At 36.7% G+C, this 72,089-nt stretch overlaps 3 protein-coding genes across 11 annotated transcripts; all 3 read left to right on the top strand.

Moving 5' to 3' along the window:
* Positions 1 to 14,580: 14,580 nt before the first annotated feature.
* On the top strand, positions 14,581 to 14,970 carry LOC147286006 (uncharacterized). Its single transcript, XM_086239362.1, has one exon. The coding sequence runs from the start codon at positions 14,581 to 14,583 to the stop codon at positions 14,968 to 14,970; it is 390 nt and encodes a 129-aa protein (XP_086095488.1).
* Positions 14,971 to 43,182: 28,212 nt separating this feature from the next.
* ARF8 (auxin response factor 8) lies at positions 43,183 to 58,128 on the top strand. Its single transcript, XM_086242420.1, has 13 exons — positions 43,183 to 43,736; positions 43,889 to 44,115; positions 44,235 to 44,291; positions 44,393 to 44,548; positions 44,642 to 44,726; positions 48,672 to 48,762; positions 48,852 to 49,016; positions 49,094 to 49,216; positions 49,674 to 49,749; positions 53,201 to 53,348; positions 54,653 to 55,650; positions 55,742 to 55,932; positions 57,662 to 58,128. Exons 1-13 carry the CDS (start codon positions 43,694 to 43,696, stop codon positions 57,837 to 57,839), a joined length of 2,538 nt encoding a protein of 845 aa, XP_086098546.1. The 5' UTR covers positions 43,183 to 43,693; the 3' UTR covers positions 57,840 to 58,128.
* A 7,622-nt stretch (positions 58,129 to 65,750) lies between these two features.
* LOC147286008 (uncharacterized) lies at positions 65,751 to 69,923 on the top strand. Of its 9 annotated transcripts, none has more exons than XM_086241542.1 (9): positions 65,751 to 66,441; positions 66,577 to 66,633; positions 66,771 to 66,988; positions 67,120 to 67,161; positions 67,286 to 67,431; positions 68,048 to 68,172; positions 68,872 to 68,939; positions 69,168 to 69,235; positions 69,343 to 69,923. In XM_086241542.1, exons 3-8 carry the CDS (start codon positions 66,966 to 66,968, stop codon positions 69,217 to 69,219), a joined length of 456 nt encoding a protein of 151 aa, XP_086097668.1. In that variant the 5' UTR covers positions 65,751 to 66,441; positions 66,577 to 66,633; positions 66,771 to 66,965; the 3' UTR covers positions 69,220 to 69,235; positions 69,343 to 69,923. The 9 variants fall into 9 exon arrangements, 8 of the variants coding, with proteins under 8 accessions (XP_086097668.1, XP_086097672.1, XP_086097669.1 ...); XM_086241546.1 differs by having other exon boundaries at positions 66,771 to 66,956; positions 67,099 to 67,161; XM_086241543.1 differs by having other exon boundaries at positions 66,808 to 66,988.
* The last annotated feature ends 2,166 nt before the right edge of the window (positions 69,924 to 72,089 follow it).

A 72,089-nucleotide genomic window follows, 5' to 3' on the forward strand; every position in this document is an offset into this window, starting at 1 on the left:
TCTACGATTTAATTTTTGTCTCATGTTGGTCCAGTTTATAATTAACGTGTCCCAATTTAGTCCATTCCGTCACTTTTGGGCTAACGTCCATCCATTTTCATCACGTGCCGCACATGTGGGCTTTTTGAGAGGGCAAAAAAGTATTTTCATGTGCCATCTCTAAAATAGTAATGAAAAAAAAAGGAAGGATTCTGAAACCCCCTCCCCACACCCACCCGACCCTTCCCCTCCCACCTACCTCCCCCAGTCCGGCCATCTACCCAATCCCTCCCCGGAAACAACCCTTCCTGGCCGCATGCATCTCTCTCTTTCTCTCACTCTCTCTCTTTGTCTTTCACTATATTTCTCTCTCCCACTCTCTCTTTCTGTCTCTCTTTCTTTCTCACACACACACACACACACACTCTCTCTCTCTCTCTCTATATATCACTCTCTTTCTCTCTCGGCGGCGGCTTCTTCTGGTTTATGAAGGAGAGCAAGTGAAGGAAGATGAAGGAGGGTGGGTTTGAAGACATCCATTGATTTTGGATTTGGAGAAATTTGTGGGATGATGATGATTGATGGGGTTTCTGAGAGATTTTTGTAGAGGGTTCCTATACGTATACCCTTTGCAAAGATGGGATTGCAGAGGTTTCTGAGACATCCACAGATTTTTGCAAAGTGTTGATTTTTTGAATTTTGATTATTTCATTTAATCTTGTTTTATTTTATTTTTGTTTTTTTTTTCTTAATTTTAATTTTATGTTTATAGGTGTGGTGTGTGGCGGAATGCAGATGATCTGTTCCGTTGGGGGAGGGGGGGGTGTTGCAGAAAGGAAGATGAAGAAGAAAAAGAAAAAAAGGAAGAAGAAGAGGGGTGGGGTACGTTAGTGTTGTGGACTTGTGGGGGTGCTGTTGGGCTTGTTTTTTTTTTTTTTTTTATCATTATTTTGGAGATGGTGGCAAAAATGTAAGGAAAAATACTTTTTTGCCCTCCCAAAAAGCCCATATGTATGGCACGTGATGGAAACGGACGGACGTTAGCCCAAAAGTGACGGAATGGACTAAATTGGGACACGTCAATTGTAAACTGGACCAATATGAGACAAAAATTAAAGCATGGACCAACATGGAAAAATGATAAAAGTATATGGACCAATGATGCATTTTACTCAAAAATAAACATTCCCCCAGCCTAATTAAAACCATAACTGAAAACTTAAAAACTCAATTCATAGACATGAATGAGGAAAAACATAACATAAACATAAATGAGAAAAATGCATAACTGAAAAACTTAAATAGGGAATTCATGAGGCTGCATAATTTTGTTTAATTTTCCAACAATGCCTCCCGTAAACCAAATTTACTTTTGACACCCAATCTTGCAACATTCTTCTTGAACACTTGACCTCCAAGTGGCTTTGTGAAAACATCAGCCATTTGATCATCTGTCTTGCAATATTTTACTTGAATAGCTCCTTCACTCACAAGATCCCTTAATTAGAAAATGATAACGCATACGAATGTGCTTTGTCCTCCCATGAAGAACTGGATCTTTTGTAACTGAAATTGTAGAGCTATTATCACAAAATAAACTTGTTGGGCTGCTTTGCTTATGCTTTAGACTTTCCAAAATTTCTCTTAGCCAAAGAGTTTGATACCCTGCAAAAGAGGCAGCTACATACTCTGCTTCAGTTGTAGAAAGAGCAACAATTGGTTGCTTCTTTGAACTCCATGAAATTGCACCACTTCCAAGATTAAAAACATAGCCAGATGTGCTTTTGCTGTCATCAACACTTCCAGCCAAGTCACTGTCAGTATAACCAACTAAATTCACTGGAACATTGGCTTGATAGAAAATACCATAATCAATGGTCCCTTTGACATATCGCATAATTCTTTTTGCAGCCTCCCAATGATTGCTATATGGTTTCTCCATGAATCTGCTAACCAAACTTACCGAATGCATGATATCCGGTCTTGTGGTTGTTAAATACATCAAATTACCCACCAAACTTTGAAACATGGTGGAATTAACAAACTTTCCTTCACCTTCTTTGCTTAACTTTATGCTTGTATTGATTGGTGTCATAACTGGATTTGAATTCTCCATCTTAAATTTTTTCAAAATTTCTCTTGCATAACTCTCTTGAGAAATGAAAATGCCTTTCTTGGATCGATGAACTTCAATACCAAGAAAGTGATGTAGCTCTTCCAAATCAGTCATCTCAAATTCTTTCTTCATGGACTGCTTAAAATTATTCAACAACTCTAAATCATTTCCAGTAAAAATAAGATTATCAACATAAAGACTTACAACCAAGAAACTTCCTTGAGAGTTACTTTTGACGTAGAGAGTATGCTTGTAGGGGCATTTCTGAAAGCCGTTCTTCTCAAAGTAAGAATTGATGCGGCAGTACCAAGCTTGTGGTGATTGTTTCAGCCCATACAATGATTTGTTCAACTTGTAAACTTTATTTTCTTCTCCCTTCTTCACAAATCCAGGTGGCTGCTCCAAGTAAACTTCTTCTTTGAGAACACCATTTAAAAATGCAGACTTCACATCCATCTGAAACAACCTCCAATTGTTTTGTGCTGCAAGAGAAATTATCAACCGAATGGTGTCAAGTCTAGAAACAGGAGCAAACACATCAGTATAATCTTCACCTTCCTTTTGTTTGTATCTCTTTGCCACAAGTCTTGCCTTGTACTTGTTAATGGATCCATCTGGGTTCATCTTCGTCTTGAACACCCATTTAACACCAATGGGATCCTTATGTAATGGCAAATCTGTGAGTTCCCATGTTTCATTTTTTTGAATTGCTTTTATTTCTTCATCCATGGCTTTCTTCCATTTTTCTTCTCCACCTGCTTCATCAAAGGAAATTGGATCCTCTCCTGCAAAGAAAGCAAAATACAGAACATCATCTAGCAAAGTTACTTGCTCTGATGAGTCATAAAGATCTTGTAGCATTCTGTACTTTGGAGGAGGACTTGGAGATGAGTCTTCACTTGATGGAGGATCCGAATGGGTGTGAGAACTTGCTGGACCATTGTCTTCATCTCCTAAAATAGGAAAGCTTGCTGGACCATTCTTTTCTTCATCAAAAAAAGAATGTTCATCAAATTGTACATCTCGACTTACCAAAATCTTCTTTGTCTTTGGATTGTACAGCTTGTAGGCCTTGCTTCTTTCACTGTACCCAATGAAAAAATACTTCTCCGACTTGTCTTCAAGTTTGTTTCTTATTGCATCTGGAACATGAGCATAAGCAATGCTACCAAAAACTCTTAAGTGTTGCACATTTGGCTTCACTCCATACCATGCCTCATGGGGTGTGCAATCTTTCAAACATTTTGTTGGCAATCTATTGATCAAATAGACTGCACATGAAACAGCCTCTGCCCATAATTTTTGCTGCAGATTCTTCTTTTTGAGCATGCACCTCACCATTTCCATGATTGTCTGATTCTTTCTTTCACTTACACCATTTTGTTGTGGTGTATATCGAGTTGTCAACTCATGCCGGATGCCATGATCTCTACAATATTTTTCAAACTCATTGGAGAGATATTCTCCTCCACGGTCAGTTCTAAAAGTTTTAATCGAACAGCCAGCAAATTTTTCAACTTCAACCTTAAAATCTTTAAAAGCTTGAAAAGCTCCAGATTTTTCTTTAAGACAATAAACCCAAACTTTTCTTGAAAAATCATCAATAAATGAAATAAAATATTTGCTACCTCCAAGAGATTCCACGGGCATCGGACCACACAAATCTGAGTGTATAAGCTCCAAAGGCTTTTTTGCTTGCCATGAGGACTTTGAAGGGAATGGACTTCTATGTTGCTTTCCAAGTTGGCATTCTTCACATACATCAGATAAATGATCAATTTGAGGCAGCCCTTCAACCATGTTTTTGTTTGATAACATCTTCAAGCTTCCATAATTCAAGTGGCCATATCTGTCATGCCATAACCTGAAAGTTTCTTTCTCTACACCAACAAAGTATGATAAATTTGTTGTATGTAGTCTGAGCGGAAATAAATTATTTCCTGCAACACCAATCTTTGCAACAAGTTGATTCTTCCTTGATAAGAAGCAAGCATTATCATGGAAATAAATCGCATACCCCTTCTTTAGAAGATGACCAACACTTAATAAATTACTCTTCAAGCCAGGTACATAATAAACTTCTGACATCTTCTCAATATTTCCATATTTTGATTTAAAAGAAATTTCTCCGACTCCTTCAATTTTATAGGCTTTAGCATCACTGATTGTCACTTGCCCATGATTAACTGAAGAGAGAGTTGAGAAAAGATTTTTGTTACCTGTCATATGCTTGCTAGCTCCACTGTCCAGATACCACACATCATCAATACTATTTCCACTTCCATGATATGCCAGCAACAAGGTTTCTTGAGAGTCATTACTCTCAAAATTGGTTTGATGCACAAAACCAGCCCCATTTTTCTTGTCATCAGCTTGCTTGAACCTACATTCACGTATTGTGTGACCAGGTTTGTTGCAATAAAAACATTCAAAGTAGCCACGACCTCTTCCTCTCTGGTAGCCACGACCTCTTCCTCTGTAAGATGAGAAGTTTGAATTTTTATCGCCTTCAGTTGGAGCGCTCGAAGAACCTCCTTCACTTCCTTGAGAATTAGCACCCCTTCCATAAGAACTGAAATTTCTTCCTCTTCTTCCTCCTCTTCCACGCCAATTATTTTGATGAGACCAACAACCACGGTTGCTATTGCCTCCCGTAGGAGAAACTTGGGACTTGAGAGCTTGATCAGGTTGTGCAATGGAAGGATTCCTCAAATTGATTTTGATCTCATGGGCCTCTAATCTTCCTTGCAGGTCTTCCAAAGTGAGAGTAGAGATATCTGTGGATTCCTCAATGGCAGCTTCAATATAATCAAACTTTGGTAATAAGCTTCTTAGGACTTTTTCAACGACTCTGTCATCTTCTAAAATCTCTCCATTTGATGCCATTTGATTAACCACAGATGTGACTCTTGAAATATAATCTTTAATACTCTCAGTTTCCTTCATCTCCAATTTTTCAAATTCGGAGCGTAAAGTTTGAAGACGAACCATTTTCACTTTTTGCTTTCCCTTGTAGGCTCTATAAATAATGTCCCAAGCCTGCTTTGAATTTTCGACTTTGGCAATTCTCTCATATACCGGCATCTCGATTGTTTGGTATATTTTGAAAAGTGCCTTGCTGTCCTTTTTTCGATTCTCCTCCAATGCATTTTTCTGGGCCTGCGATAAGGCATCTTCATCTTCGGGCTGGTCGTAGCCGTCTTCAACAAAGCTCCACAATCCTAGGGATTTCAACAACACTTTCACATTGTTGCTCCAATAATCATAGTTATCCCCACTGAAACGAGGAATAAGAGAAAGCAAATTTGAACCACCATTTGAGTTGGTATTTGCCATCTCAGCTACACTGCTCTCTCTCACCTTTTCTTTTTCTTTCTCTTTGGCAACACTCCTCTCTCACTTTTTTCTTTCTATATAGGCTCTGATACCAATATGTAGAAAGAAGATGCTAACTCTTAATAATTTTACTGGGAGAAAATACTTTTATTCAACTTCTCACACACAACTGAACTTGTTACAAGGTTACAGATTTAAAGCCTTTCAAAGACCCTTTCCACTTCCTTACACTTTAATGAAAAATAAACATTCCCCCAGCCTAATTAAAACCATAACTGAAAACTTAAAAACTCAATTCATAGACATGAATGAGGAAAAACATAACAGAAACATAAATGAGAAAAATGCATAACTGAAAAACTTAAATAGGGAATTCATGAGGCTGCATAATTTTGTTTAATTTTCCAACCCTTTTGTCCAAGTTGGGAATTGCATGCATGGGGGGATTGGCAGGAAGATCAATAGTAGTGAAATCTCCAAATTCATCCGTGACACCTATGTATATCCTAAATTGACCTTCTTCAATTGTCTTCCTCCTATATGGCAATTCAAAAACACCAAAGCACCTGCAGATTTATGTTAATCATCAAAATAACTTTCCCGATGAATGCAAATGTCAGTTTTATATATACTTTCTATGTTTCCAGTTGAATACAATGTTCTTTTTGCTATGATTTATCAATTTTAATTGTATGATTGTCTCGCATTGAATCCAAATATATATAATTTTCACTTCTTTTTCAGCTAATCGAACTATATATATCCACAAATTAAACAATATCATAAATGTAAAAATGATGTTTTCGCTTTGCATTTAAGTCAAGGTTGATCATAATTACTCATCAAAGTTGATCATGAATTGCTTTCTGTAAGGTCCAGGGTTATTGTAATATACTAATTAATATTGAGGTATAGTATCCATCCACTTTCTCCATCCACTTTCTCTATTAATATTGAGGTGGTATACTAATTATTGTAATATATTAATATGTGCTCAATTTACTAACCTGGTAGCAGATTATGTGCTCAATTTACTTAAATGAAGAAAGAAATCATAATCTTTTGTCTAAACCTGCTTGTTATTGATATTCTTAATTTTTTGAACTAAGTCAACAAAGTGTTTGTAGTAATGTCAATTAGAGATCTGCTAATTCGATAATTACTCACATAGATCAAGATTATATATAATGTATACAAATATGTATGTATAGATATATATATATATAGAGAGAGAGAGAGAGAGAGAGAGAGAGAGAGAGAGAGAGAGAGAGAGAGGACAGACATTTAAGTGCACAAATGCTATATTCTAAGCTAATCCAATGGTTACTGTTTACTTACATGCTATAAATTTTTGTTTTGTATATGACTTTCAAACATTTGTTTTGTATTATGGCACATAAGTTAATATTTGTACGTTGCATTGCATGCAGCCATTTAACTTATATGAGTCTGATTCTTTTTCATGTGAATTTGGTTTTTGGTTGATATCTTTTGTATCTTCTTTAACTTTTTCATAATGGTTTTTTTTTTTTTTTGCCTTTTTTATATTTTATTTACCTGAACTTTACATTCAATCTCACTTTACCACCTAAAAAAAAAATTGTGTCAATGTACCATCTGAATTAAAAATTTATTACAATGTACCACCTGACCCTCATTCCGTCATAACTTCTATTAAAAAAGATCTTGTGCCGTGCAGATGACCCTCTTTTCAAGGATTTTTTCGTCATTTTATGCCGAAAGAAGGTTTCTCCATCCCTGACCTTTCTCCTCCCCTTCTTGGGCATGGCAAATCTGCCATTACCAGCTCCCCACCGCCTTGAACCACCATGAATTATTGAAACAGATGCCTTCGACCATGAATTTTAAAACGTATTTGTTTGTTCCTTGTGCCTTCGACCAGATACTGGAGGTAAGGATTTACATTTCCAAATATAAATGTCTAGTCCAACTTGGTCTCAATGTTCTCTGACCCAAAGAAAAAAGAAAAACTTTTTATCAATGTAAACATTAATTATTAATAAAAACATTTGTAGCCCAGAAAAAAAAATTGAGCTTGTAGAATTGAAACATATAGATCAAGATATTTCAATCAAACCGAAATGCAACAATAAAAGAGTCCACTTACAGCCATTTCTTTTATCATTGTAATATATGAATAGTGGTACTTCATTATTTTTCTTTTTTTAATAAAGAGAGAGGATTGAATTCGTATATTAACAGGTGGCAGCCATGGTTTTTCAGGGTATTAATCTAAGAACTACATGAATTCAGTTTCTCTCTCTTTCTTAGAAGCCATTGAAAGAGAGAGAAACTGAATTCTGGAGTATTAATCTAAGAAGGAAAAAGGAGTAGAGAGTGATTAATTTTGAACTTTCTTGAGAAAATCACTATGTCAAGAGATTTTTGGGTTTCAATGGATCTATGAGTGTTGGAATAGATGGAGGAGAAGTTCAAATATGGGGTTTTAGAGAGAGAATGCCATAAAAGAAGAGAAGACAGATTTATCATGCCCAAGAAGGAGAGGAGAAAGGTCAGGGATGAAGAAATCCTCTTTGGGCATAAAATGACGAAAAACTCTTGAAAAGAGGGTATGTGCGCGACACATGATTTTTTTTAACAGAAGTTATAACGGAATGTGGGTTAGGTGGTACATTGTAATAAATTTTTAATTTAGGTGGTAGATTGACACAATTTTTTTTTTAGGCGGTAAAATAAGATTAAGTGTAAAATTCAAGTGGGCAAAGTGTAAAAAAGTATTTTTTTTTATTTAGTTTTGAAGATTTCGTTTCCTGATTATGTTGTAGGACTATTATTTTACACCACGGAGAAGGGGTTATCAGAAGCATTCTCTCAATATAGTCAAGTGATTGAAGGTGTGACTTGTGGGATATCCATATGCCATGTTTGTAGGTGGGACTTGTGAGATAGTTGACTTGATGGGTAGAATTACATTTTTTCTATCTCTTTATCATGCAGCTTGAGAAAGTCAAAAAGCAAGCATAGCATTAAGTCCTAGAATCTGTTTTGCAACGTGTTAAGGAGTTGGCCACCATCTATCCATATCCGAGGAAAAGCATGTCCACTTGAAACACTCTTGTTATGTATTATTTCTCAACTCCCAACACAACAGTAACGCACAACCCCCTTGTCATTTGCTGTTAGAGGATTAGAGCAAATAGATCACTATAATGAAAGAGTTTAGTCACGAAAAAAAATGAAAGACAAAAATATAGGACTTGATATACACATTAATTTAATTGATGATATGTTTAGAGTTGGTTGATGTTGTCTCACATTTATTCTCAAGGGCCGCAACTTGGAAGTTAGAGAAAAAAGAAAGAAAGATATATATATATATATATATACAGGAAGCTTCAGTTACGGGATCCCGCATCCCAGCCTATTTGCGGGACTTGATTGCTGGCCGTTGGATCTCTTTTAATGAGATCCAACAGTGGATATTTTAACATATCTCATATATCTGCCTTCACCATTGCCCAAACCAAATCCTGTGCCTTTTTTGTTTTCTTCTTCCTCTGCCAGTCTACCCTCCCTTTCCCCTTTCCCACGTGTGCCCATGTTTGCACTTGTAGAGCCAAAACTCAGGATTACCTCTGCTGATTCAACAACCCTTTTGGATTTAGATTTTAGATATAAAACTGTAGCACTGCCTTTATCAGTTTTAACATACCAGGCATAGACTACCTGCACCCTTGATTTTGTAAAAGTTGACCAACTCTGTATACTCTGTTTCACGCATGATTTCTGAAAAATTGAACAAACCACACAAATTTTACATCTACAGTTCTCTCATAGCATTAAAGGAAGGTTGTATGAGAATATATCATTATTCATTAATTTGTCATATGTACCAATCAGCAGGTCCTATTCTATATAACCTCAAAAGCAAGTTGTTTTTGAAAGTAGTATAGTCTGTGTTGATAATTATTAAATGGGCATATATGACTCAAATAGGCTGATTTTCTGGGTTTTCTGTGCGCGCGGCTGGGCTGGCTGGAGGAGTGCTGGGCGAGGTCGCCGGCCTGAGGGAAGGTCACCGGAGAGTGGCAACTGCGAGGGGAGGCCGGCGTTGATGGCCGGTGCTGCGCACAGAGGGGGAGAGCAGAGAGAGAGACACGGGGCGAGAGAGAGAATGAGGGGAGAGTGTGAGCTCGGGAGGGTGGCCGGCGCCTGGTGTGTTCGCCGGTAAGCTTAGGTCGGAAGGGGGGGGGTCGACGGCGAGCTGGGTGATGGTGGTGGTCGGTTGCTGGGTCGTGGGCGCAAGGGTGGGTTTTGCGTTAATGGATCTCTTGTTCGTCTGTTCAGCGCCTCTGTTCTTCTTCAGGTGTGGGTTTTCTCTGTAACTAGACTTACACGGGTTGGGGGATGGGTTAAGTGGGTTATTTGGGGTTAGAGATATGTTAAAATATCCACTGTTGGATCTCATTAAAAGAGATCCAACGGCCAGCAATCAAGTCCCGCAAATAGGCTGGGATGCGGGATCCCGTAACTGAAGCTTCCTGTATATATATATATACCCTTCTTAAATGGTTGCTTTGTAATTTCTATTCGATCTATATGAAGGATACATATAAATTGGTAATGTCTGTGGAATATATGAGATACACATTTTTTTAAGTTAACATTCTATTAATATAAATTAGTGAATGATGTCTTTTTTATGTTAATTGTGAGTGAAAGAGTATTATTTATTTTGTTACATTAGTGCTGATGGATGAATTTTAAAATATTAATAGAAGTATGGATAAGAGTTGGGTAAATTTGGATCGAATGACAACATAATTCAAGGATAAGTTACGATCGTTTCTAGATGCTGCTTTTGCCTATGTTGCTTCTAGTGATAAGATATGTTGTCCTTGCCCAAAGTGTTGTAACCACTATCGTGAGAGCCGAACAATTGTTAAGCGTCATCTTGCTGTGAGAGGAGTGTATCACAAGTATAAGAATGCTATTTGGAGACATCATGGGGAACCATATACTAATGAACCTTTAGCTAGAGAGCAAATTGACAATGAAGGCCATGATGAGATGGATGACATGCATGATTTTCTTAATGAAGCTTTCGTTATCGGAGAAAATGTTGGGACATTGAGAGAACCACCCATCTTTGACGACTAAACACCTGAGGCTGAAAGATTTTATAAATTACTTGAAGAAGCAAAAAAGGAGTTGTACCCTGGGTGTAAGAAGTTTAAGTGTTTGGAAGGCATTGTCAGATTGTACCAAATAAAGGTCTTGGGGGGTTAGAGCGATAATTCTTTCTCTATGTTGTGGGATTTTATAAAACAAACTTATCCCGATGGGGAAAGTTTGCCAAAGTCTTTTTATCATGCCAAAAAGCCTATCACTGCGTTGGGGGTTAGCTTACGAGAAAATCGATGTATGCCCTAACGATTGCATGTTATTTTGGAAAGAAACATCAAATTTGAATGACATTGGGGCGGATAGATAGTGACATCCGCCCCTAATATTAATTAGCAACGGTTGCAATAGGGTCGTTTATCATTTCTGCCTCTCCCACCGCCCCTATGCCATTTAGGGGCGTTTTTGCGCCCCTATTATTTTTTGTAGGGGCGAATCTTTTTTGCCCCTATAACCCATTTTTCTTGTAGTGTTTCATACCTTTGGAAGACTTATTTTAATTAGTTTTCCTAAGTTATTTTATCAGATATTTTGGAATAAATACTAAAAAGTAAAGCCATTTAGGATTCACTACTAAAAACTTTCAAAATACCCAAAATAGACACCAAGCAATCAGACCTGAAGATACAAACGCACATAGATCTACATCTCTTTTGCCACAAAGCAACAAACTTGTGACTATTCCTTATGGCAATAGCTGTGACTGATTGACAGTCACAATAAAAGAAAAATAGCCCCACACTCCATAATGCATACAAAGCATCCAGAGATTCCTTTACTCTTGTAACGTAGTATGTCTCAATCTGTATAAATAGAAGAGGCTTTCACTCTCGTAAAGACGCTCAGAGAGGAAAACAACTCTCATGCTCTCTACTTTCCATCTTTCTCTCTGTTTGGGCCGTAAATTGGCATTTACCATGGCAAGACAAGTAAAATGAGATTGGTTGTGGAGGGGAGGTTGGCCTACCTTCATTCCTGAAGTTTAAGTCATGCCAGCCTAGCTAAGTGGAGACTTAAATTGAACACATGACGTGCGATGTTACCGCTGAACCAAGAGAGTTGAAAGAGGCTGCTAATGGGGTCCCAAAAACCACAAGATGACAACCCAAATAGATGGCTGGGTATTTCAGATAGAAAAGAAGCATAGGCGGCAATTTATTTTTATATTTGAGCGGCCTAAAATCCAACTAGCAGTTGTTTGTTTGTTGTTTGGATCAAAGAAAAAAAGAGAGAGGAGTTGCGAGGAGTGTTGCCGGCATGAGAGGAAAAGTGGGTTTTGGAGTGTATATTTGTGGAAGAGGAATAGTTGGGTTTTCCAATAAGAAAATGAGGAGATAGGTGCGCAAATTTGGAGGTTGATACATCAAGTGAAGGAGGTTGCAGTATGTTTATTTTGAAGTTGCAGTATATATACACACATATATCTGCACGGGTCATAACTCATAAGCCATGTGAATTGGCTTGCAAAGAAAAGGGAATAAAAGAAATGCAATGATTACTGTCAAGTGATGGGCTTTGTGGTGTAATTCTGGGATGGAAGAATGACATATATATGTATATACAATTGAGAGATAAGAAATGAAGCCAGTAAGTGGCGTGTGCATATATGCCTTCTATATATGTATATGCACTTATACATATATACATTACATATTATATATATATATATATATACATACATTAGAAGTCAAAGGAAGATAGCCAGAAAAGTGGTGTCTACATGCAGTACATATATATATATGTGGTTTGATGGGTGGCTGAGAATTTAATAAATAAGATATACATATATATATTTATATACATATCGGTATATATATATATATATATATATATATATATTATGCCTAGCCAAATACATGTTTTAAAGACCAAAAAGTGGTTTTTACTTTTAAGTGGGCCCAGACTATTTTGAAAAAGAGACATGAAAGTTGGCCACCCAAAGTCTATAAATATTTTGTCCAGCCTCATTCTTCTTGTTTTTTCCGGCCTCCTTCTTCCTGTTTTGTCCAGTCTCTCTCCTCTCCTTTTCTACTAAAATTCCTTCTAGGCTATCCCGGCTACCTCCACCCACAAAATATCTTATGATTGGCCTGGATTGCTTTTTTCCCATTATTTCCATCCGTCCAACTACTTTATTGTTTTTCACACTCAAATTACCTTCAACTTAGCACGGGTGACTTTCTTTATTTATTTTTATGTTTTGATCATCCGATCCTTTATATGTTGATTTCACCCAAATAACAACTATGTTGATCGCCCAACCTTGTGAGCATGATGAAAGTGATCAATTAAAATCTATCCGGGTTACCTCGCCCTTGGTTTCAAAAGTGTTGTTCGCCCACTACATGAGGCCGGGCGAAAATGTCTTGTGAGCGGCTAAAAGGGCTTATGGGAGGCCGGATTTTGGCGATGGATCATGAAAGTGGCTCGACTTGAGTGAGAAAAGGCCAAAACATTTAATTTATTATTGATGAATAAGAGGCCCAATTTATTATTTTAATAAAAGAAAAGAGTGATTCCGGCCTATTTTGAGGCCGGGTCATCTCTTTCTTTCGTTTTTTTTAAAGGGCGACGACCTTATAATTTTTCTAGCATTTTGGGCTGAGATTTTATTGATTTTATCAAGAGCCCATCTAGCCCGAAAAAGTCTAAAGCTCATGGATGGAAATTTCTTAGCAAATAATGGCTCTGCCCAAATTGCATAAGGATTTCTCATCCACAAATAAGTTCTACTTAAGCTAGAATTTCGTCCAAGGGAGAGCTCGAATCCAAGTTAAAGACAGGCTTTCCTTAAAAAAAAAAAGAAAAAAAAATTAAATGCAAGATCAATCAAAATCCTACCAAGGGAAGAATTCGGAAAGTCTTGGAGACCAAGAGTCCTGAATGAATCAAGAAGCCAAGACGTCCAAGTAAAGAGTCCAAATTTAGAAAGGATTCTGATCGACCATCAATGCTCAAGATCACGTGGTTATCAAGGAAGAATCCGGTCGAATCCTAAATTCAAGAGAGTTCAAATCTCATCCGTATAATGTGTCTAGAGGGAATTTCGGGCCAAGTAATGGCCCATTGCTATCCTAACCCTTATATATAGACGCATTCAGAAGAGGAAATAGGACACATTCAACACACAACAATCAACTCACAAACTTTCAAGCTCTCAAGAATCTCTCAAAGTTCTTTTGCATTCGATTTTACTTAGTTGCTACCATTCAAGATGCTTTTAGGTTTTCAATAGTTCTAGTTCACTAGGTTTGTAGCTCTGCCATCATCCTTCCCAAAGGCTTGTGGTATCGATTTAGTTTTTTTCTTTACTTTTCATACAACTTTGTTTGTCATTACTTCAAATTTAATGCAATTTTTCTTTCATTCGCTCTCAATCTAATGCCTGCTATTTTCATTGTTTCTTGAATCTTGAGGTTAACTTGGCTGGTCAAGATCGTATTAAGTTCCAGCATGTGCCCACTTGAACCTTGAACCCCATAATCAAGGCTTGGCCGTTTAGAGTTTTGGCTATGGATGTGATCGAAGAGATTCACCCATCGTCAAGCAAGGGTCATTCTTACATCTTAGTGGCCACCGACTACTCCACTAAGTGGGTCGAGGCTGTGCCTTTGAAGAAGGTATCTCAGGTGGAGTTTATTCAATTTGTAAAAGAAAACAACATTCACCGTTTCGGCCTGTCCGAATCCATTATCCCTGATCGGGCAAAATATTTCATTGGGGTGGATGTCAAGGCGTTCATGGAAAAAAATGAGATTAAGTTGCATCATTCCACCCCATATTACGCCCAAGGCAATGGCCAAGCAGAGGCTAACAACAAAGTTATCAAGAATATCATTCAAAAAGCTATAACGGACAAGCCAAATAAATGACATGAAATTTTGTCCGAGACCTTGTGGGCATATCGAACGTCAAGGAGATCGAGAACATGAACAACACCCTTTGCCTTAACATATGGGCATGACGCGGTTTTACCTATGAAGATGGCAGTCAAATCCTTACGAGTCGCCCTCCAAGAAAGCTTAACACCAGATGAGTACACCCAAGCCATGGTTCAAGAACTCGAAGAGTTTGATGAATCGAGATTGAAAGCCCTGGATAACTTGAAAATTAAAAAACAAGCAGTAGCGAGAGCGTATGATAAGAAAACAAAGGCCAAGAGCTTTGGAGAGGGCGATTGGGTTTGGAAAACAATCCTACCTCTTGATGTGCACGACCAGAAATTTAGAAAATGGTCACCCACTTGGAAGGAACCATTTGTCGTGGATAAGGTTTTGGGAGAGGGGGCATATCATTTGAAAGATTATGACGGTCAGCTTCATGATGCCCCGATCAATGACCGATACTTGAAGAAATATTACCCGACATCGTAAGAATTGATGGAGAGAGAAAATGCATAATATAAAAAATATATATATATAATTTTGAATTGCCAAGGTTGACTGGAGTGCATATATATCGTGGGACGGTCGAAATCACAAAAATAGGGCTAAGAATGGCCTAATATCTCAAAATAGGCCGGAATCGGCCTGTCGAACACAAAACATCTAAAATGGCCTAGAAGGATAAACAAAAGTTAATGAAACGCAGCCAAAATACATAGCAAAAATGGCCAAAAGCTATATAAATGAGGGAAGATCTAAACCAGGCGAAAGAGCCCAAGGACTGCAGTACTAATCAGTTGCAGCAGATAGCGAATCGAAGCCTCTGTAGTCGCGTGCTCTCCCTCAAGTCCCTGAAAATAGGCTTGCTTCCTGGCAAGACTCTTAAGCTTGGAAATGCATGGCTGGATCCCTTGGGACTCTCTATCCTCCTCGGCTGCTAGCTTTGTCAACTCGAGCTCAATCTCTTTTTTCTTGTCCATCAACTCCTGACGACGAAGACACCGCTCTTGTTTCTTTCTATACTTCTCCTCTAATTCACCTCGAACAATCTGAATCTGAGCGGGAAGTCGTTGTCCTGCCTCAAGGCAACTAGAAATACCTAAGTATCGATCTAGAGCAGACAGGAATACATGCATCATCTGCTCAACCATAGTCGGGGTGGTGGACTCCAATGCACTAGCCTCAGCCAACTGCCTAAGAGATGTATGAAGGTTCGTTTGGTAAGCTTCGCCAATCATGGCCCTAGGCTCCCGATTGAACAGATCTTGGAATGTGGTATAGAGGTCAGGAGACTGAACACCAGTGGAAATAGGTGTGCTGGAAGAGGCCGTGGGAACAGAGGTGGCAGCAAGGAGATCATCGACCCCCTTCCAAATATCATCACTCGAACATGCAGAACCCTACACCAAAGGGGGATAAGTTAGAATACGTGCTAACCAAGTAAAAAAGGAACTATAGTTGTAAGAACTTTGAGGTAGACAATTTACATCATGAGGTTGAGCAGATGGGCCGGAATCAATGATGGTGGAGGCATCGTTCTGACCCACGGTCACCTGAAAGGTAAAAAGGCATTTTTGAGAAACAGTTTGAGCAAGCGAAGTTAAAAGAGGATAAGAAAAGAAAAGCAAAAACTCACCATGCGGCCAATAGGAATAGAGGATCCTACCTCGGAATGACCTGAGTGGGGCAAAGATGCCATCATAGGTTGGCCGGCATCGGCCTGAAAGGGAGCGTCTCGATCAATAGTATAGTCCTATAATACAACATCAAATAATAAGGTGACAGAGTATAAGTATGAACAAAGGATAAAAGTACAATTATAGGACTTACCTCTACATGGTCGGGAGAGCTAGCGGTATCAGTAACTGGTGCATCAGCAGTCGTGGTCTCGGTGTGAGTGGGGACATGGCCCGATGTGCCCGTCTCCTCAACCGGAGCCTCAGAAAAGGTAGAACTTAAACGAGCAGAAAACTGAATCACTGGGCTCGCTACCTACCAAGGTTGGTCAAGGGATGAACTTAGTTGAAGTCAAAGGAATCGAGATGGACTTCAAAGAAATAGCTCAGTCAACTTACCCGCAGGTCAGGCGAAGTGACAAACTGAACCAGTGGACTATCGTCAGAAGCATATTTCGTCACTATGGTAGTGTCCATTTAGCCGTGTTTGTCGGTCGGAGGAGTGGTTGTGACGGAAGAACTCGGACCCTAAAGTAGAAAAAGTAAAATGGTCATACTCAAATAAATATAAGAACGGACAACAAACAAGCGTGCACCAACAAAGCTAAGAAACAAACTTGGCGGACGGATTTCTTGGGTTATTTGGTAGGAGCTTGGTCGGACAATTCCTCTTGATTGCTCACTTGATCTGCAAAGAGAAGGGCAACCAAGGTTAGGAAAGCTTGATACCATGAATAGTGGAAAAATCAATAAACAAGAGACTAACCTTGGGCGGGAGTTTTGCGTTTAGTTGCCACCATTTTGAATATTCCTTTGGGTGGTGGAAAGATTGGAACATCCTTGATCGGCCGGGTACCTAGAGCAAGCAAAAGATAAAACAAATTAAATTAAATTAATTAAAAAAAAACATATATGGGTAAGTCGGCCTACCTTAGACTTCTTGTAATTCACGGCTAGCCGGGCCGGAATGGTTGTCATTTGTGGCTCCTCTTGCTTTATCCGCTCCAACCCCATTATTCTCCCTTCTAGTAGAACCTATCAAGACAATAAAACGGTTAGAATTATCAACTAGATATAAGGGAAGAAAAATATAAAATAGAAAAATAGGGAGAATGCATACCCAAAGTTTGGTCCTCGTTGGTTGCCTTGGAGGGCTTGGACTTGGTTATTTTCTTGTAGTTGGCCGACACCAGGCAATAGGCAAATACAATATCGGCTTTGTAATGTCAACATCTACCCAGGATTTTGTAAAGTCTACCCACCAAGAGGTAAACTCGGAAGGTGCACTAAAGTCAACATCTCGAAACGGCACTTCAAAGTCATCCAAAAGGCCATTGTTGTTGGAAATCAATCGGTCCATCGACCCATCATTGAGTTCACCTCGCCAAACCTCATGTACGTTTGGGGAATATATGTTTGGTAGCGGAATGGCTTGTCTAAAGCCAAATTGGCGGCCCACAGTCGGGGTCCAATAAAGCTCACCTCCACACGTGTAATTGGGCGGGCCTACCAAAGACAAATCTATAGTATAGATCACGCCCAAGTAAAATGTTAGTCTAAAGATCCTTGTGCTCACTTTTTTTTCTATTATCACTATACAAAGAATTTAATGCAAGTGTGAGGAAGGATGGGTAGCTCCGATCTAAAAAAGTGGAGAAGTTGGCCGGTGAGAATGTGGACAAGTTGTAAAAGTAAGTGAAATACTCTTCCACCGTCCGCTTCTTAGTGGGTGTGAGTGGAAGTATGCTCTCACCTAGCACTCGGTTTGACGAAACTTGGTACCAAATGGGCGGGCCTCCAGGAAGTACACTTGAAGTCACAATTGAAACAACCATAAAGGGCTCGAGGCGTGGTAATCCAAGGTGGTCTCACCATGTGTTATCTTTTGAAAACCCCGGTATAGATGAGCCAAAACTAATGGACCAAGGGCGATCAGGTCATCACCAACTAGGATCTCGGCTAGAGGTTGGAATTCCTTGGTCATGGTGCAAGAGGCCGGGCAAAATATGTACTTGCACAACCACACATGAAGGAAAGCTACATGCTCTTCCATAGAGACTTCTCCGGATGATTTAGCATTTTCCTTCATAAAACCCACAAAGCTCAAGGAGTTGTCAAGAGTAAAGGCACATGCGGTCGAAGGTTTTTAGCATGTATAATTTTACCATGAGGTCGGAATCCTGCAATGGCGGCCAAGTCAAGTAGAGTAGAAGAAAGCATGCCAAATTGAAGTCGCATAGTATTAGAAGAGGCCGACCAAAAGCATAGAGTGGCCCCGATCAAGGAACGATCACAATAAAATTCACCTTTGTAACAAAGGGTCAAGGGGTCGTGGAAACCACGTTGATGTCATTGATCTCTAAGAATGGGTTCAAGTCGCTCATACCATGCATTCCATGACATATTAGGAGAGCTAGACTCACTAGGTGGGTTGGTCACGCTAGAGCCCTTAGGGGGCACTTTGGCCGATTTGTCAACCTTAGAGGGGGTTGGCCAATTTTTGAAAGGTTTACATCTTTCCCAATTTTTCCACTCAATCGGGCCTCTAAGCCACAATGGGTCATCGTCCCGGTAACTCTTAAGTATCTCATTTATGTTGGTTGGTATGGAAGTGGCAAAGTAAGGGCCAAGAAAGCATTTACCGAAATTAGGAGCGATTGGAGCATATAAGGCATCCATGTAAGTCTTGCATTCATCAACAACTTTGTAGAGCTTTCTTGAGAATTCCTCCGAATCAAGAGAAGAATTTGGTGAAGCCAGGGTGATTGGCTATAAAGAAAGTACCAAAAAAATATCAAGAACACGCGGGAAAGTTTCAAACTTTGACGACAAAGTTTCCAAAAAAACCACCAAAATACATGAAATTGAAGGGAACGAGGTGGGAAAGTGAGACTTACCAAGGATTCTCAAAGAAATCATCAAGAATCACTCCAAATCAAGCCAAATCGAAAGCAAATTAAGCCTATTATGAGGTTTTATGAGACAAGGTTAGAAACTTTTTATTGAGTGCTTTTGGCTATGAAGTTTGTAAAAATGAGGAAGATGAAGAAGAAATGTGATTTTTAAATTACCTTAGTAGAGGTGATGATGTCACAAGAGGGCTTCTCCACCAATTGTTAATTGCCACACTATATACCTATAAGAAGGAGAAATTCAAGAGAAGCGAAAATTTGAAATTCAAATACTTTGCAAACTTTGTGGCTTTGATAGCCAAAACCACAAAGCTTACGGGGGCAAATGTTTGGGCCATAAATTGGCATTTACCATGGCAAGACAAGTAAAATGAGATTGGTTGTGGAGGGGAGGCCGGCCTACCTTTATTCCTGAAGTTTGAGTGATGCCAGCCTAAGTGGAGACTTAAATCGAACACATGGCGTGCGATGTTACCACTGAACCAAGAGAGCTGAAAGGGGCTGCTAATGGGGTCCCAAAAACCACAAGATGACAGCCCAAATAGATGGCTGGGTATTTCAGATAGAAAAGAAGCATAGGCGGCAATTTATTTATATATTTGAGCGGCCTAAAATCCAACTAGCAGTTGTTTGTTTGTTGTTTGGATCAAAGAGAAAAAAGAGAGAGGAGTTGCAAGAAGTGTTGCCGGCATGAGAGGAAAAGTGGGTTTTGGAGTGTATATTTGTGGAAGAGGAATAGTTGAGTTTTCCAATAAGAAAATGAGGAGATAGGTGCGCAAATTTGGAGGTTGATACGTCAAGTGAAGGAGGTTGCAGTAAGTTTATTTTGAAGTTGCAGTATATATATACACATATATCTGCACGGGTCATAACTTATAAGCCATGTGAATTGGCTTGCAAAGAAAAGAGAATAAAAGAAATGCAATGATTATTGTCAAGTGATGGGCTTTGTGGTGTAATTCTGGAATGGAAGAATGACATATATGTATATACAATTGAGAGACAAGAAATGAAGCCAGTAAGTGGCGTGTGCATATATGCCTTCTATATATGTATATGCACTTATACATATATACATTACATATTATATATATATATATATATGAATGGTTAGTTATGTGGCTTATATTATATTATATATATATATATATATACATTAGAAGTCAAAGGAAGATAGCCAACACAGTGGCGTCTACATGCAGCATGTAGTACAATATATGTATATGTGGTTTGATGGGTGGCTGAGAATTTAATAAATAAGATATACATATATATATTTATATACATATAGGTATATATATATATTATGCCTAGCCAAATACATGTTTTAAAGACCAAAAAGTGGTTTTTACTTTTAAGTGGGCCCAAACATATTTTAAAAAAGAGACGTGAAAGTTGGCCACCCAAAGTCTATAAATATTTTGTTCAGCCTCATTCTTCTTGTTTTGTCCAGCCTCTTTCTTCCTATTTTGTCTAGTCTCTCTCCTCTCATTTTCTACTAAAATTCCTTCTAGGCTATCCAGGCTACTTCCACCCACAAAATATTCTATGATTGGCCTAGATTGCTTTTTCCCATTATTTCCATCCGCCAACCTACTCTATCATTTTTCACACTCAAATTACCTTCAACCTAGCACGGGTGACTTTCTTTGTTTTATTTTTATGTTTTGATCACCCAATCCTTTATATGTTGATTTCACCTAAATAACAACTATGTTGATCGCCCAAGCTTGTGAGCATGATGAAAGTGATCAATTAAAATCTATCCGGGCTACCCCGCCCTTGGTTTCAAAAGTGTTGTTCGCCAAATACATAAGGTCGGGCAAAAATGTCTTGTGAGCGGCTAAAAGGGCTTATTGGAGGCCGGATTTTGGCGATGGATCATGAAAGTGGCCTGACTTGAGTGAGAAAAGGCCAAAACATTTCATTTATTATTGATGAATAAGAGGCCCAATTTATTATTTTAATAAAAGAAAAGAGTGATTCCGGCCTATTTTGAGGTCGGGCCATCTCTTTCTTTCGTTTTTTTTAAAGGGCGACGACCTTATAATTTTTCTAACATTTTGGGCTGGAATTTTATTGATTTTATCAAGAACCCATCTAGCCCGAAAAAGTCTAAAGCTCATGGATGGAAATTTCTTAGCCAATAATGGCTCCACCCAAATTGCATAAGGATTTCTCATCCACCAAGGAGTTCTATTTAAGCTAAAATTTCGTCCAAGGGAGAGCCCGAATCCAAGTTAAAGATAGACTTTCCTTAAACAAAAAAATTACATAAATAAATGCAAGATCGATCAAAATCTTACCAAGGGAAGAATTCGGAAAGTCTTGGAGACCAAGAGTCCTGAATGAATCAAGAAGCCAAGATGTCCAAGTAAAGAGTCCAAATTTAGAATGGATTCCAATCGACCATCAATGCTCAAGATCACGTGGTTATCAAGGAAGAATCCGGTCGAATCCTAAATTCAAGAGAGTTCAAATCTCATCCATACAAGGAGTCTAGAGGGAATTCCGGACCAAGTAATGACCCATTGCTATCCTAACCCTTATATATAGACGCATTTAGAGGAGGAAATAGGACACATTCAACACACAACAATCAACTCACAAACTTTCAAGCTCTCAAGAATCTCTCAAAGTTCTTTTGCATTCGATTTTACTTAGTTGCTACCATTCGAGGTGCTTTTAGGTTTTCAATAATTCTAGTTCATTAGGTTTGTAGCTCTGTCATCATCCTTCCCAAAGGCTTGTGTATCGATTTAGTTTTGTTCTTTACTTTTCATGCAATTTTGTTTTTCCTTACTTCAACTTTAATGCAATTTTTCTTTCATTCGCCCTCAATCTAATGCTTGCTATTTTCATTGTTTCTTTGAATCTTGAAGTTAACTTGGTTGGTTAAGATCGTATTGAGTTTCATTATATTTTTGTTATCCATTGTTTTTTTTGTTTTGCTTGGGCACTTGCACCACTTTGTACACGAGTTTGATCACGTAATTCTAAGGAGGCTAACTAGTGGGTCGGATTCCGATTCCGACTAGGCCTAAGCCTTGTCCCCGAGGCTAGAAATGAACCTAGGCCAAGAGTGGTTCCTAGCTTGGCCGATCAATCGCTTGATAAGAATCAATTTAGGCGCAGTTATTCAACCCAATCACTATCACATTCCGATCGAGCCAAAACTTGGCTTGAAGGTGGTACGCTCCGCACTTACACGAAAACGGACCAAAGCGTTGCTTTTGGCCAACCTTGGCTAAAAACGAGTGAACACCCTCTTCCATATTTGTAAGCAATTTAAGTGTATTCAAGTATTCAAGCAATAATATTTAATAAGTTTACATCAACTTCTTTTTCTCTGTTTCTTTTCTTTAAGTTTTAACTTCAATTCCAAAACAGGAAAACATTATCTTAGCATATTATTATCTTGATAAACACGGTCCTTGTATTTTCTTTTCTGGCCAATTAGTCTATATGTTTGTTAAATTTGTCACTGTAAGAAAGGTCTCTGAGTTCTAGCCGTGCTACGTGCAGTATTCCATACTTGATGTATCATATCTCACACAATGTTTAGACGGAACAATTATAGAGATACCATTGGCCTTGAAAACTTTCTTATCATAACAAGAGCAAGATTAACAAACTTTCTTCTAGAATATGAATAACATTTGTAGATTGTATTACAGGTAGAGACTATAACCCTCATTTTTCAGCATACTAAAGGAACTGACAATTTCTTGGCAGATCTCCTTTCAAGAGAAATTCATTAGGTATGGAATTCTTTTTCCAGAACTCTTCTAACAAAGCATAAGCAAGTAGAAGAATGCATGCAGGTAGTTCTAGAAACAACAACAGAGCAAGTGGAGTGTCTCAAGCACCACTACCAACTAGTAATATCTATAACAGAGCAAGTGGGATGCCATAGACACCACTACCAGTTAACAGTATCCATAGTAGAGCACCTATTTACTCTTTTAATGGGATTAAAATACAAGTGTTGCTTGTTTTTGTACAACTTGTTTTATTTGGAATTTAGAAACGAATACCAAGTTGTATCTCGCAAGTATATGAATCGCTCATATAAGCATAGCGTATAAGTATGAGGTCGATCCCACGAGGAATGGTTAATGCCATCAAACCAATTCAACTTATCAATTAGAACACACCAAACACACATACATGGATAGGGGGTTTTAGGTTTGAAACGCACACAACACTAACATACGCACTCACCATTGCAATGCTAAGAATTCAGAATCCACCACCAATTGATGGAAATACAACCAAGCAATTCAAGATAATGCAAACATGTAATAAAGTTTACCAGCCGAAAGGCCTTGATTATTGGACACTCCCTAACTATTGTTCTCCTTATGCATGGAAACTAATAGCTTGATTATCGCATACTAGCCAGTTATGTAACGACCCGACCCAAATTTCTTTGAAAATTTTTTAAAAAATTTATTTAACTTTGTTTATTTTAAGAGACTTTATAAGAAAAACGAAATTGGGAAGGCCTCAGAAAATTTTTTACTAAATTACTTTGGAAATGTTTTAAGAATTTATTCGGTGTGTTCACTGAAATTGATTTAATGTTATTTCAAAACTTATCGATTAAAAGTGTTAGGGGTGGGCATCAACCCGTCCGACCCGCGGCTCCGACCGCACCACCGGCCGTTTAGCCTCAAGCCGACCCACCCCGATAAAGGCGGCTTGAGTGGCGGGTTCCGTCCTCTACCGCCCGCCGAAGCCGAGCCGAGCCGTGAAAGAGAGACAGTTGCAGGAGAGGGTGAGAGTTGCAGGAGGTTTGAACTTAGGGAAACTTCTCTCTTCCCTCTTCTCTCTTCTCCCTTCTCTCATCTCTTCTCCTCAGTCTTCTCCTTCTCTTTCTCGGCCAAGTCATTTCCGACCCGTCCCCGACAAAGACCCAAGCCAACTCGCACCGACCCGTATAGTCGAAGATGGCTTGGGCTCCAAGCCGACCCACCCGCCCGATGCCCAGGCCTAAAAAGTGTTATGTTTTTAAATTGTTGAGACCTCGTATTTTTCAAAGATTTATTTTGATTATCATGGGAATTTATTTAAGAAAAAAAAAGGTTTTGGGCTAATTTTTAATTTTCGTTTTAAATTAGAGCTGACCCAAAGTTGACTTTTAAAACTAAGGGGCTTTTGATTTTGACTCTAGGCCCGTTACAAAAGTCTCGAGCCCACGATTTTATCGACATATAGCATGCATTGATCCGAGTTACGGTTTGAAAGTTACAGACAATTGGAGTGTAAAACTTGTAATTTATAAAAAAGTGAGTTTTAAAACTAAAAAAAGTCAGAAACCTTTCTCTCTCTCTCTCTCTCTCTCTCTCTCTCTCTCTCTCTCTCTCTCTCCTCCTTTCCTCTTGACAAAACTTTGATCGACTATAACTCTCGCTCCCGACTTCTGATTCAGGCGTTCTTGGTGGCGTTGGAAAGCTATCGACGACACCTTTCCATTGGTGGTCTCGGATCAGCCATCCGACCACCCACAATGGCGCAGCAAGCCCCCAAAGTTACGGCTGCACCTCCGCGATCTCACTTTTCCAGCGAAAATTGGACAGCCAGACCTACTGGGCTTTGTTCCCCTCGTCATGGCGAACCCAGCCATCGTCTCCGATCATTCATACGATGCTCCACGACGGAGCGATGAACTTAGGAAGCCAAACCTCCAACGTCGGCCTCACCACCGATTTTGGCCATTTCCGTCGACTTTTGGCCGTCAACCCAATTATGAAAATTGATCCTTGAGGTATGGGCATTCTTTCCCCTAAGGTGTGATTGTCCAATTTTGAGAAATTAGAAAATCAATTTTTGGGGCTTTTGCTTATTTCGAATTTTTTAAAATTGGACTTGAATTCGAGTTGTTTTTGTATAATTGAAAGTTCCATTGTGCAATTAAGATTAATTGGAGTTGAATTTGGGTGATTCCAGGATTTTGCCGCCGCTGCCACCTCTAATTCCGCCACTCATGGTGGCGGGTAGAATAGTTTTTTTGCGCCAATTAGCCTCCCCGAGACTCCCCGAGGCTAATTTCATAGTCTGTTGTGTTCTTAGGATACCCACTCGTTGCCTATTGAAAAGTTTGGCTTGATTATCGCCTCCCAATTCCATAACAAAATCTAGATACATACAACCCTAAGGTAGCTAGTCAAAGAGTGCAAACAAATAGAATCAATGTTACTAAAGATCGAGGATTTATTACATACATCAAATTAAATCACAAGTGTTACCATTGCATAACTTACAATTAAAGTTTGATTATCCAACTTAACAAAGCAATATAAACTCAAAACATAATAAAGAAAATAAAAGAACCAACTTTCATTATAATCATTGAATCTATAATGAAAACAAGAACAAACTAATTAACTAAAGAAAACAAAACAAAGAAAAACCCAAGGGAAGATGACTCTAGGGCTTGCTGCCCTCTCCTCCTCCTTGCGCCAACTTCTCTCTCTCTCTCTCTCTCTCTCTCTCTCTCTCAAAATTTTCAGAAAATAAAACAATGTAAAAGTCTAGGGTCTAGGGTCTCCTATTTGTGAGAGAGTGAGGGTCTTATATAGTAGTAAGGAGGTGGAGAGATTGCACTAATATTTCAATGTGGGACAAGTGCATTCCTTGCATCTTAAGGCTTAGAATTTTCGGCCAAGAATTGGTCTTGGGCTGATTTGGGGGTCACTTGATTTTCTGGTCGTAGAACTGCTGTGATAACTCCACTAAAACGGCTATAGCTTGAGCTAGACAACTCGAAATCAAGATCCGTAAAATTTCCTACAAAGCTAACATCCGTACCTTTCCAACCATATGTGGCATGACATCTAGTTCAATTTGTAGAGGTGCAGAAATGCTGTCGACATTCATGCTCAGATTTCTAGGGTTTTGACTTCCTTGTTATCTTTGACTGAATCTTCTAAGATCTTCCTTGCACATGGAGGATTCCTTCTTTGGGCTTGGATCATGTATGTGGGTGTGGCATCACTTGGGTTTGTGGACCCTAGGGTTTCACGGCATGGGCTTCCTCCTTGTGGGCTAGGTTATGCGCATGACCTTGGTCCTCTTGGGCTAGGGTTGTGTGCATGGCCTGTGTATGAGGTCCATGTCATGTGATAATGTGGCATAGTTGACCATTAACTTTGACCTTTGAGTTTTGACCAAAAGTCAACCTTGATTAAAAAGATTCTCTCAAAGATTCTATCCAAGATTTTTCAAAGATTCCTTCTAGATTCTATATTCTTCTAGAAGATTCTCTCAAGATTCTTTTTTTCATTTTTTTCATTTTTAGCTCGAAATTGCCCCATTATGCTTGTTTCTTAATCAATGCTTCATTTAACCTACAAAACACAAAACTAACACAAAAGACACGAAAATGTCGGGTTCTTGCACTTTAGGTTAGAGGATTAGTATTATAAAATGATGTGAAATTGAGCATTCAACAACATGCTATGCAAAATCTCTTGTAGTAGGCACCTTACTAAAAAACAACATGTTTTACTAGATAACTTTTGGAGTGCAAAACCTAGAGAAGAAAATCTAAAAAGAGCACATGAAAAGTTTATCAGAGCACTTGAGCAAAAAAAATTTAGTTACAATTTTAATTATCAAGCATTACAAAAAAAGTTTTGAAAAACTTACCAACGAGCATAATAGTGTGATCAATAATTATCGTAGTTTAAACTTACAGCATCAAGATTTATTAGCCCAACATTTACAACATTTAATTATGAGCAATGCTAGGTATCTCAAGTTTATATCCTAAATTTGGATATCAAATGATGTATTAGTACTTCATTAATTCATACATAGCTCATCCTAAGGATTATTAAGTTTTTAACAAATAAAACATTGACATGTGTATTTGGGATCCAAATTTGGGATAGACATTTGGGATCCCTAACATTATTGTTTAATTATTAGACCTCAAGAGGCTATTGAGTCAAGTATTAATAATAATAGATTAGTTTAGCAGGTTTCTGAGGCTACTCAGACAACCAGTGAGGAAACTCACAAGTAAATATAAAAAAAGGCTAATGAGCCAGTTCCACCAATAAGAATTACAGGTAACGATTACACTTCATTTGGAGCAAGAATTACACAACTTCTTTTCCACCTTCAGCAGCAGATATTTAAAGAATTTTCAGACACATCAACAACTTTGCAAATAGAGCTACGAAAAGTACTATACCAGTCAATTTTTTACCCTAAACTAGGCATGGACATAATCACGCAGATCATACCACCATGTTTTTGTTTGAAACCAGAATTATGTGACTACGACAACCCATACTTCAGCATAGCACTAGCACGTATTAACATGCAAGACCATAAGTCTTGGCATTTCAACTATGAGCACAAAGACAAGCAAAAAGTAGTCAAAGTTACTCCTAAGTTACTAATTGATTTTGATTATCTTAGTGCATTCACGATCATCTCTAGCAAGGGCATGTTTGGTACACCGTATTAGACTCTGAATAATAGTAAATAGTCCATGTCTGTTATTTGGTGTCAAATTGTATTATTTAATTACCTGACTATGTAAATCGGATTAGGCTTTTAATACTCTCCTTACTTGACTAACTAATACAACCCACACACTCGGAATTAGATAATACACGCTTAATTATAAAGACTTGGGAAAACAAAACGTAAAAACCAAGAGATGCTTTTTTCATCTTCTTCTCGTCCATTGTCCATCGTCCCATCATCATAGCCTAGCCTCCGGCCACCACCCCGATACCCCCTCCATCCCGTCACCTTGTCGACGGTTAAGACCAGCAACCCTCTATCTCTCTCTCTCTCTCTCTCTCTCTCTCTCTCTCTCTCTCTCTCTTTCTTTCTCCTTCACTATATTCCTTTCCAACCAGCAAAACCCGTTGTCCACGACGCAATCGGCGGCTGTGGCTCCGCCAAGGACGATCGCCCGCTCCTCAAACCCGACCTCCCCAACAAAGCTTCAAGAGCTCGAGAAGAAATGCGCCGCTTACATCCAGTACGATGTGTACGGCACCATGTGACGCGGCAAATTGACGTGGCAGGAGAAGGCGTTGGTGGGCATGGCCATGGTGACGTTGGTTCCGATATGCGTGGTGGTGCTTATGACGCTGCTGGTGTTGTATTACTTGATTTGTAGGATTTGCACGATGTTTTCGGTTCCGAATCGAGACGAGGAGCAGGAGGACTACGCGCACATGGTCGAGCGGAGGAGGGACGTGATTGTCCAATGCAGCCGTTCCCTATCCAGACTCATGCTCTTCATTTTGGGTTTTTATTGGATTAACGAGACATATCGGATTTTGGATACTGAGCCCAAGCCCACCGCCACAACCAAGGTACTACTCTCTCTTTCTTTCTTTCTACTTTCTTAATTAATTGGGATTAACTGCAGGACAAAAGAAGAAGAAAGAGAAGGGGATGGCCGGATAGGTTTGTGGGATATTGGGATCTGCTGGGTTTCTTAGCTTTTTTAAAACTTTATTATATGCATTTGCAATAAAAAAAAAAAAAAAGAAAAAAAAGGGAAGGATGAGAATGAGGAGGATGAGTTATATAAATAAAATACATCAATGTTAGGTGGTGGTGGTGGTGGGTATTGTTAACAGACTTGTTTATCTTCTTGGCAAAAATAAAAGAAAAAAAAAATTTCTTGTTATATGAATCTTGTCAAAAATAATTTGTGTCATATGAATTTCAATTTCCACTAAGTTATCAAAGAATTAAAAAAAATAGTCTGATACGCTACTATCCGACGGAGCACCAAGCACAATATAACTTAGTCAGACTGTTTATCCAGAACAGTATCAAACACCTTATAATATTTTGGATAAACAATCAGTACTCTCCGGAACAGATTAATACTATCCGACAGAAATTAGTCAGTACAGTTTGACTTACCAAACGAGCCCGCAATGTTCTTCTAAGTTCCAGACTTTAGCAGAAGTACATTTAGAGAAATGGCATAATGTCTGCATACATTTTGACAGCATTCCACCAGAGTAGTTCCATGATAGAGTTCACAATGAAGCTTATCATCTAGCAGTTTTTAGCAGAGAAAAATATTTAGTCACTCCAATAGCAGGATACAAATGAACACCTACACTTAAGCATATCCAGAGATTCATAGGAGCACAAATTATGCAATTCGATAAGTTTGATGACACGTGTCTTAAGCTTACACTTATTGGAGAAGAACGTAATGTAAGCATCTACACCAAAGAAAAGATTCTTAATAATCCCCTTGACCCTACTCTTTACATGAGCACATAAACTCAAGAAGCTTTCGAGAAGCTTACTTCACAGTTAGACCAGCAAACACAAGCAAAAACACAAGCAAAAGAAGACAATGATCAGTTTTGGAATAACTTCACTGATGAGGAGCTCCACATGCAATATAGAAAACATGATGGAGCCATAGCAAAAATCTTACATCTTTTCAGTTTCAGTAGTGGAGCATTTTGTCCACAACCCTCAACAATAATAGAAGAGCATCTACTTTTTGCAAACTGCTCCCTCTATTCAACAAAGATTTCCAACCATCAACTCTTCCTTAAGCAAACAAACTACTTTTAGAAAAATATGAACTAACTATACCACTTCATAAAGTAGCAAGGACACCATAGGAATAAAAAGCAAAAGCATTGTCCTCAAGTGGAAGTTTGGTAGTAGATCCGAAAGTCCATAAATTTTTAGTAGTTTTTCTGAATTTTCCCTGATTTTATTATTTTTTTTATGTCTTAATTGTAGAAATAATTTAATTAATATGTTATTATTAGAATGTAAGTCAAACTTCACTCTGGAATATTAGGTTTTATATAGGATTGGGGTGTGACATGAGTGAAGCCATTTAGTATTTGTTTTTAGTTTGTTGTCTTGTCTAAGTTATTTCAGAATTTCTATTTCCATGCAAGTTGTTTTATGAATCTTTAAAATCTTTTCTGCACTTTATGTTCATATCTTTGTTTATTTTATGCTTGAGATCTGTCCAACTCCTGTTATTGTCTTTATTCTAGTTTGCATAGTTTGAACATTCAAAGGTTATACCTTTCTTTGAGAAGCGAGGGGTTTGACACATGGTTAGATTTGTGGTTAGAACCACAGTGACTTATCAACCATACCCTCATCACATTATCTTTACCTTTCATATTAAAGTTTATTGTCTTTACCTAGGGCAAAACACCTTGAGTTGGTAGTCAATATCTTTGAGTTCACTCATAGAGTTAGGTCAAACACAAACGAGTGAAGTCCTAACACAGATTAGGCAAGAAAAGAACTTGGGCCGAGATAAATGTCACACCCTAATCCAGGATTAAGAATTAATCTTGGATTAAGGTGTGAATCACACTCTAATTATAGAATTAACTTATATAATCAGAATGTGATAGAAGAAAATAAATTAAATAGAGATAAACTTCGTATTATTCTTGTGCCACAATTGGATTCAAGCTTAATTTACAAAATAAATCATACTTCTATACTTTACAACCTTCACAGTTTCAAAATCAAACTCAGTTCACTTTTACTCATAATAACTACTTCTGGTCGGCTTCGCACTAACTCTTGCTACAGTACCTGCAAAGTTTATAAGGGGGTGAGCTCTAACCAATGACTCAGTAGGGACATCCAACTCTTTTCAGGCAAAATTGATTAAATTGAAATTTAATGAAAACACACAACAATAACAGATAATATATTTATATGTATAGTAATACTACTGATGCATGAATGTTATACTGCACTTCCTTATTAATTCCTTGAAAAGTAAATTGTAATATATATTCACTTCAATCACAACTGAAGTGCAAGATATCCTAACTTCGATCAAAACCGAAGGTCCCAATGTGCCTTGGGTTTAGATCGTTTTATCAACTGCAGCTGAAGGGGCTTTTCTCCCCGCGCACACTACGAAATGTAAATTTAACTCCACATCCCTTCTCACCACCGTAATCTTCATTCTCAATGAATTATGTTTCACATTCAAATAAATGCACATTCAAGTAATGCATTACTATTTAATATATATAATTCATATCATGCTCAAGTCATTTAGATAATTCATATAATTCACATATTAGCACACATATAATATTCTTCAACAAAGATTCAACATGATCAAGTTTGCAATCAAAGGTTCCCAAATCCTCCTATCTCGAATACGAGCTTACTCCGTCGCTAGAAGTTTTCTCATACCTCTCGGTTGTCCTCAGAGCCTAATCCAGTACAAGAAAACCACAATTAAATAAAGAACAAAAGTCGCTCACTCTCCAATCCTAGTGTGTGTAGTACAAACTCTAAGTTAGGGGCCTCAAATCACAAAACAGAGGCCACCATCGGACTTGATATTGAAAATATAGTGGGGAGGGACCTTTCCTGGTAACCAGAGCTAACGGAAGCTGCCGCACGCGCCACCACGCGCCGATGGTGTGAGTGGGGGTGGCCGGCGACACTATTCATCATCTTCAAAATTTTGCAACTTTTCTATAAATTCTTTATTTTTTCCGAACTTTGCCCTCACATTTGACCTATCAAAACACCACCAAATTGAGCAAATTTATACTCATTTTAAAGCTCTGCAACAGCTCTTTACAACCATACAAAGATCACTCAAAATAGATGGTTAAAACTCTAGATAATTGGTCTCAAAGGTTGGTACCCAAAAACTGTCAACTTCCCCAAAAATTTCTAGATTTTCCAAACTTCAACCCACTTCATTTCTCTTCGATTCTAACACCCCAAATCAATTTCTTAAGCTTCAAAAACAAGTTTAAAGCTTCTAAATCAAACACCCAACCTCGAAAGGACCAAGAATTCAAATTCTTGATTTTGAACATAAACCCCAAAAATGGCTAAGGACACCCAAAACGAATTCAATCTTACCTCTTCAACTCCAGGGCTCTCTTCCATGTCCAGTTCTCTCTCTCTCTCTTCCTCTGTTTTTCTTTCCTTTCTTTCTCTTCTCTTCTTCTCTTCCCTTCCTCTCTTCCCTTCCTCTCTCGGTTTCTCTTTGTTCTTTCTCTCGGGTTCTTCTTTGATTTGTTGGGTTTGCTAGCCAAACCAGCTTATAACACACACATACACACATACCTCTTCCACCGCCCAGCACCCCTTGCTCAAACCAATAAGAAGCTTTCTTCCTATTGGAGGAAAGTTAAGTTTAAAATAAAAATGTCTCTATATATATACATATATTAAAATAAATAGATATATATAATATAAATATAAGTGTAAATAAAATTGTAAATATATTTAATAAAACTAATTAAACATAATTTTTATTTAATAAAAACTAGGTTATTACAATAAATCCTTTTCTCTCGGCTGAACAGTCGTTCCAAATTCTATTTCCCGTCAAGGCCCAACACCTAGGCGGTGGCACGCCCGCAAAAGAGAACGCCACATGGTGACCCCTTTATGAATCTTCTTTAGATAAGACATTGACCACTGATCCTTTCTTTATGTCTAATTTTGCTACTTTGTCCACAATTTCATCTATCATTTCCTTGTGTTGAGTGGTAGATCCTTTCATTTTATAGTTTTCTAGCTTTGGCGGGGGTTTAAACATAACTCCCTAAGACTGGGTAGTGGATTTTGAACTTTCTGCCTTGAAAGTGATTTCCTTAGGGCTTAACCTTTTTATAGAATCTTCTATTCTAGAGATCTGGGCTCCTAAGGATTGAAGGTATAAGTTGGTGTAATTTCCTTGTGACAAAACACTACCTAAGTGTTCTGTAGTGACCTTATTAACTCTAGACAATTGATCAACTTTAAATGGAGAAGCTGTTCCTCCATTTATTTCTAAGGCCTTTTGTCGGTGGATGTATTACTCTAACTATTTTTCCCTTTTTTGTCATGTAATTTTTTTAAGGGACTTTCTAAAGTGTTGATTGACTTTTCATACTCTTCTATTTTATTTCTCCTGGCGAAACCTTCAAACCAAACAAAGAAAGCTACATGCCTTCTGTGCCTAGTCATATGAGCATTGTAGGCCCTATGAAGCACATCCTTTTGTGCTGGCAAAACGCTTGTTCAAACCATCTTCTTTTAGAAGTATTCTTCTGGCTCATGAATTCCTATTGTAGGAGTTCATGGTTAATTTCAAAAGGATTTTCAACCTGCAAGACATTAATATAAAGATCACCTTCTATGTTTGAAAAGGTAGGGGATTCAGGCCTTCTTGGAGGTCTTTGTTGAGGTTCAATATTTTCTGACCTAGGGATTTCCACCCTATACCAAGGATGATTGACCTGATTTGCAGTTTGAGTAACACCCCCCATGATTATTTTATCATGCTCATTCTCTATATCTCTTGGTGTCAAAAAAGATTTCCTAGCACTGGTCTGTCTAGCGTGCTAGAAGATCCACTATGTGAACTGACACTTGATCTTCCAATTCTGGCTGACCTTATAGAAGAAAACCTAATTTCTACATCGCCATCTTGGTGTTCCACAATTTGTTCCACTTCTTGGTTTTCTAAAGGCCTGATTGGTATATGATTTTGTAGTGTCCACCTTTCTGCAAAGGATATTTCATCCCACATGATTGTTTTGGGAACAACTACATTAGCCTTACCTAGATTGGCTTGAAACAAGGTAGTCTTACCTTTAGATTCTAGGTTATGGGCATTCGGACACAAGGTGTTCATGGCCTTATAATATATGCGATAACCTATAGCCATAGTTTGGGAACCTGGAATCATATCAAACCCTTGTGTTTGAATATTCAAGGTTAAAGCCTTTAAGACCCTTTCATCTGCAAGAGAAAAAGAAAAATTTGGAAAGCAATTAAAAAATACATGTCCATAGCAAAGAGATGATTCAACCACTCCCAATAAAGAATCTGCGAACATGTTGTGTCTATAGTCTCTAACGCAAATAAGAATAGAAGTTTTAATCCAGTCCTTGGGAGAGGTTTTACTGCTACCTGAACTAACCCAATATGCAGATATTTAAAATCTCTTTTCTTATGCTCTTTAGCATTTATGGTGAAAATAACTGAAAATTTTCATGAGAATCAGGTATAGAAAAAGTTGTTTCACAAGTTTTGATAACATAGTCACTTTTAAAAGAAAATGACCCTTTCCTGTAAATATCACTAATTGGAACTTTTGGAATTTTCCAATTTTGCAAATGTTTTTCATAATCTCTCATTATCACTTCTTCAGTGTTATTAATCATCATGACTCCACTAGATCCAGATCCATCAGACCTACGAGACAATGATCTAAACAAATTTGCCATTTAAAACAGATTGATTGTTTACGAAATGTCAACAGAAACAACAGTCTACTTCGTCCTCAATGCCGCAACCTGGATTAAACGGACTTTGACCCACTGCGACTAGTAAGTAAAGCAAACAAACTGTAATTAAAGAGCAAAGTGTTGTCGATCAATGTTTGTAACCGATGGATTTGGACCACTCTGGTGTCACAGGGACTATGATTAACAACAGTAAATGGCTCTGATACCAAGTCCTTTCCCAGGATTTAATCCATTTTCATCTTATGAACAGGTAATGAAATTATATAGCAAACAAATAAGCAGAGTAATAATAACTGAAAAATACAAAGATAAGTTACAAACAGAAAAGCATTAAACAACTTACAGGATTATTGTTTGGAACAGGGTACCTTCAAACAGTTCAATACTCAAGTTTACAAACAGTAACACAAACCTTAAAGAAATGAAGAGGCAGAGTTTCTAACTCTTGACTCAAAGCAAAACTAAAACAAAACTCTAAAATTTTTCGATGCCCTCCTTACAGCATAAGAGGCCTTTTAAATAGAGAAGGTACGGGGGACAAGATAAGATTCCTCCAGAAAGAAGACAACTTGGCAACTTGCTTTATTAAAGTAGAGGGGTCCACACACAAGAACATTAGATCTGGAGTGTCTTTTAGTAAAAGACACTTTTTACTGTAGTTTAGTAAAGATTCCTTCACAGTCATCTTCATTATTGAGATGGCTATCATCATCAGTGTCGGCAGAGGTAGACATCTTATCTACTTCATCAAAGACTTCAAGAAGATGCTATTTTAAATCTGCTGCAGAGAGAGACGGATCAGCTGATTTAGCTGCTTTTAGTTGAGAAATTATTCCTTCAAGATGAGGAAATTTGCTTTCTTGAGATTGTGATGAGGAAGCCTTGACCGAAGGGTTGATAATTTCTTCCACATATTTTATTTTAAATCTAGGGGGAAGAAGGTGACTATGATAATATTTATTCCACCATTTTATTAAGATTTTCCTTCTTAGGTTAGGAATAAAAATTCCTTCATCCTCTTCAGGAGGAGAAATGTCATAGACCCATTTTAGGATCCAGATAAGATCATAAAGATAAAAGAACTAAAGTAAGGATTTCCAGTAATCTACAAGATCAAAATTAGTGGATCTGAACTTACAGAAAGATTCCTTTAGGTCAATCGGGAGAATGTCCTCAGAAGGGCCCCAGATGAGGAACCAAGCTTTAAACCAATTGGGAAGATGACTTGCATAATCTGCTTAGTAAGTCTCTTTTGTTTGGAAGAGGATACCTAATCCATCTAAGAACTTTGTTAAGAGGCTTGTAATTTATTACTAACTTGGGAACTCCTCTTTCTATTTTAGCAGTTTTTTTCGCATAAAAGGCTAGACAACTCTAGGGAGAAGAGCTTTTCCTAATCAACCCTTTATTTAAGAGATCTTTTATCTCTTCTTTACATAGCTCTAAATGATTGCTGTTCATTTGTATGCGCCTTGCCTTAGTAGGAATCATTGATTCCTTGAAATCTGGCTCATAAGGTAAGGACACCATGTGTTGTTTTCTGTTCCAAAAAGCATTAGGTAAATCAGCACATATCTCCCTTTTAAAGATATCTTCTATTGCTTTTACCTGACTTTGCGACCAAGGAGTGCTAAGCATTTTTTCAGTATGTTTATACTAAATTTCTTCCTTTAAAGAAAATAGGAATCTTTCCTTTCCTTTAATTCTGTCTTTTATGGTATTGATGTATTTGACATGTGGTTCTTGGATAAATTCAAATTTTATCCCGAAACCATTAATTATGGACTCAATACATGTAGTTGTAACCTGCATAGGATAAAGCATATTGGAAAAAGGGGTACCAAGAACACAATTCTGGGAAAGATCTTTCACCATTAAGAAGGGTGTTTCTAGGCATATTCCGTTGTTACAAACTGTTGCTCTAGACAGTTTGTAGTCAATTTTCATTTTCTTTCCGTTGGCGGCGTTTAAGGTCTAGTTAGTTTTAAAGAAGTATTTAGTAGGTACTAGGCCTTCTCTTAAACAGTTCAGATCCGCCCCCTGAGTCCATCAAAGCTATGGTTGAAAAATTATAACTTTGATCAACTATAATGGTTATTTCAACAAACCACCTTTGAGTAAAGACTCTATCAATTTGATTAATAAACTTTAAGCTATTGATCTCTTCATTTTCTACAAAGGATTCATTTACTCTTTTCCCTTTGATATTTTCTATCTCTTCTGAGAATTCTTCTTCGAATTCTTGTTCCTCGAAGTGTTCTGAGAGTTTGGATAATTCTAGAATGTTAACTCTGTTTCTTAAGTCTTTGATTTCTTCTTTGACTTGCTGTATTTCTTTTTTGAGGTCTGTCTGAAGAGATAGAAAATATCAAAGGGAAAAGAGTAAATGAATCCTTTGGAGAAAATGAAGAGATCAATAGCTTAAAGTTTATTAATCAAATTGATAGAGTCTTTACTCAAAGGTGGTTTGTTGAAATAACCATTATAGTTGATCAAAGTTATAATTTTTCAACCATAGCTTTGATGGACTCAGGGGCGGATCGGAACTGTTTAAGAGAAGGCCTAGTACCTACTAAATACTTCTCTAAAACTACCTAGACCTTAAACGCCGTCAACGGAAAGAAAATGAAAATTGACTACAAACTGTCTATGGCAACAGTTTGTAACAACAGAATATGCCTAGAAACACCCTTCTTAATGGTGAAAGATCTTTCCCAGAATTGTGTTCGTGGTACCCCTTTTTTCAATATGCTTTATCCTATGCAGGTTACAGCTACAGGTATTGAGTTCATAATTAATGGTTTCGGGATAAAATTTGAATTTATTTAGGAACCACATGTCAAATACATCAATACCATAAAAGACAGAATTAAAGGAAAGGAAAGATTCCTATTTTCTTTAAAGGAAGAAATTCAGTATAAACATACTGAAAAAATGCTTAACACTCCTTGGTCGCAAAGTCAGGTAAAAGCAATAGAAGATATCTTAAAAAGGGAGATATGTGTTGATTTACCTAATGCTTTTTGGAACAGAAAACAACACATGGTGTCCTTACCTTATGAGCCAGATTTCAAGGAATCAATGATTCCTACTAAGGCAAGGCGCATACAAATGAACAGCAATCATTTAGAGCTATGTAAAGAAGAGATAAAAGATCTCTTAAATAAAGGGTTGATTAGGAAAAGCTCTTCTCCCTGGAGTTATCTAGCCTTTTATGCGGAAAAAACTGCTGAAATAAAAAGAGGAGTTCCCAAGTTAGTAATAAATTACAAGACTCTTAACAAAGTTCTTAGATGGATCAGGTATCCTCTTCCAAACAAAAGAGACTTACTAAGAAGATTATGTAAGTCAACCATTTTTTCAAAATTTGACATGAAATCTGGATACTGGCAAATCCAGATTAAGGAGGAAGAAAGGTACAAAACTGCTTTCACAGTTCCTTTTGGCCATTACGAATGGAATGTAGTGTCATTTGGTCTTAAGAATGCTCCATCTGAATTCCAAAACATTATGAATGAGATTTGCAATCCTTATTCATCCTTTACTATTGTTTACATTGATGATGTTTTGGTCTTTTTAACATCTTTTGAACAGCATGTTAAACATTTAAAAATATTTCAAAAGGTAATTACAGATGCAGGTCTAGTCATCTCCACCAAGAAAATGGAGATCTTCCAGGTAATCTCTGCCAAGAAAATGGAGATCTTCCAGGTAAGAGTTCAATTTTTGGGCCATAACATCTTTAATGAGACCATTATTCCCATTAACAGGGATATTGCTTTTGCTGAAAAATTTCCTGATGAGCTTAAGAAAAAAACTCAACTCTAGAGGTTTTTAGGAAGCTTAAACTATATAGCTGACTTTTACCAAGATCTTGCTAAAGATAGCAAACTGTTATACCAAAAGGCTAAAAAAGAATCATTTGCCTTGGTCACCAGAACATACAAATGCAGTCAAAAGGCTTAAAGCCAAAGCTAAAGAGCTTCTTTGTCTATCCATACCTAGACCTGAAGCTTTTAAAATAGTTGAGACAGACGCCTCAGAACAAGGGTATGGTGGAATCCTTAAATAAAGGATTAATGGTAAAGAACAGTTGGTAAGATTTACTTCTGGGATTTGGAAACAGGAACAACAGAAGTACTCAACCATTAAAAAGGAAATTCTTGCTATTGTTCTTTGTGTAACTAAGTTTGAAAGTGACCTCTTAAATCAAGAATTCTTAATTAGAGTAGATTGCAAAGCTGCAAAAGATGTTTTAACCAAGGATGTTAAAAATATCGCTTCAAAACAAATTTTTGCTAGATGGCAAGCCATCTTATCTGCTTTTGATTTTCAAATTGATTATATAAAAGGTGAAGCGAATTCTCTCCCTGACTTTCTAACTAGAGAATTTTTGCAGGGGAAGGATGAGAAAATCACAACACAGGAATTCAAATCAATTCAGGGAACACAGAAGTCCTCTGGAAGGAAAAAATAAACAGTCTTTAATTGAAGAGGTTCCTAAAAGGACACCTTACATATCCTCAATGGAACTACCTCTTGGTCTCATTGAGAATATCCACATAGAATCTAGTCCAGCAAAAGTTGCCAGGATGTACCTAATAGGTCACCTACACCCTAAATTTGAGGGTTAAAATCAATTCTTTTATGAATCCATCTTAATATAGACTGGATCGGTAAAAATAACCCACAGCTACAGAAATGATTCTAAAAGGATCATTGGGTTTTCTCAAATGTACATCTTAAAGATTCTCTCATTAAAAGATTGGGGTTTCAGTCTTATGTCTAAAAGACGTTTTAGAAATTCAAAACTTTTCCCAAATTTTTACAGTTATTTTGATTATATGCATGCCTGGGAAAATGCCTTGTGCATTCAAAATGAAATCTTTTTCCATTTCTGGTTTTTCAACTTCCAAGTTAAAGATAAAAGTCATCTTCCCAATTGGTTTAAAGCCTAGTTCCTCATCTGGGGCCCTTCTGAGAACATTCTCCCGATTGACCTAAATGAATCTTTCTGTAAGTTCAGATCTACTAATTTTGATCTTGCAGATTACTGGGAAGCCTTACTTTGGTTCTTTTATCTTTATGATCTTATATGGATCATAAAATGGGTCTATGACATTTCTCCTCTTGAAGAGGATGAAGGAATTTTTATTCCTAACATAAGAAGGAAAATCTTAATAAAATGGTGGCATAAATATTATCATGGTCACCTTCTTCCCCCTAGATTTAAAATAAAATATGTGAAAAAAATTATCAACCCTTCGATCAAGGCTTCCTCATCACATTCTCAAGGAAGCAAATCTTCCCATCTTGAAGGAATAATTTCTCAACTAAAAGCACCTTAATCAGCTGATCCGTCTCTCTCTGCAGCAGATTTAAAACAACATCTTGTTGAAGCCTTTAATGAAGTAGATAAGATGTCTACCTTTGCTGACACTGATGATGATAGCCATCTCAATAATGAAGATGACTGTGAAGGAATCTTTACTAAACTACAGTAAAAAGTGTCTTTTACTAAAAGACACTCCGGACTTAATTTTCTTGTGTGTGGACCCCTCTACTTTAATAAAGCAAGTTGCCAAGTTGTCCTATTTCTGGAAGAATCTTATCTTGTCCCCCGAACCTTCTCTATTTAAAGGGCCTCTTATGCTGTAAGGAGGGTATCGAAAAATTTCAGAGTTTTGTTTTAGTTTTGCTTTGAGTCAAGAGTTAGAAACTCTGCCTCTTCATTTCTTTAAGGTTTGTGTTACTGTTTGTAAACTTGAGTATTGAACTGTTTGGAGGTACCCTGTTCCAAACAATAATCCTGTAAGTTGTTTAATGCTTTCCTTTGTAAGCTCATTGTGTAATAATTTTGTAATTTATCTTTGTATTTTTCAGTTATTATTACTCTGCTTATTTGTTTGCTATATAATTTCATTACCTGTTCATAAGATGAAAAGGGATTAAATCATGGGTAAGGACTTTAACCTTTTTATAGAATCTTCTATTCTAGAGGTCTGGGCTCTTATGGATTGAAGGTATAAGTTGGTGTAATTTCCTTGTGACAAAACACTACCTAAGTGTTCTGTAGTGACCTTATCAACTCTAGACAATTGATCAACTTTAAATGGAAAAGCTGTTCCTCCATTTATTTCTAAGGCCACTATCGGTGGATGTATTGCTCTAACTATTTTTTCCTTTTTGTCATGTAATTTTTGAAAGGACTTTCTAAAGTGCTGATTGACTTTTCATATGGTATCAGGCCTGAGAATTCTGTAACTATAGCTGAGGCAACTTGGCTTTCTGAATTCCCTGCAGCTTTTCCTGCTATAACATACATCAACATTTGTCGAAGCCCATATCTACGATATGGTATTCTATCATTCCATCAATGTTCCATTCTATAATGGATCCAGCATCAAACCTTGCTGTATCATAATGGAAATTTTCTTCAAAGCCCATATCAACAGGTGTCGGATTGTGATAATAGTTTCTGGTTAGGGCCATAGGTATCAGATTTTTTAATGGATGACTTAAAAAATAAACAGTTTTGATCATAAGCCTACACTGCCCAGTTTTAATTGATTAATATGAGATTAGCACATAAGAGATTAGTAGAGAATTTGGATCCAATTGAATGAAAAATAACATGTCCCTAAAAAATAGGAACCTCCAATTTAAAAATACAAAAAAATATTAGTTATTATTTATATATCTACCAAAATTATCCATTTAGTTAGTCATTAAGTTAGCAATAAAAACTTATTGTCAAATAAGTAACGTTCAACAGTAAAGAACTCCTTTTTTTTTTTAAGTAAATAAATAATCTATTACATTAAAAAATTTAAAATAAAATAATAAAAAAGAAAAGATGTCATAAAAAAAGAGGCGATTATTGTGCGCAGTGCGTGCCAAGAGACTAGTTATACTTACTAAATATTTTGTGGTTTAGTATATCTCTCACTACAGTTTTGGAGAGGTCCTAAATTCAATTCTCTTTTTCCTCGAGATAAGAAAAAAACTAATTATACTTTAAATGTATGAACTAAAACATGGTGAATTCTTTTTTTTTTTTTTTTTTTTGAGGGAAATGGTTAATTCATTATATATATTTTTTATTGTGTGAGCAATCACTTACATGAATTCATAACCTTTCATTTAATGCATGACTATAATTGAAATTAACAAGCAAAAACAAAGTTTTTATTTTTAAATTCTATAAGTCCAAAATAAAAAAAAGTGTGATAGGCCGACCCACCTGCAAAATCATAATAATATGCCGATGCACTTTAATAAGTCGAGCACTCAGTGTCCGTGCAAAAGCTCAGATTTTTTTATTGTTGTTTAGAATATAGTTATTGTTGGACAGTAACAACAGTTGTCACTGTACAATAGTAACTATACAAATCACAAATGATATTTATATATATACTTTTTATTTTTTTCTTACATAATTATGTCAAACATTCATAAACCAACAAACACAAAAAATTAAGCTTATAAAGTTATGTTCACTCTAATTTCAATAATAACAATGATGTATTGATGTTATTGTTTGTTATCGTTTTATAGTAACAATAGTTGTTATTGTCATTATAGATTCACGCCTCTTAATTATAACGCAAATTATTTTATTATTTTTAATTAAAAAGTGAACTTTTGTAATATTGTAAATTTTAAGTGACTTAATATATGATTGGAAGAAAAAAAGTGAGCTTATGAACCATTTTATATAAAAATACAATATAAAATCTAGCTTTAATAAATAATAGGCATAAATTCAATTTAGACACATAACTATATAAGTTATTTTAACGGGGTCCATAAACTTTAAAATATTTCAAATATACACCCGATCTATTATCTAAATTGAAAAATGAATTTTTATCCATTGATTCATTGAGAGATCAGTTAAATGACAGCTTGACTTTTGCTGACCGGGATTACTTGACGACGTGACGCTATCTTAGCAAACATTTCCCGCCGAATGAGCGACACGGGCCCACAATTTAATAATAATAGAGAAAGTGAGAGTTTGTGGGCCCGTGTCAGGGGTTAGGTGGACCCGTGTCGCTCATTTCCCGCCAAATGAGCGACACAGATCCACCTAACCCCTGACACGGGTCCACAAACTCATCATCTCTTTCTCGCTCGTTGAACACAAGTGAGGGATTTATATTCGAATTTGGGGGAAAACGTGATGTTTTTTAGAGATTAAATGGTCAGGAGAGCGTTCGACGAGCGGGAAGGAGGTGATGGGTGTGTGGGTCCGTGTCAAGTGAACATGTGTTGCTCATTTGGAGGGAAATGTGTGCTGAGTTGGTGCCACGTCGCCAATTAATCTCCGTTAGTAAAAGTCAAGCTGACATTTAACTAATCTCTCAATAAATTAATGGACGGAATTTTATTTTTTAATTTACACAATAAATCAAGTGTATATTTGAAATATTTGAAAGTTCATGGACTTCGTTAAAATAACATATATAATTATGTGTCTAAATTGAATTTATGCCTAAATAATATGAAGATGAGAATGATTTTTGAACAAAAAGATGGGAATGATTTAAAAGAGCAAAAAAAAAAAAAAAACAAAGAGAGGAAAGAAAATATTACGTAACACTTTAAAACATAGTCCGTACTCTGACAAGGACCACTGAAGTATGGTGGCACATGGATGCTGTCATATCAGTCCGGGAGTGAACGGTCAGGATTGGAAAGTACGGATCCATTGACGGTCCAGATTGGAGCTTTCCCATAACGCTCCCAGACTCTCTCTACTGGGATGAGGTCCAGCTCGGTCGGGACCCTTATAAGAGGGGAAAAGAGTAAAGACCCTCGTTCTCTCTCTCTCTCTCTCTCTCTCTCTCTGCGCACTGTTAGTTTCAACTTTCAAAGCAAAATCTTCCTCTCTTCTTTCTCTCTCTTTCTCTAACTTTGGGTCTGAATCGAATGGACAGCGATAGGCCAGAAAAGGAGGAAGAAATTGAAGCTTTTTGAGTAAACATTAATTCACTTGACTCTCTCAGAGCCTTTCTTCTTGCTTCAGCTGCTGTAGGTTCCATGGCAATCTCTTAGAAACAAGCTAAGTGATATTTTCATGGAGGGAGGGGTTTCCTCCATTTGGGGCTTGAATTTGGGAGCACGTACCAAAGTAGCTGAGCTGAATTAGAAAGGATCTTAATTTTATTGAGTATGATGATGAGGGAACGCCATGGCTTGAAGCTCAGGAGTAGTAGTCAGTAGACTAGTAGAGTTCAGTTTCTCTTTTTGGTGGCTATGGCTGGTGGTGTGGATTAGGGCTTTCTATATATGTATGATTTTATATATAAAAAAAATAAATTAAGAAATATAGAGAAAGTTTGGTGTTGATATGAAGCTTTCAACATCAGGGTTGGGTCAGCAGGATCATGAAGGTAACCCTTCTTTATTTATTTATTTTTCTCGTATTCTGCTTTTGTTTATTCTATTTTAGTGTTTTTTTTATGGTAACTTTCTCAATCATTTCTATTATTGTCATTGTTATTGTTTTTTTGAAAATAAAACCAAAACAAAAATTAAATGACAGGAGGAGGAGGCGGAGTGGATAAGAAATGCTTGAATTCGGAGCTATGGCATGCATGCGCAGGGCCTCTGGTGTCCCTGCCAACGCCGGGAACACGTGTGGTCTACTTCCCTCAGGGCCACAGTGACCAGGTTGCTGCCACTACTAACAAACAAGTTGATGCCCACATACCAAACTACCCCAGCTTGCCTCCCCAGTTGATCTGCCAACTCCACAATGTCACAATGCATGTGGGTTCCTTTGTCTTTTTGATTCCGCTACATCACTTGCTTATGTCTTATAGAAGAAAGAACAAAAGTTAAAAAAAAAAAAAATTGAAAGCCAAATTTGATTACGCATTCGATTTCAGGCAGATGTGGAGACAGATGAAGTATATGCCCAGATGACGTTGCAGCCTTTGACTGCGGTAAATTCCTCTTCTTCTTCTTTCTGGGTTTAATTTTTTGAAGTTTTTGTAAGGTAGAGAATAATTTGTAATTTGGTTTGGAAACACACACACTTACACAGCAAGAGCAAAAAGAAACATTTCTTCCCATGGAGTTAGGAATTCCAAGCAAGCAACCCACAAATTACTTTTGCAAGACATTGACTGCAAGTGATACTAGTACGCATGGAGGCTTCTCTGTTCCTCGTCGTGCTGCTGAGAAAGTTTTCCCACCACTAGTACTTTCTCTTTTAAACTGCTATTGTCTGTTCTGTTCTTTATTTGATTGGTTGCTGATGCTTTTTATTTAACCCTTTAATGGTGTCCCGCAGGATTTCTCGCTACAGCCACCAGCTCAGGAACTCATTGCTAGGGATCTCCACGATGTTGAGTGGAAGTTTAGGCATATTTTTAGAGGTAGGATTTGGAGCGTTCGTTCGTGGTTGTGCTTTTAGGGGCCTTTATATCTCATTTTTCCATTATTTCGTTTGGCTGATGATTTCTATGTTGGGATAACTTGCCAGTTAGGTTTCCACTAGAAAAATTTCAAAATGCTTGAAACTACTAATTCTATCAAGTTGTATTCTTCAATGACTCACATCATAAAACTATTATTATCAGTCTCAAGCACAAATTTGTAGTTTCATGTCTGTTATTCATGCAATTGAAGAAATTTTATGTAACAATCGTTCTTGTAGCTTGCACGATCAATTGAGTGTTCAGGTCTTTGTATCTTGGGGGACTTGCTCTGCTTTAAATATATAATATATAATGGCAAGCTGAATATACGCCCATCAATGATTGTTTACTTAAAACCTTGATTCAAGCCCTTGGGGTTAGCCCAAGTGGTGAGGGAGGGTGGGTAATGGATTAGGATTAGGATAGTTCAAGGGTTCAATTCCCTCCAATGTAACCAAAAAACCCTGGTTCCGCTAATTCCCAAGTAACATCTTGCTGGTACGGTAGTTTAAAAATTATGCCCATGCTGTCTTAATGCCAATGGTTATGTTTCCTGTATTTTGCATGAACCAAAGAAAATGCTTTGGTAAATATTGATTTGTTAGGCATATTTTCGCCTGACTAGGTATTCTTCTATGATTTTGATGGTCATTTCCCTGTTTAAAACGTCAGTGTATAATACATGCATGGTATACATATGATCATTCAGTGGACTAACCCACCTATTTGTCATGCATCTTTTAACGTGAGAATAGGGTCCTGTTGGACTTTTCTCTATTTAAAACACCAATGTATAACATATACATGGTATATATATGATAATTGCATTGTACTTAAATGAGCTGTGAGCATTATCATATTGAGTTCTTGCGGTTTATATTGCCTTTGGCACATGCATTCTCTTGTCATATCATGTTTGACAATGGTGCTTTATGCACTTAGTTAATGCATGAATGAAAAACCACTTAAGAGGGAACCCCAAACTTGAACACTGAAAGTCTGATCTAATAAACCCTCAGTCTCGTATGAATATGTTGAGGGTCAGTAAAATTGACTTTTGTTTTTTTGATAAGAAACACAATTTCATTGAAAAGAAGAAAAAATTTACAACACAGGGGACAAGGGTCAGTAGATTAAAATTGACGAAGTACTTAACCAAAAGTGTAGGAAAAACTGGAACTTGAATTGTGAGAAAAGATGTGGCTAGCAAAGTTTGGGATGATGTGTGGTGCTGTAAGCCCCTTTCTTCTTTTTGCTTGTTTTGTTGCAAGAGTTGCTGTGGGTGGAAGGGGATATCATAAACAGGGAAGTACTAAGTAACATTTTAAAATGGAAAGGGGTAAGACGTTTTTTCCAAGTTGCGACCAAGTCTTCAATATTGGTATTCAGTTTCTAAGATTCTTTTTTGGCCTAAAAGGCATTATAGTAGTAGATTTGGGATCCTTACATTAGAAGACAGGGAGCCAGGTTTTTTGTTGCATGATCTTTGTATTGTATTTTAGCTTGGCATTGTCTTAGTTGGTGCTTATCCAGGTAACTCTATCTCATAGGATCCTTTTGAGAAATTTGTATGGTTTTTCAAATTCTCAATCATTATATGATTATATGGGTTGCACTTTGTAGAAGTCACCCCATTTTGTGTTTTGTTTTTTTTTTTTTTTTTCATTGTCCCGTTTCTTATGGAAGAAAAAGACAGAACAGTGTTTAAGGTGGGTCTGTTTTTGGTTACAAATTACAGCTTAGTCTTGAATAATTTGGTGCTTCTCTTTCCCTACACGCCTTGTGCTATATCTTTCATTTTCTTTTCCCATCGTTTAGTTACTTCAGTCTGCTCCTTTTTCTTTTTTCTTTTTTCTTTTTTTCCTTTTATGAGGGTTGGCCATCAATCATGTGCAGTATTTTTAACAAAAAATGTATGGATTGTAATTAACTAGAATATTGCCAAAACTGTTGTGTTGTTTTGCATAAAGATTTCGCAACATGAACATTCTGGTGCATTGGTTGTTTCCTTTTGGTGTAAGTTTGGAAAAACTAGAGCTGGTATTGACTATTGGGAACTTAAAACTTGGGTACTTACAATTGAACCTGGATCATGGACTAATTTAGTATTGAAACCTTCATAGCTTGTGGGATCTGACATATTGCTATTTCGTTCATGTTTACAATGTTGATCCAGTGACCTCTATTACTTTTCGGATAATCCAGCATAATGATGATATCAATCCTTGTACGCAGGCCAGGTTTTTCATTTGATATAGTAATATAACTTGGTGACATTTTGAAATGTGAGCTCTTGATAGTATCAGCAAATTTGGTATACTACTGTTGTTCAGGAAAAAAGGTAATGGTATTTGACCAATAGTTGTTAGATGAAGAGATTCCCGGTATTATTTGAAAGAGTGTAGCGATATCAGTGTAAATTAATAATTAGTAATGAACATTACAGTGGATAATAGGAGACAGTGCGTGGGGCTAGAAGACTGAAACTTCTGCTGGTGTGTCCTGCAATGGTTCCCAATGACACTTCCAGGAAGCAAGAGATCTACTTCAGTTAGGTGGTGTACCTTATGATGCACCTTATTATTTCGGAAACAACTTATGATTAGATTGTGGTATGTATGACGTACACACAATTGAGCCAGTGGTTCATGTTCGGTGGATCTTAGAGGTGGCTGATGGCTAGGTTCTGTTGAGTAGGTGATGACTGGAATGGTTGCAACAATGATGAATTGAATTTGGGCTTTGATAGAAACTCTGACACCAAATTGATGTGTAAGAGGGAAAGAAGCACAGAGGGAATAGAAGAATATGGAGAATAAGAGAGAAATATAGAGTAGAGGTTAAAGAAAAGTAGAAAGAAAGTGGAAAACAATTAAGAAGGAGAAAAAGAGGAAAGTAGATAAGCTCAGTTCCTTATTATCAAATCAAAGTCTGTTTATATATTTATGTATAGGGGTCTCTTTATATAAGAAATCTCATAACAATAAAATATTTATGTACCCTAATATAATAAGAAACCCTAACAATTAGATCCTAAATTACTTTAACTGAACAAATAAAGTATTAACCATTAAATACTAGTTTTAGTAAATAAAAGCTAATAAAAATAAACCTACTTTCTAAGTTTGTGCTCATGCTTAAAATAAGTACATTTTTTCTTCTTGTTTCAATTATGATTGCCCCAAGATTATCTGATTGTAGAATACCTAAAAGTTTTATAGGATTTTTGAAGATAGCTATACAGCCTATACTCTATAAAGCACAATATTCTCGTCTCAGAACCTGCCTGTAATGTGAGTGTAGCTAAGATGATGGTGTTGGAATGGATCAGTGGAAACATGTGCAAAGATAAAATATGGAATAAGAATCTGTTTAATGTTTGGGAGGGCACAAATGTGTGGTAAAGACCTACAAGTGCTGTGGGAGAAATTTGATTTAAGTCAAAAGTGCCAAAATTGCTAAAAGGAAGATAAAATGAAATACATGAGTGAAATATGTTGCAGATATGATGAAGGGATATAGTTTTATAGGACTAAATGGTAAAAGAGGATCCATGTAGTTGACCCAAATTTGTTGGGATTGAAGCTTGGTTGAGTTGATTTATAAACACATGAGCAGGGATTGCATAGCCAGATTTTACTGTTGTTTGCTATTAGGGTGATTTTTATGTTATCGCTAAAAGACATGGCTTTGAATATAATTTGTTTCGAGTCAGTTTTGCTATATCAATAGTCCTTTCTTCTAATAATTAAAAAAGCTGGTGATCTTTATTGTTTAAACTAAAAAAAAAAAATTGCTTTGCACTGCTGACTGGATTATGCTATTTGTTTGCCAAGGCAGTCCATTAGTATTTTATAAGGAGATTCTTGGCTGATGACCTGCTCTATTCTGCTCATCTTGCAGGTCAGCCAAAACGGCATCTTCTTACCACAGGCTGGAGTGTGTTTGTCAGTGCTAAGAGGCTTGTTGCAGGAGATTCTGTTCTTTTTATTTGGTATTTCTTTTTTGTCTTCTTTCTTCCAGTTGATTTTTTTATATGCATGTAAATTCATCCATTAATACTCTGGTTAAATCCCATCATAGGAATGAAAAAAATCAACTTCTTTTGGGGATTCGCCGTGCCACCCGACCACAAACTGTGATGCCGTCATCTGTTTTGTCAAGTGATAGCATGCACATTGGACTTCTTGCCGCTGCTGCTCATGCGGCTTCAACTAATAGCTGTTTTACAGTTTTTTATAATCCAAGGTGGCAAAGAGTTTCCAAATTTTTGTTTCCCTGCAATGCTTGTATTTCCTTTCTGCTTATATGTTTATGATGTCCAGGGCTAGTCCATCTGAGTTTGTCATACCCCTATCAAAATACATTAAAGCAGTATTTCACACACGTGTTTCAGTTGGGATGCGATTTCGGATGCTTTTTGAGACTGAAGAGTCGAGTGTCAGAAGGTATCATTTGTTCTTGGTCAACTATGATATTCATATTGTTAATCTTATAATTACTTATGTCATTTGTACAGATATCTTGCCATAATAAAATCATTTACTGCTTTGTTATGCATAGCATAAACAGTCTTTATTAATTATGGCATATAATTAGTGTTTTTGATGGCTGAGTTCTTTAGAATTCCGAAATACCAAAAAGAAGTTTTTTTTTTTTTTTCGGTACCAACGTTTATCTGGTTTTAGGTGTAGTTCTAGATGGGTTTAAACTAGTCTATGCTGCAGTATGGAGGGTTAGGTGGCATATGTATATGTACTTAATACTGATGCAAGTGGTTTATAGCTGCAGATATACATGTTTGTCCCTCAATAGTGTGACACCAACAGATTATTTTCCTTATGGATTTTGCATTCTTATACATAGATGTACACTATTGAGATGTTCAATGCTTGCCTTGTCCAGGTACATGGGTACGATAACTGGAATAAGTGATCTGGATCCTGTTCGGTGGCCAAATTCTCATTGGCGCTCTGTCAAGGTAATAAAGCATAGTTTGTCTCTGTACTCTCTGTAGGTATACCCGAGAATTTTCTTTCGCTAATCATTCATGATTCTGTTTCAACCCTATATGATGTAGTAGTACAGTACATATCTGGTGTTGTGTTTGATGAAGGATAACATAATCTCTGAAAGATACAACAATTCTCCACATACTTTTCTTATGTTTGTACTCATCATACAATGATGGTATACCACCAACTTGCCTATGGATGCTGGTTGCATGCTCTCTCTCTCTCTCTCTCTCTCTCTCTCTCTCTCTCTCTCTCTCTCTCACTCACACACACACACACACACACACCTCTTTATGCTGTAAACTATGAATGGGACCAAACTTTTTCTTGGGTTCTTGTAATTTAGTCTATTGATCCCCTAGGCAAGGATAACTTGAACAAATTGGATATGTTGACATTGGTTCCAATGCAAATGTTGACATTGGTTCCCATGTAAGTGAGCACACCAAAACAGGTGACCTTCATAAATCTCTATTTTCTATCAGAAAGAATAGACATTATTATGTATTCGTGGTTTCTATGTAAGCATAAATTATGCTAACCTCCCCTCAGCTTGACAATACATGGACCTCCCTCATGTATTTGAGAAGTACACAAACCTCCAAGTTCCAATATGTGGCAGTCCACTCTGATAGTTAATTACGATGAAAGTTGACAAAAAATTGTGGTATTTCTAAATCATCACCATTAAAGTGTTTACATTCCTTTAAAATCCCAAAACAGGTCTTTAAACATATTCTCCACCTTTTTCACTATTTACAAGGTCAACCTGGTAACCATGTACACAAAACATTTGGCTACGAACAATGAAATATGAAAAAAAGAAAGAAGACGAATAAGAAATTCAGCTCTTTACAGCTTGAACCTCCACACCTCGAATTCCACCTCTATCCACCTCCACATTCTCTTCCCACATATACTCTTCCCATTACTTACGTGCTACCTTGGTTTCCATTGCTAGTGGCTCCTCTTTGACTTGTTTGCCATAGGTTGGATCATCTTTCGTCTCTAGCCCCCTCTCTCTTTGAAATTTTCTGTCTCTAAGGTTGTCGTGGTGTGGACAAGATATCCACCACCAAACAGTACAAAACAAAAGCGACACAAATTCCTACCCCAAGCAATCAATAGATAAACAGAAAAAGTTACAGTAGCAAGACTCAATGTCAAGTGTTATTAACTTTCAATTTATTTGTCTTAGGACTTAAATGTCTTTGAGTTTTCTAAGAGTCTCCTATAGTCCTATTATATAATGATTCTCTTGTATTTAATGTTTCTTTTGCATTTAATGAGTTGTATTAGAAGAATGACAGGACTAGAGTAAAAACTGTGAGTGAAGTGCATAGAATTCAGTGCGGTAACCGTAGATCTTCGGATTTCACCCCTACACACGAAATTCCACTCTCCTCTGTCTCACCTCTCTAATATGTTCGTCCGTATTGCAAAGCTGGTTGACGCCAGCTGTAATGGTTGAAAATAGGGGGCCAACCAAGAAAATGACAAGAGAAGCAAGATCGTAGCTGTACTAATCAATGAACCCCTGAAACCTACTTTCTTTCTTGACAAAATCAACCCCGGTCATGACATGTTGTTGATATTGATTGAGTTTGTGTTTATTAAAAGCACAGGACTCTGCTAAGTGGTAATAATGCTAATGCTAATCCCTCTTTTTGTGCTACTCAAAATTCAGTGTTGTTGAAGGCTTGGTGCCTTGAGGAAGATACCTTCATTTTTGGTCATCGCTTTGGGCGTCGGTATCCTAAAAATTTAAAGATATCTCTTTTCAATCAATACTTTTTGGCTGGAGTGCAGTTGTACTATATATTTGGTAGATCAGGTTGATGTGAGTGGATAGGTTCTTGTTGTAATCAGTTGTGTTGTCTAATTCAGGGGTTCTGGGTGGGGCTGTGGTTTTGTTTCTGTTGTATTTTTTGATAGTGCGTCTTGCTGTTTTAGTATCGTTGTTATGCTGCTGTGGACTCCTTGTCCACTTCTTTGTTCTTTTCTTCTGTTTATAAAAGTTCTGTTTCTCATCCAAAAAAAACCAGGCTTGGTGCCTTGATATCTCCTTTACTTTCTCCTCTCTTCTCCTCATTATTATGTATTTCTCTAATTTCTCTAAAATGACAGCAACCTTTAAACCTCCTTTCAATCGCACACTATTTATTTAGCATTCCACCTATTGTCATGTAATCCGTATTTGCTTCTAATGACAGCATGCCAGAGAGAATCCCTTTCTTATCGAAATTTCCGTAATACTTCCCAAGTAAGGCCGCATTTTTCTCAACCATATTTCCAAAGCTCTTCTCCTTAGGGTTTTTTTTAGTTTTTTTCCAAAGAAAGAAACTTTTATTAAACAAACTCAAATTAAACAAGCAACCATTTCTATAGACATATCAAATCAAAACAAAACTGAAATAGATCAGCCTCTAAACTCAAGAAGAAAAAAAAAAAAAAAAGAAGTCTAACTGATAGCTGTCTTCCAGTCTAATGGAATGGCAGGCACATTCACACCCCTATAGACACTAAAACAAAGGTCCAAAGTGATGACCAACACGACACGTTATCCCCCAACTCTTCCACATCTGCTCCTCTGTACTCTTTGAAAATTCTTCTGTTTCTCTTCAAATAGAGGACCCATATGATGGCCAGCATCATGCAATTCCAAAGATCCTTGGCCCTTTTTTCCCCACCAAAACCTCTAGCCCTCTGGAAATACCCACCTTTCTCCTTAACTTAAGAAGTAGATCAGGTTGTTCTAATTCTCTTGGTACCCTCCTCTGCTAGAAACTTCACTAGGTTTTGATAGTAAGGTGTGTGCATTATAATGGTGGTTAACAACAATGTGTGTTGGTTTTTGTGTTTACCAAGGACGAGTCCGTAGCTGGGTTCTACAGGTTGGAGGCAACTGAGATGGTTACAGCATCATTAGATAAAGATTGTGCTCTTATACTAATTGATGTATTGCAAGGACAAAGAAGAATAAAAACAATTGAACCCTAATAAAACAAAGTAGAAAGTAGATAAAATTGCCTAATTTTATTGGGTATTCTTTGTGGGTTGAATTTTACATTTAGTTTATCAATCCCGTTTGTAATAACACTTTAATAACATCCATTCCATCTTTTCTGTCTTGTAAGCCTCGATATGCTTTCCTTTTTTCCCGATACAAGTAATGAAATCAACATATAAGAAAAGGAGAAACCAAGTAAATGGGAGAGAAAAAGGAAGACAATAAAATTTTCAAATCCTAAGGTTTAGAGCTGTACAAATATCTAAGAAAAAACAGGATATGTAAATGATGGATGAATCAAAAGTGATGAAATTAATGAACGTTGACTTTATTTGACCTGTGGACTTATCCATGCACTCAAGTGCCTTACTATTCCTTCCTAACATTTTGTTCTTTCCTATGTGTAGGTTGGTTGGGATGAGTCAACTGCAGGTGAGAGACAGCCAAGGGTATCGTTATGGGAGATTGAACCTTTGACAACTTTCCCCATGTATCCATCACTGTTTCCCCTTCGGCTGAAACGTCCTTGGCATCCTGGGGCCTCATCTGTGCATGGTAAAAGCTATGTTTAATGTAGTATTATTATTTGCTGCCTTTATCTTTACCCAAAGAGTGGATTAATTTCGACACTCTTGTACTTGATTGCATGATATGCTAATTCTAAGTGACCTAGTTGAGGTCAAGTATACTTTACTTTATGAAGAAATTTAAGTTCTAAATTTAAAATTTGGTCCAGTAAAATACTTTTCTTTATGCATGGTATAAGCTATGTTTAATGTTGGTGTAATTATTTGGTGCCTTTATCCTCTGATCTTTTCCATCATCCTAGCCTTCCTCTATGAGGCCGAACTGATTAGGTCAGGTTTGTGAGTAATTTGAATCTGATTTTATCACCAAACCGAAAAAAAAGAAGTTGAAATCTTGTAGGCTTCTTTAGGGAACTAGGGTTGAATACTTGAATTCTTTGGTAGCTGAGAATGTTGCAGGATACAAGCTGACGACGGTACTGAGAGAGAGAATAAGATAGAAAGAGTCCAGCGCTCGAGCGTGACACTCAAAAGGAGAATACATGATACATAGCAAAGCTGCTGTTTTTATAAAATTGATTCATATATTAGTTGCAAAAAGTACAGTTTCCCTTGTGCCTAAAGGACATCACTTACTACTGGAGATCAAGTAGTCAAACCAGGCTAAGTTATTTGGCCACTCAAGACCAACAGGATTAACTAATTTTGATTAGAGCCATTAAGAAAAAGTAACTTGATTTACCTGCCGCTAAATTTCATATGGGAAGGACTAATATGCCCCTGACCAGCTTAATCCCTAAATACCCTTGTGCCTAAAAACATTAGGTTTTTCTTTATCCCATACATTCTTAGACCTTCATATTTATGTCTTGTAAGCTTCAATAGTCGTCTAGTTCCAAGTTTCTCCTGCCTTGTAATTAAACTAAGTTTCTCATCATTGTTTCTTTTTCCCATTCATTATGCTCGACTGTAGTTTCTCAGTTATTGAATCATTGAGGTTTTATGTATCATCTTATCACGATTCTCATATAAAATACATTAAGAGAGAAGGGAATGGCACATATTGCTTTTCTTTGTTTCCACATAACATGAAAATGATTCCTTTTACAATGAGACCAGCATGAAACCCATTTGGAATAACATTTTCCATGGTTTCAATCAAATATGGTTCACTATAAAGGCAACCTGTGGTGTTTTCTTTACCCCGTGCCATCAGGTTGTTCATAGTTAGAATTCTTCCATGAACAGAAGACCACCCACAAAAGTTCATCTTCAAAGAGACATTAGAAGTCCATTAGCTTAAATTTTATTCTTGCTTTATTTTTATTGCAGATAATAGAGATGAAGCAGCTAATAGCTTAATGTGGCTACGGGGGGGAGCTGGAGAGCAAGGTCTTCAGTCCATGAACTTTCAAGCTGTTGGTATGTTTCCTTGGATGCAGCAGAGATTGGATTCTACATTGATTGGAAATGATCACAATCAGCAGTACCAGGCAATGTTGGCTGCTGGCTTGCAGAATCTAGGAAGTGGAGATCAGCTAAGACAACATGTAATGCACTTTCAGCAGCCTTATCAGTATCTTCAGCAGCCGGGTAGCCACAATCCATTGTTGCAGCTGCAACAGCAAGTAATTCAGCAATCAATCCCTTATAATATGATGCAGGCGCAACCTCAAGTTTCAATGGAGAATCTGCCTCAGCACCTCCTACAGCAACAATTTAACAATCAAACAGAGGAGCAGGCACAGCAACAGCAAAACACCTACCACGATGCACTTAAGGTTCAAGGTGAACATCTCCATCAGAGTCAGCAAATGAATGTGCCATCTCCATCATTTCCTAAAACAGACTTCACTGATTCAAGTACAAAGTTCTCAACATCTTGTGCCCCTAGACAGAACATGCTTGGTGCAATGTGTCCTGAAGGGAGTGTAAATCCTTTGAACATCTCCAGAGCTGGTCATTCTATGCCAACTGAGCAGTTACCTCAACAATCCTGGGCTCCGAAGTATGCACATGCACAGGTCAATGATTTTGCCAACTCAACGTCATTTCCACCATTTAATGAGAAAGACAATGCAGTTGAGCAAGAGAATTGTAATACGGATTCCCAGAATCCTACTCTTTTTGGTGTTAATATTGAATCATCTGGACTTCTATTCCCCACCACAGTGCCCAGTTTTGCCACTTCCTCAAATGGTGCTGACATGTCAATGCCATTAGGAGATTCTGGATTTCAGAGTTCTCTGTATGGCATGCAAAACTCTTCTGAGTTGTTGCACACTGCAGGGCAAGTTGACGCACCAACTCCAAATTGTACATTTGTCAAGGTGTGAGCTGAAAGTAATTAGGTATTTTGTTTGGTGAATACTCTTGCTTTCTTAACGTTGTTGGACGGATGATACTGTGTTGTTAGTGCAGGTTTATAAGTCAGGGTCAGTTGGGCGCTCACTGGACATCTCCCGGTTTAGCAGCTATCATGAGCTGCGAGAAGAGCTGGCGCAGATGTTTGGAATTGAGGGGAAATTAGAAGATTGTCTTAGATCAGGCTGGCAGCTTGTATTCGTTGACAGGGAGAATGATGTGCTTCTCCTTGGAGACGATCCATGGGAGTAAGTTCTTGGTTCAGTTATATATAGCCTGTTTGCAATTAGATTTAGAATACCTTTGTGCATGGAGTTTCTCTTATATCCTAATTTTGTCCTTGATCAATTAAACTAATGAGCATCATATCAGGAAAAAAAGAAAAGAAAAAGAAACAAACAAAAATTAAACTAGTGGAATATAGTTTTCGTTATTGTTTGAAATATAAAATAATTGTTGACTAAGATCCTAGTAGCTTAACTTTTTGAAAAGGGTCTTTTTCAATTTTTGACCTTATCCCAACTAGGTACCTAAACTATTATTTGTCTCAATTTCATACCTAAAACTTTTTTTTTGTCACAATTTAGTATATAATGACTTTTTTTAAACAAGCATCAAAATTAGGGGCATTTTAGTCAACCTAGGATTGTGAATAGACAAAATTGACCTTGGGTATAAGATATGTGCAACACACATGACCAAATTTTGTTAGTATTTTTTTAAGAAAAGTCACATTGTACACCGATTCGGGACAAAATAAACGTTTAGGTATGACATTGGGACAAATAATAGTTTAGGTACCTAATTGAGACAAAGCCCAAAGTTCAGATACCAAAATTGAAAAAATAAACCCTTTTGGAAAATTTACTAAACAAAAAAAACTTATGGAATCAGAGTGACAGATTCTAAGTTTGAATGCTTGCAATTGCAACCTTTTAGTTTATATTGAACTTCACGTATTCTGCATCAGTGGTGGGAAGTCCACTTTTGTGTGGGGAGTTTTAGAATACAAAATAATTTTTGGCACACTTGAATCATCAGTGTTTTCAAAGGTGAAGGTGTAATGCAAGGTGTTTTGTTACTCACAAGGCGACATGCAAGCTTTTTGTGCCCCAAATTATTGTAAATGAAAAATATGAAAAACGTATTAGTTATCATTCAAGTAGAAGAACCAAAAACCAAATGCCAAAACTTTTAATATTCAATTATGCAGACAATCAATCCCAAATAGTTCTTTTGCAGAGGGAAAAGAATTGCAAACAAATTGTAGAAAATCTGCAAAATCAGCCACAAATCCCTTACAGAAACACGTTTCTGTTATAAAGGAGTGACATTTTCTGCATTTTTTGACATAGTTTCACTCGATTGGCAAGGCCGCTGCTGGATCAGCACTTGCAGCTGATCGATCAGCTTTCCTTTTTCTTTTTTTTAATTTTGAATTTTGTTTTATGAATAATTGGTATAGCTTGGTTTGGAGTATAGAGTTTGTTAGGGTTTATTAGAGATTATTAGGGTAGGGCTTAGTATGATTTATGGGGGTTTAGGACTTACACCTCTAGCCCTAAATCCTAGAGACTAAACCCTATCCCTACGGGTTTATTAAAATAATAAAAAAAAAAAATCAATCAAAAACATTTTAGAAAGCCTTTTTTTTTTTGATACAAGGGAGGCCAAAGGGGGAGGGGGGACTCGAACTATGGCCTTGTGTAGGGGTAAATGCTCTCAACCACTAGAGCTTCAAGCCCCCCACAAAAATTTTAGAAAGTTTAATTAGACTGATTTCATGTTAATTCATATAATAGCCTAATTGCATAGTTAATCAATTGAGTAGAAAGAATTATCTTTTCACTCTTAAAAGGAAAATTTCGTTAGCCTTCTCTTGACCCTTTACTTTCAGTTAACCATACATTATATGAGGGAAGAACTAATTATTAAGCATTTTTGGGGGTCTCACTAATTATATGACATCATGTGCAGGGCATTTGTGAACAATGTCTGGTATATCAAGATACTTTCTCCCGAGGATGTGCACAAAATGGGGGACCAAGCAATTGAATCCTTAAGCCCAAATACAGGTCAGAGGATGAATAATAGTGGCAGTGAAGCTCAAGACCTTGTTTCTGGGCTACCATCTCTTGGCTCACTTGAATATTGAGTTTGAGATTAGTTTATTGTATGAAACACTTCCACGAGTTGCATCGAGTCCTCATATTACGGGAGAGAAACTTCCAGTCGAATGCATTGACATATGATCTGCTCAATCTGGTTTTATCTCTCCCTCCCTCTTTCAGAGACTGTTTAGCTCTGATGAATTTGACCTCTATGGTTAAAGTGATATTTAAATTTCAGAACTTAGAAGAGAAAATGATTAAACGTTGAAGATTTGTAGCAGAGTATGAATTTTCAGAAATTAAGCGATTATGTAATGTAGTTTGTGTGTAGCATTATTCCTGCTCTAGCATTTCTTCATGGTTAAAAAAAGAAATGTAGTTTCCTGGCCAAAAATATAAAATAACAATAAAAAATAAATAAATAAAGTAATGTAGTTAATCGAGAATGGAAAACTTTGTTTTTTACTTGAGAATGGAAAACTTAATAAAATAGATTGGTTTAGCACAGCCTCATAGGCAACAAGAGGATAAAGCCACTGAGGCACTTCTTATATATGAAATTATTGTGTGTGATTGTAACAATATATGATATGATGATGTGGTGTTATTAATTCACTTAAATTATAACACGTGTATAATAATTAGTTTTTAAAACTTTCAAAATCTAAGAAGAATTCTAAAATTTAGAATTTTTTTTTTAAAATCGTCTACGTGTTAAAATTTGAGTGCATTGATAACACCACGTCATTATGTTACGTGGTGTTACGGTTACACATAATAATTTTTTAGGGCTGTTATTTGCACATCTCTAAATTTCTTTTTGCACACCCTTTCTAAAAAAAAAAAATTCAAGAAAAAAGACAATTTGACCCTTCACTCACCCACACATCCCCCCCCCCCCCCCCGCCGCCGCCGCCGCCGCCGCCGCCGTACACACCCCCACCCCTCACCTGCAAATTTGGCCCTCCCCTCACCTGCAAATTTCTTTTTTTTTTTTTCTTTTTCACAGTCAAAGCCCACCCCCCACCCTTGCTCTTCTTCTTCTTCCTCCCCCCGAGCCCTCCCCTCCTCTCCGATCCTCTCCGACTCCTCCCCCCGAGCCCTCCCCAATCCCTCCTCCCCGCATGCACCACCTACAAATAGCCACCACATTCTTCACCTCTCTCTCTCTCTCTCTCTCTCTCTCTCTCTCTCTCTCTCTCTCTCTCTCTCTTTCCTTCCCTCTCTCCTCTCACCCAAGCAAACAACCAAACAAATTAAAAAAAAAAAAAATTGCAGCGGGTTCGGCGGACCAGTGCCGAACCCGGTGGTTTCGTTCGACAGGTACCCGCCGAATAGAATAAGATTGTTGGGTGGGTACTTATCGAACGAAACCATCGGGTTCGGTACTGGTCCACCGAACCCACTCCAATTTTTTTTTTTTAAGTTCTCTTTTCTCCGGCCGGCGCGCGACGGTGAGCTAGCTGGAGGAAGGGAGGTGGTCGTGGTCGGGGGTAGAGAAAGAAGAGAGAATGGGGTGGTCGGGGTAGGGGGAAGAAAAAGAAGAGAGGGTGGGGTGGTCGCCGGTGGTGGTAGGCTGCTTGGGGATGAGTGTGTGCTGGAGAAAGGAGAGGTGGGGAGGGGGTGTGTACCGGAGGGGGGAGGGAGATGGGGATGGGGTGTGTGTGTTTTTTTTTTTCTGTTTAGGAAGGGTGTGCAAAAAGAAAAATGGATGGGGGTGTGTGGGTGAGGGAAGGGCCAAATGGTCTTTACCCTTGAGTTTTTTTTTTTTTTTTTTTTTTTTTTTTTAAGAAAGAGTGTGCAAAAAAAAAAATTTAGGTGTGCAAATAACAGCCCTCTAATTTTTTTCTCCTCTTATACTCGGGAGCATTATTCAAATTCAAAGTGGATCCAGAAAGCTTGTTGCAGTTCCAAGGGATAAAAGAAAGAGCACTCAACAGGTGTGGAAGAGCTTTGGCCTCATCAATCAGATCTCTTTGGGCTCAATCCTCTCCTTAAGAGTTAAGAGCCATGTGATTCACCCCTTGGGCATCACCTTCGACTGCCAAACTGTAAAACTTGACATTGGTTGCAAAAAGGGGTCCCTTCATTAAGGGCTACAATCTCTGCACATGCGGGGAATACGAGCTGAAACTAGGCACACCATGGCTGCCATAAGATCGCCTGCACCAATGTGGATAACAGCCCCGAGACCCCTAACACCTTTACTCTCATCGCATCAATGTTGAATTTTGTAAAGAGTGGAACTCACCTCATAGAACTAGACACACGAGCATGAGGAGAAAAACCGGGTGCCCAGATATTTCTTCCAATTGATGAGCTGAGAGGGAGGGAGGTCGCCAGAGGTGGGAGGGGCCGTTGATGGGCGGTTTAGGGTGGGGTGCCTTGTTGGGTCGGGTGAGGGTGAGGTGGCTCGTTGGGTTTTGTTTTTGGAAAAATTTATTTCTAGTGACAAAAAGCAAGCACCTTTACTTCAAGGACATATTTTCTTCAAAATACCAATTAAGCGCAATTGCCCAAAAATATTGGAACAAAAATAAACTAATAGCAAAATTAGATATTATATATTCAGACTTAACAATTAAGACAATTGATTATCCACATAATCTATTAGATAACCAGGAACTCGAACAATAAATTAGCGAACTGTTAAATTTGAAAGTAATCAGACCCTCAAAATCTAAATAAAGATCAACAACATTTATAGTAAGGAAACATTCAAAACACAAAAGAGTAAAAACTAAAATGTAGTATATAACTATAGGAGATTAAATGACAACACATATGAAGATAGATACAAACTACCTAATAAAAATGAACTGATAAATAAAATACAAGATAGTAATATTTTAATAAATTTGACTATAAATAAGGATTTTGAAAAATAAGATTAGCTCCTAAATCCATAGTTAGGACAACTTTCACTTGTCCAAAATGACATTTTGAATGACTTGTCATGCTTTTTGGGTTAAAGAACGGTTCATCTATTTTTCAATGATCGATGGACCAAATTTTTAAGATATATGATTTTTTTGGTAGTGTATATATAGACAATATTCTTGTACATAGTAAAAATAAAAATGAAAATAGAAAACATATTGAAATTATTTTACAAGCTTTAATTGATATTGATATTATTATTAGAAAAAAAAAAAACAAAATAGAATTGGAGAAACAAGACATAGTTATCTTAGGAATGTATATTAAATCGGGAACAATTTAATTATAAGAACACTGTTTGAATCGATATTTTTTTGCATAGGCCAAAATATATTTTAGGCTACAATCTAATGACTAGAATGGGTTAGAATTAAGATCATTTGATAATTATCCTAGTGCAGCCTAGGTCAATATGTATTTAGGTTGGAATTTAGGCCGAGCTCTTGTACTCGAGCCATAAATGAATTTAAGGCGTAGCCTGACAATTAGGGAAAGTCCGAGATTGACTTTGAGATAAATTTTATCATTATTAAAGAAATGGTACATCCTAGACTGACATGTATTTCAACCAGGATTTTAGTTTAGGTCAATCTCTATTTAGCCCAATTAAGAGTGAATTAATATTAAGGTTGAATGTTATTACTGTAATCGACCACATGGATAGTCCTATATATATATATATAGAAGGACTTACCTGCAAAGCAGGTATGCCACCTGCTATCCCTTCTCCCCCTTCTTTCTCTATCTCTCTCATTCTCTTTCTCTCACTCTCTTTCTCTCTTTCTGTCTCTCTCTAACTGGGATAACACCCTGTCCCTATAACAGGGACATGTAAATTATTCTCATATATATATATATATATATAGCAACCTCACCTAATTAATGGTTGTAGCCAAGCTTGATTGTGGCCAAGCTATTCCAACTAAGTAGCGAAGCTACCCATGTTGACAGTGAGGTTTCAACCACAGTCTTTGAGAGTTGAATAAAGAGCATCATGGAAGTCCATTCAATGCCCAAGGATGATAAGCCACAGTCGACGGCCTAATTGTGTGACTTCCATATTCAATCAGTCTTTTACCAAGGCAAGAGTCCACTCAAGTTCAAATTTCAAAGCGAAGAGGGAGTCTTAATTTGGGAGAATCACATAAATTGCCAAAATCAAGACCGTATCTGGAAAGGATTTCCAGAGTTTAATGCCAAAGATTTGAACTTCAAGCCCAAGTCTACTACATGCCCTTTATGGAAAGAGTTTGAGAATTCTTGAAGACTAAGTCGATAAAGGATAAGAAACTTATTTCATCAAATCAAAATGTGTAGATTGATTAGGAGTTTTCTTTAAGGCCAAATAATGGCCCGACCCAATAGGGTTGTCATTAAACCCTACAAATACAAGCTATTCGAGAAGAAAAAAAAAAAAAACAAAACCAACATACAAGATTCTGAAAGCGTCTACAATGACTGTAGGCATTGTAATTGTAGACATATTTACAATGCCGTAAAAAAATGTGGTAACTAGCAATCAAGAATGTAGTAATTGACGATCAAGATAGTGGTAACTGATGATCAAGGTAGTGGTAACTGATGATCAAGGTAGTGGTAACTTACTAGCTTAAGTATGTGGTAACTATCGATCAAGAATGTAGTAAGTTACCCAAAACTTGATCCGGAGTTTCCAATTACTTGAGCGAGATATTAAGAATTGATAACTCATCTAGATAGGCCTTTTTTAAAGAGTTACCACAAACTTGATTCGTAGTTACCAATTCTTGAATGAACGCTTAAGAATGTGGTAAACGATCAAGAATGTGGTAAGTTACCACAAACTTGATCTCAAGTTACTAGTTCTTGAATAAACATTCAAGAATGTAGTAACTAGCGATCAAGAATGTGGTAAGTTACCACAAACTTGATCCTGAGTTACCAATTACTTGAGCAAGATATCAAGAAGTGGTAACTCATCTAGATAGGCCTTTTTTGAAGAGTTACCACAAATTTGATTCATAGTTACCAGATCTTAAATGAATGCTCAAGAATGTGGTAAGTTACCACAAACTTGATCTTGAGTTACCAATAACTAGCTTGACTGAGATATCAAGAAGTGGTAACTCATCTAGATAGACCTTTTTTGAAGAGTTACTACAAACTTGATCTGGAGTTACCAGTTTTTAAATGAACGTTCAAGAATGTGGTAAGTTATTAAAAACTTGATCCAAAGTTACCAATAACTTTAGTAAGATATCAAGAAGTGGTAACTCATCTAGATAGGCTTTTTTTGAATAGTTACTACAAACTTGATCCAGAGTTACTAGTTCTTGAATAAACGCTCAAGAATGTGGTAACTAGCGATAAAAAATGTGGTAAGTTACCACAAACTTGATCTCGAGTAACCAGTTATTGAATAAAGGCTTAAGAATGTGGTAACTAGTGATTAAGAATGTGGTAAGTTACCAAAAATTGATCCGGAATTACCAATAACTTGAGCGAGATATCAAGAAGTGGTAATTCATCTAGATAGACATTTTTTGAATAGTTCTCACAAACTTGATCCGGAGTTACCAGTTCTTGAATAAATGCTCAACAATGTGGTAACTAGCGATAAAGAATGTGATAAGTTACCACAAACTTGATCTCGAGTTACCAATTCTTTAATAAACGCTAAAAAATGTGGTAACTAGCGATTAAGAATGTGGTAAGTTACCACAAACTTGATCCTAAGTTACCAATAACTTGATCCTAAGTTACCAATAACTTGAGTGAGATATCAAGAAGTGGTAACTCATTAAGATAAGACGTTTTTTTGAAGAGTTACCACAAACTTGATCCGGAGTTACCAATTCTTGAATGAATGCTCAAGAATATGGTAACTAGTGATCAAGAATGTGGTAAGTTACACAAAACTTGATCCTGATCGAGATATCAAGAAGTGGTAACTCATTTAGATATAACTTTTTTGAATAGTTACCACAAACATGATCCGGAGTTAACAGTTCTTGAATGAACGCTCAAGAATATGGTAACTAGCGATCAAGAATGTTGTAACTGGCGCTCAAGAATGTGATAAGTTATACAAAACTTGATTCGGAGTTATCAATAACTTGAGCAAAATATCAAGAAGTGGTAACTCATCTAATAGGCATTTCTTGAAGAGTTATCACAAACTTGATTCGGAGTTACTAATTCTTGAATAAATGCTCAAGAATGTGGTAACTAGCGATTAAGAATGTGGTAAGTTACCACAAACTTGATCTCGAGTTACCAATTTTTAAATAAACGCTAAAGAATGTGGAAATTAGCGATCAAGAATGTAGTAAGTTACCACAAAGTTGATCTTGAGTTAATAATAATTTGAGCGAGATATCAATAAGTGGTAACTCATCTAGATAGACTTGTTTTTAAGATCTACCACAAACTTGATCTGGAGTTACCAGTTCTTGGATGAACACTTAAGACTGTGGTAACTAGCGATTAAGAATGTGATAAGTTGCCCAAAACTTGATCCTTAGCCAGATATCAAGAAGTGGTAACTCATCTAGATAGCTCTTTTTTGAAGAGTTACCGAAAATTTGATTCGGAGTTACCAGTTATTGAATAAACGCTTAAAATTGTGGTAACTAGCGATCAAGAATGTGGTAAGTTACCATAAATTTGATCTTGAGTTACCAGTTCTTGAATAAACGCTCAAGAATGTGGTAGCTAGCAATACAGACTTGATCTTGAGTTAGTAATAACTTGAGCGAGATATTAAGAAGTGATAACTTATCTAGATAGACTTTTTTTAAAGAGTTACCACAAACTTGATACGGAGTTACCAGTTCTTGAATGAACAATCAAGACTGTGGTAACTAGCGATCAAGAGTGTGGTAAGTTGCCCAAAACTTGATCCGGAATTACTAATAACTTGAGCGAGATATGAAGAAGTGGTAACTCATCTAGATAGCTCTTTTTTGAAGAGTTACCGCAAACTTGATCCGGAGTTACTAGTTCTTGAATAAACGCTCAAGAATGTGGTAATTAGTGATCAAGAATGTGGTAAGTTACTACAAACTTGATCTTGAGTTACCAGTTCTTGAATAAACGCTTAAGAATGTGGTAACTAGCAATCACGAATATGGTAAGTTACTACAAACTTGATCCTTAGTTACCAGTTCTTGAAGAAACGCTTAAGTAAGTGGTAACTAGTGATTAAGATTGTGGTAAGTTACCACAAACTTGATCCTGAGTTATCACATTCTTAACAGCATTGTATGTCTGCATTCATTATAGAAATTCGTCAAGATTATCACCAAACACAAAAATCATTCAAGTCTTTCAAGTTCCTCGCGTGCCCATCTTATAATTATCAGGATTTAGTTTAATATTAGTTAACTAATCTCATATTGTCTTATTCATAATTTCCAAAAACTCTTATAAAGAAAATGAATTAGAACAAAATTAGAGATAAAAAGTATGTTTTTTTTCTACTGTTATTAATTTTAAACTCAATCATGAACTACTATATGAGGGTTAACAAAAACCCTTCATTTTAGAACATGAAATTATAAAATAAGAACAAGAAACCCAATTCAAAATTAAACCCTATGCCATGTGGTTGGGGTTGTGACACATGTTGAAGACATCCACTACAACAAAACTGTCAATAGATATCGCTAAATTTATATCAGATTTGAAATCAACTGATATTGTAAAAATTATAATATCAGATAATTTTTTAGCAGATTTTTAAACTCTATTAGAAATCACTAGATTTTTTGACCTGGTATATAATGTTTTCCTTTTTTATAAGAATTTTGTAAAGATATCAATGTAAACTGTCAACTGATATCTTAACACACCACTTATAATTTTTTTTGTCCTACCACACAAGCATACTTAATATGTAATATCTTTTTCCCACTTAAAAATTTTTTTGTCCTACTCCCAACACTTACACAAATTAATTCACCAACCCTCATTCACAAAGCTCGATCAAACAGAAACTCAGACCCAAAACACACACACACACACACTTTCTCTCTCTCTCTCTCTCTCTCTCTCTCTCTCTCTCTCTCTCTCTCTCTCTCTCTCTCTCTCTCTCTCTCTCCCTCCTCTTCTCCTTCGCTCTCTCTCTCCTGCGAACTCGATCTATCTCTGATCGGGTTCTCGCTGTCCGGTAAGTGTGGCCGCGAGATGACCACCAGTCTCTTCCTTTCCTTCTCCCCTCTCTCTTTCTTTGTACTTCACTCGCCCTGAAACCAAGCCAGAAACTAGAATCGAGCCACACAGACTCGATGGTCTTCTCCGATGATCTCCTAATCCCGGCGGCGTCGCGACCCAAATCCGGCCGCAATGGGTTCTTTTCGTCGATCTGGGTCTATCCATGGTCTTCAATTGGCAGCAGTTCAAATCAGATTAGAGCTTCGATTAGGTCCCTCTCACTTTCGCCTGTTAGCTTAGGTCGCCTCTGAAATCTCCTCATCAGTCATCACAAAAAGCCACTAAGCCATACAAGAATACTCAGCTCCCTCGAATCAGGTTAGGGCTTCGATTTGTTTAGGTTTTGATGTTATATATGGTTTCGATTTCAAAGATTTTGTTCGGGTTTTGTTTTTGGGGACGTGTACAACAATATGGCCATGCTTCCCAAAAAGCTTAAGCTTGACAAGAAAGCCCACCCAACATTCGAGCTCCGGTTCCGACTCCTTGACCTCGATCACCCAACCCATCAGAGTAAGTCCCCAACCTTTTTTATTTTAAATTTTAGTTGCTAAAGGAGAGGTTATGTTTATTATTGTTCCTCTGTTTGGTCAATTGAGACTGGTCTATTAATTTCTCTGTATGGCTTTGTTGATAATCTTGTAATAGGGCTCTGGGATTGGAATTAATGGTTCAAATTGCCCTCAATGGATTTTGGAAATGGAGGTATTGTTTGGTCATTCTTTTCAATCTCATTTTACGTTTGTTAATTTTTCTTTTCTGTTTTCATCACTAGGATTCTTTTATATATAATCAATATATGATCAAGAATATGATGAACAACTTGTTTAAATTTTGTGTAGGCTTGCAATGCTGACAGTTTGATTTGTGTGCTTTCAGATTCTCTCTCTCTCTCTCTCTCTCTCTCTCTCTCTCACACACACACACACAAACGTACACATTGGTTGAAAGTGAAATAAGTGAGAACTATGAATATCTCAACCTGCAGCTATTGAATCCCGATTCTAGGACTGTTCAACGACTAAAAGGTGAAAACAATGACTTGTAATTATTTATGTTATGGTTGTATTGAGCTTGGTTGTGGTTGCAGTTATGGTTGCCGTTATCGTTAGTTTATTGTTGCTTAATTATAGTGGCCTAAAGTTTGATATTTTCTTTAAATGTTATTAGGTCTGATGTAGCATAGCAAAGTGGGGAGGTTACACGATCTGTTTTTGGTCCAATACTTTCTAGGTATTTCACATCTTGCAATCCCATTTGTTGATTATATGTTTAATTTCTCTAAAAAAAATATATACCTTTAATTATTTTCTAGTGTAGTTACTGGTCTAATTATTGTGTTATATCATTCTTATAGGAGAAACCATGGTCATCACGAGCTTCATATGGAGAGGCAACTGATGCCCCATGTACTTACTGGATATTTTGAATGGACCAGATTTGACGAAAGGCAGCTAACAGCAGATCCACCAAAGGCAGAGAAACAAAATCCATGGATGAGAGGTGATAATACTCTTTTATCACTACATCTGCATTGATTTTGATATATAGTCTTACCTATCATTTATGATGTTGTTTCCAATGCCAGTCCATATTTGATTGTTAGTTTGTAATACTATATACCATCTTTGTCATCTTACAAACATCGCATTTTAAGTTTGTTCCCAGTATGTTCTATTCAAGAAAGATTATTGTTACTTTGACTGCTTGTATTTTTTTTTGGCTTGAGCTAAATTGAAAGGAAGTTTTCCTAAGAGGAACCTAGTTAGAGATGTTTTCCAGCTTTTGTAACTTATAGCATTGTTCCATGATTATATTGTTACAACTTGTCATTAGAACAATATATATCTTATTGCAATCACAATAAATTGATGATTAATATATTAATATCTTAATTTATCTTTATTTGCAATCACACCTAATTTGGTTGCAGATCCAATTATTTGATGAGTAGGCATATTAAAATTCGTCCTATATACAAGAAAGTCAGAAACTCATTGCACCATTGGGTGTACTATTAAAGTTTCTTACCTTAACATTAGTTTGTAGGGATATATTTGTATATAATACAATGAATATAAACTACCTTATATATGATATTCATTTGTGGATGGCTTAGCAGAGACAAAGATAGAAGAGTACGTTCATGTTATTTCCACAAGATGCAGCTTAATTAGGAGCGGTTATTCTAAAATATGTAGATTGCAGCAATCAGATGTTCCAGATTACTTGAAACATGTGGAGGTGTATGCTCTATCTCTCTCTCTCTCTCTCTCTCTCTCTCTCTCTCTATGTCTTGCATCTTTCTAGTCTGATTGATTTCCAGTGCTCTCAGTTAGCAGTAGATTTATTGACATATCTTTCTAGTTTGTTTGATTTCCTGTGCTCTCAGTTAGCAGTAGATTTATTGACGTAACTGTTTCAGTTAGTAGTAGATTTACTAGATTGTGGTAATAATCTTGTCACTAACACATGATAGGGAGATTACCCTACATGACTGGAATTGAAAAATAAGTTTGTAAATATATGACTTCCTTAGAAAGTAAAGCAGTGATAAAATTGTATGTAACTAAGTAAGACACTTGGACTTTCATGGTATTTATAAATGAAGGTGAGCTTTTGTTTACTTTCCAAAGAGGTTATGGAAGTGTAAGGGTGGCATGTCCAATTTATATTTTGTCTGTACATAATGGTGTCATTTGTATAATATATATATGTTTGTATTGTTTTCATTTATATCTAATTTAATATTAATTTTTTTTTTAAACAACAGGAAGATTAAAATGTTTTAAACTTCTAATTTAAGTTCTGATTTTATGATTTTCTTTAAAGAAAATGATGTAAGCCAAGTCAATGTGCTAATTTGAACTTTACTCCTTCGAAAAGCTTTTTTAATTATTGCTTATGTGCTTTCAGTATCTAATCCTAATATAATCCCTTTAGGCTCCTGCTGATAAGGGTATTAGCAAAGATGATGAAGGAAAGGACAAATGTGCTAAAGATAATGAAAGGTTAGTTTTCTCACTACAAGTATTTGACTTCAGTATCTCTACTTGTTATTGGTGGCTAAGCATGTAATTTAAGCTCTACGGTTTCCCATTTTATGTTTGTCTGCAGTGTTATGGTAGATTTGGGTTCCACTGATTTTGTGAATGTGGTTTGTTGCTTGTTCGGTTTTGGGTTCACTGATTTTGTATTTAGGTTCTAGCAAATTATAAATTGTGCATTTCATTTTTCAGGTTTACTTTGTTCGTAATAGAAGACATAATCAGCAGCCCTTTTTACACATAAGGAATTGCTAACCTTGGTATGTTTCTTAATTATTTACTTTGATCATATTCATGTTGTTCAATTTTGGTATGTTTCTAAATTTGTGATTAAATTTAAGAATATATGTTCCTTTGATGTTTTCAGTGGTCCAATATGAAGACCAAGCGAAGCGGATACATACAAGATCAAATAGATGAGGTGCGTGTTGAATGAGGATCGAGATTTTCTAAACAATTATCTTTAGACCGACAAGTTAATTGGTAGGTGGTGTACGTTTTTCCTTTTTTGTGGATAGAAGAAAGTTATTGTGCATGCTCATTTTTTGCAAAGCATGGAAGAAGATTGAAGATTTGGTGCTTTTAATTAGAATACATGCTGCCATGAATATTTTTAAAGGATGGCATAATTGAAGATAGAACTAGCTAGCTAGACATAGTGCTGATTTGCTGATTAATTAGCGTAGGTGCTACCATGCTATATATTTTTTATATGTGGGCAGCGTTGGTACATTAATTACAACTTAAGGTCTTAACAAGCAAGCAAGTTTAGACAATATTGTCTTAGTTATTAGGTTGGTGGTATGTTTAGACCTCTACAAAACAAAAAATATATGGTTATTTTGTTGGTTATCTTGTTGGATATTTGTAAGCAGCAGCTTTGAATATTGTTATTGGTGATTATTGGAATATATGAAATGAGAATGAAAGATTATATGGTTGCACAAATTTCTGGCCAAATTTATGTACAAACTCAAATTTGTGTATTGATATTCTTTTTTGGGGTGAAAAAAAACTGATATAGCAAGCTGTATTCCAATTATCTTTTGTGAAACCGATATACTAAACGATATCAGTTTTTGACTAAAAATTGATATTTTATAACATTTTGATATCAAATTCTTTCTTAGACCTGATATATAAACAATGTTTAGATATCAGGGTCTATTCCATGCCTGATATTGATATCAAGATTATATATCAGATTTTACCATAGACCTGATATTGATATTATGGTTTTATATCATATTCTACCTCAAACCTGATATTGATATCGGGTTATATGTCAGTATTAGTATCAAATACGATATCTATTGACTAGAACTATTAATACTCAGATTTTATAGATATCAGAAATAATATCAAATTGGATATCCATTTTGTATTTAGGACATCAGATTGAAAAACAAAAATGATATATAAACAATGTTTACATATCAGTCTAAAACTGATATCTAAAATGTGAACATTAGATATTACCACTCGCTATATCGGACGGCTACTCAATTAGATATCAGTCCACGACTGATATATATCGACATTTTTGTAGTAGTGATCCTTAGCCGTTGCTTCATTGGCTTGGTGAGCACTCCATCATTGGATGATCTTTGATCAACAATAGTAATTGTGACTCCCTTTTTTTTTCTCGTGTTTTTTCTATTTAATTTATTCTAAATTTTACTGTAAATTATCACGTCATCCAATGAAAAATTTGTTAGTACCGGGACGTTTGATACTATTTTCCTACGTTTTTGGTTTCTCTAACGATTTGCATGTTTTCTCCAAGTAATTGAAAATGTTCGAAAAAGTGGGTGTTTACCTACTTTTCACAAATTTCTAAACTTCGAAAAATGCAATTTATTTTTCAAAATTCTCTATAAATAATTTAGTGCCTAATTTTAAACACCCTACTCACCAAAAAAATTTGTCTAAACCCCCACCCATCTATAAACTCTTTCAAAACCCCCTAAAACTTATAATCCTAAATTACCCTTCTGACGCATGCTGACGCGCGCTGACGCATGCTGACGTCACTGTAACTGTATTTTGGTGAAACTGTTTTTTTTTTTTTTTTTTTGAATTGAAGTTTTTGCTAAAATTCAATATTTCACTAAAACTAAAATCAAACACTGAAATTGAATTTCATTACACTAAAACTGAATTTCAAAAATTCAATTACACTGAAACTGAATTTCAAAAATTCAGTTACACTGAAACTGAATTTCAAGAATTCAATTACACTAAAACTGAATTTCAGATACACTAAATTGAAGAATTCAGTTATGAATTCACTTACTGAAACTGAATTAAGTGATAAAACAATTACACCTCGACTAAAATGCAATTACACCTTAATTAAAAAACAATTACACCTTTACTAAAACAATTACACTTCACTAAAACAGTTACACCTTTACTGAATTCCGTTTCACTAAAAAGAACACAGCAACCTTATCAAAAAAAAAAACCAACAATACAACAAGTCATTGAGATGAGAGGAGTAGCCAACAATACAACGTCGTCCGATCACCTCACACGCGACGAGTACACGACAGTCGCCATTGCCTCGATCTGTTTCTACCTGCAAATTTGATTCATCATATTTCAGAACCATAATTTCATTCAAACTTCATTTAAAACTCATGTTTCACAAACTGAAACTGTTTCAAGAACTGAAACTGTTTCACGAACTGAAACTGTTTAATCAATAAATTAAGTAAATTTGTATATACTTATAAATCAATTAAAAAACTCACATTTCTATCCGATTAACATAATTAAGCTAGAACTGAATTTGGGGTGAAACTGAATTTTCAGAAAGTGAAACTAAATTTTCTAGAACTGAAACTGAATTTACACAGTTACACTAATTAAGCTAGAAACTGAAACTGAATTTGTTGAATTCAGTTGCACTTTTTAATCGCCGAGGTACCTGTTTAAGACCAGACAGTTCAACAAATCAAACAGGGTTCATAAAATTGATCGTTCAACGGCCGAGTCGGGCGGTGACCACCACACACGGTGGCTGCCCAGCCCCAATCAACACACAGAAAATTACAGAACTCACCCAAAAATATTCTCGGACCTCGAATTGAGCTTTTAGGGTCGGTTGGA

The sequence above is a fragment of the Dryas octopetala genome, chromosome 4 (assembly GCF_963921425.1).
Source record: "Dryas octopetala chromosome 4, drDryOcto1.1, whole genome shotgun sequence".
NCBI lineage: Eukaryota > Viridiplantae > Streptophyta > Magnoliopsida > Rosales > Rosaceae > Dryas > Dryas octopetala.

Bases quoted from the DNA above. Each gene is read 5' to 3' on its own strand.
- LOC147286006 (XM_086239362.1), top strand. From the start codon at position 14,581: ATGGCAGTCAAATCCTTACGAGTCGCCCTCCAAGAAAGCTTAACACCA.
- ARF8 (XM_086242420.1), top strand. From the start codon at position 43,694: ATGAAGCTTTCAACATCAGGGTTGGGTCAGCAGGATCATGAAG. The intron at 49,217-49,673 runs GTATCATTTGTT...TGCCTTGTCCAG, and splicing joins GAAGAGTCGAGTGTCAGAAG to GTACATGGGTACGATAACTG. The intron at 49,750-53,200 runs GTAATAAAGCAT...TCCTATGTGTAG, and splicing joins CTCATTGGCGCTCTGTCAAG to GTTGGTTGGGATGAGTCAAC.
- LOC147286008 (XM_086241542.1), top strand. From the start codon at position 66,966: ATGACTTGTAATTATTTATGTTA. The intron at 67,162-67,285 runs GTATTTCACATC...TCATTCTTATAG, and splicing joins TTTGGTCCAATACTTTCTAG to GAGAAACCATGGTCATCACG. The intron at 67,432-68,047 runs GTGATAATACTC...TGGATGGCTTAG, and splicing joins ACAAAATCCATGGATGAGAG to CAGAGACAAAGATAGAAGAG.